The sequence below is a fragment of the Electrona antarctica genome, assembly GCF_951216825.1.
Source record: "Electrona antarctica genome assembly, chromosome: 10".
NCBI classification, from domain to species: domain Eukaryota; kingdom Metazoa; phylum Chordata; class Actinopteri; order Myctophiformes; family Myctophidae; genus Electrona; species Electrona antarctica.
Window position 1 is genome coordinate 4,509,791 of NC_136791.1, and position 58,564 is coordinate 4,568,354.

Sequence of the window (58,564 nt, forward strand, 5' to 3'; positions counted from 1 at the left end):
AGAATGGGCCTCAGGTCTTAAAGGACCACTTCACCACTTTTCAACCTATCTTCATATACTAGGTCCTCACTAATAATCATGAAAAAATGTCAGTCTGTGTCTCATAGGATGGCTGTGGGCAGGATGGTTGTGGGCAGTTTAGAAACCGTCTTCCAGTGACATCATCATGAGGCAGATTTTTTTTTACAATAGGCTGTAGTTCCTTTAGTTTTGATCCATACTTACAATAGGCTGTAGTTCCTTTAGTTTAATCCATACTTACAATAGGCTGTAGTTCCTTTAGTTTTGATCCATACTTACAATAGGCTGTAGTTCCTTTAGTTTGATCCATACTTACAATAGGCTGTAGTTCCTTTAGTTTAATCCATACTTACAATAGTCTGTAGTTCCTTTAGTTTTGATCCATACTTACAATAGGCTGTAGTTCCTTTAGTTTGATCCATACTTACAATAGGCTGTAGTTCCTTTAGTTTTGATCCATACTTACAATAGGCTGTAGTTCCTTTAGTTTGATCCATACTTACAATAGGCTGTAGTTCCTTTAGTTTTGATCCATACTTACAATAGGCTGTAGTTCCTTTAGTTTGAGCCATACTTACAATAGGCTGTAGTTCCTTTAGTTTTGATCCATACTTACAATAGGCTATAGTTCCTTTAGTTTGATCCATACTTACAATAGGCTGTAGTTCCTTTAGTTTTGATCCATACTTACAATAGGCTGTAGTTCCTTTAGTTTGAGCCATACTTACAATAGGCTATAGTTCCTTTAGTTTGAGCCATACTTACAATAGGCTGTAGTTCCTTTAGTTTAGTTTAATAATCATGAAAAAATGTCACGATTTTTTCCTACTCAGTCTGTGTCTCATAGGATGGCTGTGGGCAGTTTAGAAACCGTCTTCCAGTGACATCATCATGAGGCAGATTTTTTTATAAACAAGATTTTTTACAAAAATATTTAGATTTTCGAAAGCCTGCAGTTTCTATTGGCTTGTATTCCCCATCGATGATGTCACTGGAGGACGGTTTCTAAACTGCCCACAGCCCTCCTATGAGACACAGACCGAGTAGAAAAAAATGTCGCCATTTTTTCATGCTTATTAGTGAGGACCTATTATATGACGATAGGTTGAAAAGTGGTGAAGTGGTCCTTTAATGGTTAATACACTGCCCATCTACTGAACTGTCTTGCACATCCATCCATCTTCAACCGCTTATCCGTAGTCGGGTCGCGGGGGTAACAGCTCCACCAGAGAGCTCCAGACATTCCTCTCCAGAGCAACATTAGTAACTTCCTCCTGGGGGATCCCGAGGCGTTCCAATGCCAGTGAGTCGATGTAATCCCTCCATCTGCGCCCTGGTCTGCCACGAGGTCTCTTCCCAGTGGGTCTTGCATTCCTTCCTTGCGTTCACACTGGCAGATACAAAGCTACACAGCACATTTGTAGCTTTGTATCTTTGTAGCTGAAGTTGAAACCAGCGGAATGTTTTTGTAGCTTTGTAGCTGCACGTGTAGCTTTAATTTGCAGCACCTAAGTCTGATGTATCTTTTATCTTCAGCTGGCTTACATTGAAAATTAATGGTAGACTGTATTTTTGCACATCTGCCCGTGTTGAACGCAGCATCACAAGGGATCTTGTGCAATTCATGTGTGCGTTGCTATACTGTACGTGGTCAGGAGGTGCACGCACATCCCAGGCTAATTCAACGGGTGCTCGAACAAAAATAACCGACTGCAAAAGAAAGAATAAGTCTGCACACCGTTTTGAAAGCTCCCCAAAAACTTTATTTACCAACGCGGGTCGCGGGGGAAAAAACACAACGTTTCGGGCCTCTGTGGCCTTCGTCAGGTATATTTTTCGCCCCACCTTGGTAAATAAAGTTTTTGGGGAGCTCTCAAAACGGTGTGCAGACTTATTCTTTATTTTGCGTTGCTATACATTCGTTCATTGCAGTCGGTGAATAACGCGTTTCTCATTCATTCATACAACTTTATGCCAGTTGTGCGTTATAGGGTGGTATGATTCAGAGTGAGAGAGGAAGCAGAAAGCCACGTGGCCACCCAGGCCATGGGCCCGTTTTGAGCAGAACACCACGTGGCCACCCAGGCCATGGGCCCGTTTTGAACCCTAGGACTGCATGATTATGTGATACAGTACAAACGTACGTTCACTTAACTGCTCGTGGCACCTGGGCTCACTCACTAGCACATAATACAGCAATACTGACATTAAAGGGCACCATGGGTACAGTAGCTCAAGGAAACCTTGTATGTACAAAACCATTATTGTTATTACAACTATGGACATACAAGGTTTTTTTGCCCGCCAGCAACGACTATACTATGTAACGGCGACATTCTGGGTCTGAATCCAGCTCCGGATCTGCATGTCATGTCAGACCCTCGACTCTCGCCTCCCTGTCTCTCTTTCTGCTGCATGTCATGTCAGACCCTCGACTCTCGCCTCCCTGTCTCTCTTTCTGCTGCATGTCATGTCAGACCCTGGACTCTCGCCTCCCTGTCTCTCTTTCTGCTGTGCCATCTAATAAAGAAAGTAAAGAAAGAAGAAAAAAGCCTTAAAATAATGTAAAAATAATACGACTATTGATGTTGACACGCCTAATCAGCAGGCTGCATCGCAGCAAAGACTTCCACATGGGCTGGTGTCCTCCGAAAGCCTCCCAGTTTTTTGAGAGCGATGTAAATCACTCATTTCCCATGCCAACTCAATACGTTATTTCTCTCTCTGCCCGGTAGCTGTGGAAACCCATCAGAGACTGGCTCCGACACAGGAAAACACTGTAATGCTTCAAACTTGAAGGCAAACAGATAATGGAGCTGCATGTAGACATGCAGTTTTTTGGCATGTTTTTGCATCGCCGAACAAACATCACACTGAACATCACTTTGAACATGTGTGCACACGAAAAAAGGGGAAGTAACAGAGAGCCAAAGTCAATGATTCTCAAGAGGAATGCTTAATTCATTCTCTGTGGTACAGTGGTGTCGCCCAGATCTACAAGCTTGTTGCGGTGCGTTGTGAGTGACGCACTGCGGTGCGCTGTGAGTCTTTGCTTATAGATCTGCTATTTTCCAAAACGTTTCACCGGTTTAGGAAATAATTACTTTGGTACTTTTACTTTACCACTTGAACCCCAGCATCCCTAATTCTGGGGGAATATCCTCCTGGATCCTGGATCAACTTGTGAGCTTGTGTACAGTGGCCGTTTTTGGCAAGGAGATTTGATCCTGAGGGCATAAAAAAGAATGCATCATGTAGGCTATAGTGCCATTCAGGACCATTTTAGAAGCTTTAAGTAGTTAAAGGGGCATTCCACTCATTTTCAACATTTTGCTATGTCATTAATATACCTTAGAGCTGTTGTGTGGAAATAATTTTTAAAAAGTCCCCCCATTCTGTGTTTCCTAGAACTGGAGGTCTGAAGAAAATCATCATTATCATTATCAATCATTAACATGGTGAAACACATCTTGATGATGTCATCAAGATGTGTTTCACCATGTTAATGATTTTTTCCAAACTTACAGTTCTAGGAAACACAGAATGTGGGGACTTTTTATTATTTCCAACAGCTCTAAGGTATATTAATGACATAGCAAAATGTTGACAATGAGTGGAATGCCCCTTTAAGTAGAAAACTAAATGTGAGTAGTTTTTCCGCCCCTGCTGCGTAGACGGTAGGCTTCCAGAGACAGAAGCTGAGAGTGTGCTGTCTGTGAACGCTGCCGTTTGGTTGCTGATCACAGTACCTCTGCCAGTCCTCTTTATACAGTCAGTGAGAAAATATAAAAGGCTCATTTTTTCCCCTCTCACAGTTTCATCCGGGACGACTATAAACACAAAGCTAACGAATGGGGCTTTTTTAACAAGCTTGGAGTCTGTGTTAAACTTAAGTTTAATATTTCACGCCCTGTCATTTGTGAGCTCTTTGATATCATTTGTGATTTGTTATAATTAGCAAGCAGTGAGGGGGCCCCGCCTGCCTCTACCTGCAAGCGAGGATTCTGCCAAGAGCCAACTAACAACTGATATTGTTTGCGGAACTAAAGGGAAGATTTAATTCCCGCTATTCCCGCTAAGTATTTTGGTGGAACTGTTGTGACCTTTGCGGTTATCTTCGGCGAATGCACGAGATGGTACGATAGAAGGATGATGATAATTATGATTAAGACACTTTTGTTAATGAGCACCCATCGTTTCACAGTTTCTTGGGTGTAGTAGGGTTACTGCAAATAATTATAGTGCCGGTCTAAATGATCTGCACTGTCCTGTTGCAGTAATGAGCCATTTACGGTATGTACTGATTCTCATCAAAATGAGGGAGAGGCTCTCAGTAGAAAATGATTCCTTCATTCAATATCGGTCTTAAAAATCGTATCGGAACGATATTGTTTGTTTGTTTTGTTTTTTTGGCTTTCGCCTTTATTTTATATTTTTTATGGAGGGACAGACAGTAGGCTGACAGGAAATGGGGAGAGAGATGGGGGGGAAGACATGCAGTAAAGACCGTCGGGATCGGGAGTCGAACCCGCGGCACACTGCCAGACTGGATTACCAGCCAAGGTGCCTGGACCACTGAGCCACGGCCCAGGCACGATATCGGTTTTAACCGATATTTTATTTTATATTTTGTTTGAATGCAGAGCTGAAAAAGCCTTTTGTGATGACGAAGGCTGCCGATTCCATCAGTGTTTTCTGTGAAAGCTTTCTAAAGGGTCAACAAGTTGAAATGTTATTTAAAAATCACACCCGTGTGAAGTGAGGGGCGCTCTTATCATCGTACATCATCATGACGTAACATGTCGATTTGCTCAGACACATGACGTAAATTCTCCATTCATTGTCAATGGGAATTTAATAAAAAATACCGATTTGCTCAGACACATATGACGTAAATTCTCCATTCATTGTCAACAGCATTTAATGTTTGTGTTAGGACAAAGATCTACACTATAGCTGAATATAGGAGGGGCTAGCAGGCCAGAACCCCTCAAAAATACTACATTATGTTGTTTGAATGAATATGTGCATGAGGTAATGAATCGGGTAATAAGAATGCACTGTTGTTTAGAAGTCTGCATCCAGAATCACAGTTACTGTTTAACAGGTGTACAGTAAACCCCACTGGAAGCGTATTAACGGTACCGGTCCATTTGACCATGTACGGTAAACCCCACTGGAAGCGTATTAACGGTACCGGTCCATTTGACCATGTACGGTAAACCCCACTGGAAGCGTATTAACGGTACCGGTCCATTTGACCATGTACGGTAAACCCCACTGGAAGCGTATTAACGGTACCGGTCCATTTGACCATGCAAGACCCATTCGACAAAATGCCTTCCAAAGCAGTAGTTCTCACACTTTCAAGATTTTCCAAAAATAGCAGATGTGCAAGCCCTCTGAGCTTGTATATCTGCTATGTTTGAATAGGCAACGCAAAATTCTAAAATGACGCAGATGCTTTCCCGGTTTTAATTGGGTTAATTGGTAATCGGATATCGGCCCGAAATGTCAATATCGGGCCGATATATATAGGGGCGCTAGCACCTCCTATATATAGGTTTAATGTTTGTTTTTAGTTCAATGTTTGTTAAAAATGCCATTGACAATGAAGGGAACATTTACATCATCTTGTCCCTAACACAAACATTAAATGCCATTTAACAATAAAGAGAATTTAATGTTTGTTTTGACACCGTTTGTTTTACATCATCATTACATCACCTAATCATAGCAACATGAGTTAGACTTTAAGAGTTAGATTAATAGCTTGTCCTTCACTCAGCTTGTCCTTCGTGTGATTTTTTATCTCAATTGCACCCAAAAAACTGAACTTTTAACATTCAGTAGATTTTCTGTGGTCTGGGGTTTTCTGGCTCAAACAACAGTCCTGTGGACTGTGATGTAGGAGTCCACAAATTCCATAATGTGACATAACAATTTGCCAGCAGTTGAGGGATTTTGCCTGTTTTCATTGCAGCTCAAAAGGCTTCAGAACACACAGAGAAAACCCCAGGTTGGGTGGGTGTAATTGAGGTCATAAAACCTAAAAGAAAAAACGCAGAAATTTAAATAAATGAAAACGAATGTCATGAAACCTTTAATGTATTTTTGCCTGTTTCATGAGAACAGTAACGTGTCCTGCAGGCTCGTGGAGGTTAACGGGGTTCCTGTGGTCAGCTCGACGGAGGAGGAATTAAGCGGCCTCCTTCTCCAGGGACCCAGCAGTGTTCCCATTGTTGTCCTCCGCCGACCCCCGCATGGCCCCCTGTCCCGCCAGCATCCTGTACTCCAGCACAGCACGGCCGACCCAGAGAAGGAGGATGCTGCCGGCGGCGCCTGCACTGAGAGTCCTCCGCAGCGGGAGAGGATGGCCATCTGAGTACCAGTGGTGGACACTAGTAACTATGAGTACACTTACTGGAGTACTGCACTTGAGGACCTTATTTTGAGTATCTCTAACTGTACTTGCGTATTTATATTTTTGAGTGGTGCAACCACTCCAAGGAACAGCAATGTCCGTGTTCAACTATGTTTGTGTGTGACTGACTATGTTTGTGTGTGACGTTAACACTTTAATTGCCCGGGGTTATTTAATCCATTACATTAATGCGCCCATTCGATTTATAAACACGGACCCCTTTTCCGGACGGACCGGCGGAAGTTGTTGCTGTGTGTGTAGCAGCTAACAATAGAGCGTCGCAGTCCCGCCTCCTACCCTGGACCAGGAAATGAAACCCAATGCATTATCCTCATAGACATTTCTTAAAGTATTTATTTAAAGACGGTTACGCCGCGGACAAAGCCAACTCGAGTCGTGACAACTCATGACAACACAAACAATATTTTGGACCAAACAAATAATTTTTTTCTTCTTTCTAATTATTTGTTTGGTCCAAAATATTGTTTGTGTTGTCATGAGTTGTCACGACTCGAGTTGGCTTTGTCCGCGGCGTAACCGTCTTTAAATAAATACTTGTGTCTATGAGGATAATGCATTGGGTTTCATTTCCTGGTCCAGGGTAGGAGGCGGGACTGCGACGCTCTATAGCCACACCACTCTAGAGTCGATCGACAACAACGGGAGACAAGAATAAATCTATCGAGACTAGCGACTGGACCGCGGAGCGCCGTCTAACACAGGATCTTTTTTTCAGAAAAAGACGGGATAATTTAGATTGCGAGTTATGAACGTTTTAAGATTTTCGTTTTCATCAGCTAAACAGAGGAGGGAGTTTTTCGATGACGTCTCACTCTTGCGCGTCACCGAGGATTGCCCAGGAGGCGCGCCTGGGCTATAGAGCCATGCGATCCGTTCTCGTATCAATAATCTTCGTCTTTTGGACAATACTTCGTCCTGGGCGTCGGGCGTTACTAATAGAAAGGACAAAGTACTTCGTCCTGGGCGATGGGAGTGTTAATGAGCACCAGTACCAATGAGTACCAAAAGTGGCGCTGTTGTGCCAGAAAGGGAGAGTTTTTGTTTAATATTTCGTCCGTATAAAAAAATAAATCTAACCCGGAGTCCATTTTATCCGTTTTCCGCAGCTGTCTAGTGGGACGTTGGTGACAGGCTGACAGCTTTCAGATCTGCAAAACGCAGCGGAAAAAATAATAATAATATAAAATGCACCAGTTGTGCAACTACCTTTACTGTATGACTTTCACCCCACTGTATTTCTAAAACAAATAATATTGTACTTTTGACTAATATTGTACTTGACCCTATTAAGCCCTATTTCAAATATGGTGAAAATAGCAGGTATACAAGCTCACAACGCGTCACATCGCAATGCATTGCAAGCTTGTAGATCCGTTTTATCCCTCGATATTATTGATATTTTGTTTGTTCTTTGGTGTGTGTGTGTGTGTGTGTGTGTGTGTGTGTGTGTGTGTGTGTGTGTGTGTGTGTGTGTGTGTGTGTGTGTGTGTGTGTGTGTGTGTGTGTGTGTGTGTGTGTGTGTGTGTTGAGGGTGCTACATGTATAAAAGGTTCTTTCGCTCCTTTTATTTGACGTCCATCTATACAGTAGATAAGTAAGTGGTCAAGTGTTCTTGTAAATCCAGATCATTAAGGTCACTCTGTCTTTCATTTTCCTGTTTAGTTCAGTCATGAAGTGTCTATATAAAGAAGTGGTAATATGGGTAAAAATGGGTCTTTTGATGTATTTTTATTTGATCCTTTCCATTGCAGCGCTATACCGCATGCGGGCATAACGTTGTAATGGGTAGATACTAATGTATAATCCATATTGTTCCAATGGGTGGGTGGATCAGTCAAAAACCGACTATAAAACAAAAAAACACACATTTCATGGGAAAAACGGAGCAGAAATCTACATTTTCCTCAACCATGTCAGTTGATAGCATAAATAAATCACTGTCAAAGAAAAATAATAATAAAATATGTTCTTTTGTCCTTGGACAACACCATACTTGTGTCAGTCAAAGTTGACTAGCTGAAAAACACAGTTGATAGACTGCCATACATAGCTAATGAAGACCACCTAGTCCAAGACGAGTCAAAATCAAGTCTATCGACTCGAGTCCTCTTCTGACACAGTTGTGCTAGAGCAGGGGTGGGCAACGTTGACGATGGAGAGGGCCACTATATTTCCACACTCACTCCCTACTCCCTAGGGCCATATATTACTGTCGTAGCAAAAATAGCCGATCTACAAGCTCAAAACGAGCTTGTAGATCGGCAGTTTTTGCTATATTCAAATTGAAATCTTGAATTTTTGCTATTTTTGAATTGGAATCCTGAAAATTCACATTTTTATGTAATTTCAAATGCCTTTAATTATACTTGTGTTGAAGCAATGAGCTACTAATTTAAACTGAAGTAAATAAAGCAGGTAATGTTTGCATGTTGTGGAATTGTAAACGGCTGAAACCAATATTATATCAGTATTCTGACATTAACCTGAGGGCCACATTAAGTGAAGGTGGGGGCCGCATGTGGCCCCCGGGCCGCCAGTTGCTCACCCCTGTGCTAGAGTAAGAGCAGAAAGGAATATTGTGACTGTGTACGTTTTCATCTGTAATAGTGAGTTTTATTTTTAAAGGAGCATTCAGTGATTTGGGTGATTTGGAAAACCACCCAGTCCGCCCCGGTAACAAAATGTGCACATGCACGCTCTACAGTGGGGGGAAGTGCAACAGGCCAACAGCATGTGCACCAAGGCCCGCCCCCAGTCGATCATGATTGGAGGAAGGCCCCTCTCATCCTGATTGGATGAAGGCTTTGCCACCCGCCACCAAAACTGAAACTAGGGTTTTTTGACCCCAGGGGCTCACTGGGGACAGGGAGGAACTCCTTATATGGTCAGCACACTCTATAGTAGGGAGGATTATCCAGAAAAAAAGAAAAAATAAGTGATATTTGAATTAAGTCAAATCACTGAATATACCTTTAAGTATTTGTCAATCAGAAATGAAAATGTAAAAAATGTTTCAGAAATGGAAGTCTGAAGCCTATATATATATATATATATATATATATAGGTCAGGAGCTTGAAGAGTCTGTTCAGCTTTTGTCGACATGCTTTAGAAAGGAGGCAAAGCACAACAACGTGGATGGATATGACGTTTCAAAGGAAAGAAATATGTTGAAAAGAAATGTGCCTTTGGGGAGCACCCACTACATCATAGTAAATATTCCATAAACTTGGCTGCCACATGACATCACGGGGGCACACGCAAAGTCAGGTGTTGGAGGGGCTGACGTAACGATTATGTAATCGTTACAGATTCATTACCCCAGCTGGCTCCTTGTTCATTTACTATGAAATCGTGCATTTCCCGTCAGTCGGTTGGTTGGTTGGTCACCCATATATGGTCATGCCTCGTGACGTCCCATGACATCATCAGGGATGGAGTACCCTGATGTCATCAATATTAAGCCCATATATGGGAATTCCCATATATGGAGAACCCTGATGTCATCAATATTGGCCAGCAACTCTACATCTGACCTCAAACCCTTAGATCTCCATGTATGTATATCTATATGTATATCTCTATATATAATCCTGTTCTGACATTCCATATGTTGGTCCTTCCCCATCCATCCTTCCTCTTCGATGTCTCCCTTTTGACTGATACTTGTCCATTTAAACTCTAGACGGGCCTGCCCCAAAGTTATTAGTGCAGCCGCGCCCGGCAGCCGGCGAAAACTAGAGTTCTCAACAGGCCCGAAAATTAAGGCCTGGTCCTACCTGGGCCGTCATCAAACCCTGTACACTCAAGACACTGCCCCCGCTGCCACACTAGAGTTCTCATCAGGCCCGAAAATTAAGGCCCGGCCCCAACTGGGCCCTCATTAAACCCTGTACACTCAAGACACTGCCCCCGCTGCCACACTAGAGTTCTCATCAGGCCCGGAAATTAAGGCCCGGCCCCAACTGGGCCCTCATCAAACCCTGTACACTCAAGACACGCTCCATACTGTATATGGCCAGTACAGAATTCATTCCATATGTTGATCTGCCCCCCCATGCCAAAGCGCCAGCGCTCGCCCAGCAGTCTGCTGTCACCCAGGCATCCGGATGCGTGCACGGTTTCTCGCCCTCTTACTGGTCTATAGAGGGTATGTGCGTACCCAGAACAGTCCTATCTCCATCCATCCATCTTCAACCGCTTATCCGTAGTCGGGTCGCGGGGGCAACAGCTCCACCAGAGTGCTCCAGACTTCCCTCTCCAGAGCAACATTAGTGACTTCCTCCTGGGGGATTCCGAGACATTCCAAGGCCAGTGAGTCGATGTGTTTCCTCCAACTGCGCCTTGGTCTGCCCCGGGGTCTCCTCCCAGTGGGACGTGCGTCGAGGAACTCCCTAGGGAGGCGCCCGAGAGGCATCCTAACCAGATGCCCGAACCACCTCAGCTGGCTCCTTTCCAGGCGAAGGAGCAGCGGTTCTACTCCGAGTCTCTCTCGTGTGACTGAACTTCTCACCCTATCTCTAAGGGAGATGCCAGCCACCCGGCCGCTTGTATTCGCAGTCCTATCACAGTCCTATCTGATTGCATTAAATGATGTTAAACTCACTTTCTCACTTACACTCGATGTGCCACTCCCTTTGCATCCTTATACCCTCTATATTACCCCCAGTGGGTAGAACCTCAAACGTCTGAATATTAAATTGGGATTGGAATAGAATTAAGCTCTTCTATATTAACAGTTGGTAGTATTGAATGTTTGGTAACGTTAACTTTGGCTATCTTAACGAGAGAGCCTTTGTCCAGCTCCTTTCTTCAAGAGATCTACCTCAGCACCCCCTCAGATCCTCCCCGTCCATAAGAAGGAACGTTTCATAATTAAACACAGAAGAGAACAATTGCAGAATCTGTTCTCCCGTTTCTTCCCGTTCTGCTGCTACACAGATTTCTGCAGGAACTTTGGGTTGTTCAGTGAAACTGAGCTGATCTGTGAAGTACAGCAGCTCTTGGGTTGTTCAGTGAAACTGAGCTGATCTGTGATCTGTGAAGTACAACAGCTCTCTTCTCATCCTGCAGTTTCAGCACCTCTAGGAGGAGGGAGGTCTTTCTAGTTTCTATCTGAGAGGAATATGGACCAGACTCCATGAACAGACTGGAAAACTGATTCTAATTAGTAGTAACTCACATTTATACAAATGATCCTCCCCCATCAATAAAGATTGAGTGTTTCGTAATCGTAACTACACTATTCGTCTCTTTCATCTAGTTCCCGTTCTACTTTCTTGGCCGTTGATTAGTCGTGCGACCATACCATTAACAACCTAGACTGTATAAGGCATAACATTTTCTAAATTTCATAATTCTTTAAGTAGCATGTGACATGTCATGTGACATGTCATGTGACATGTCAAACTAGGGGCTTTTCATGATTCTGAATCCATTCCAAGCATTATAGTTTTGCACAAAAAAACACTCCTTGGGCTAAAAGGTCAGCCCATTTTGGGCACATTTGGGCAAGTGTTGTATGTTATGTGTTATGTTGTATTTATGTACTACGGTTATGTGGGAGCTCCCTTGAAATTTCGTTGTATGCTCAGTGTATGCTTTGTGTGCAATGACAAATAAAAGTCTATTCTATTCTAAGTGGCTATGGTTGTTTTTAGCCCAAGGAGTGTTTTTTGTGCAAAACTACCATTGGTGTGTGAATGTGGGAAGTGAGGACGCTGGCGTCGACTGTTCGCCGCTTCACCTCCCAATGTATGAATGAATGAACCATTGTAAAGCGCTTTGAGCACTTGGAAAAGCGCTATAAAAATGCAGTTCATTATTATTATTATTCCCAACTTGCATCGTTCTCGACTCGCTATACACTCACGAGTAGGCCCAGTGCCCGTTACAGTGAAGGACAGATGCGTGCGAAGGGTTTTAAGGACACACACCCTTTTTGTCTTCTGTGCAGACTTAATCTTGTATGGAATATGCAGCAGCAGAATGCTTGTGTGACGTATTCTAGGAGCAGAAAATGTCTTAATCTCTCCAGAGACTTTCTCGTGTCATGTCTCGCCTTAGGATGCTGTAACTAGATCCGCTATGCTGTAGGATAAACCCTCCAGCCAGGAAATACCTCATTTCTCAGCCTTGTTCTCCCTCATTAAGTGGATCGGATCTGTCTGACAAAGAGACGGACAGACCGGGGTATAGTCTCAGACCCAGCCAATAATATGCAGTAGAGCACAAATCATGAATGTGTGCCTGGTCATTCACTGATACAATTATGCCAATGGTTTAGTGAATTAAGACCTGCATGCTCTATGTAAGCCCGACAAAGAGACGTCATAATATTTCCCCATCGCCAAACAGATCCATGCAGGGCGGTAGGAGCACATTACTGGCAAGCTGATTTTAACGGTTTAGTCACAGATATGGGAAAGTGGCTCAACCGTGCCACGACAGGTATAGATGCCACAACACGAAGATGATCACATAATCACATACCACAGGAAATGTAACAATACGCTGTGAGCCTGTGACGTGACCCACAACCACAGAATACTACCATGTAGACGTGTTGAGCAAAGTGTGTTCACATGCAATTTGACTTGATTGTGGCGTTGCACTGAGAGAAAACAAATTCGGCACAGCAGCTTTATGAGAACTAGTTAAATCTGAGTTCACGCTTGGTCTCAGGAGGCAACTCGATTTAGACTCGGGTAACACAAGCCCTTGTCTACAGTACTGTATACGAGTATAAGATATAATAGTAAGATATACAAAAGTTAAATATAAGTAAAAAGTAAAAGATATTAATGAGGAGACAGACAGACAGACAGACAGACAGGATGACAGACAGACAGACAGACAGACAGACAGACAGACAGGATGACACACAGATAGACAGACAGACAGACAGACAGACAGGATGACACACAGATAGACAGACACACAATGACTGGCGTAATCCCTGGTTTATACTCTCTTTTCTTTTTTATACAGCTACTTTTTCTGATGCAGAGAGAAACAGAAAAAAGCGTGTTGTCAGAGAGAAATAAAGAGTGTCTGTCTGTCTGTCTGTCTGTCTGTCTGTCTGTCTGTCTGTCTGTCTGTCTGTCTGTCTGTCTGTCTGTCTGTCCGTCTGTGTGTGTCCGTGCGTGCGCTCGCGCTTGCGCTCACGTGCGTGTGTGAGTGAGAGAGGGGTCAGAAGCACAGCGAAGCCACACAGAGACACCCAGGAGAGAATGTGTCATGGCTGCCTTTATGGAAATAAATTAACACTGGAGAGAATGAGCCAAGGCTGTCCAATAAACACGCGGCTCCTCCTGGCATGAGTCGAAAGACACCCTGGGATACCCACACTGACCAACAACATCCCCACCCTGAGGTCTGATCTAATACGCTGTCCTACCGTCATGTGGAGCAAAAAACTTGGGCATCTGAGTCTTGAAAATGCCAACCATAAACCACTGTAATTGTCAATCTAAAAACAGTGGATGGGGGAGGGGGGGGAGAGGGGGGTCCACTGGGCTAAGAAATTGAACTGACACCGTGAAACCTCCAAACCCGCGGGATCCAGTCGAGTTAAGAAGATGTGCTGCAGGACCCCCGCGGTGCATTGTGTTTCCAATCTAAGAACATCTGCACTGAGTTTTGAAGAGTATAGAATATTCCTCAACTTGCAGGGGTCCCACGTAGGCTGACCCTGGCTGTAACTGACACAGACTGGCACAGTCTATCTATAGTAACATCTGTTCCGCCTTAGCAGCCTAGTAGGTAGGTACAGTCACCTTCACAATTCACTGATAAGCAGATCATAAGACCTCACTGGTCTGGAGCATTTCCAGGAGGATTTTCTCCCTCTCTCTCCCCATGCAAGATGGAGCAAGATGGAACCTATACCCACCTCCTCACTCACTCCTCCTCCCTGCCTGCACCCCACAACCTCCCACCTCCCCAACCAACCCATGACATTTAAGGGCTCCTGGCATCCGTTTGAAGTGGGAGACGAGCATTAGCTCTGGTTTCCTGCCCAAAATCCCACACGAGCCAATAAAATGTGTGCAGGTCTGAAAAGTAGCGAAAAGGATTCCTGTCCAACTAAAACGTTAAACAAACAAGCATTTGTCAGTACATTAGAATACCTACACAGTGGAAGGTTAATTCGAATGAAGAAGTTACCTTTACCTAAAAATAAGCCTGTCCTATTTCTCTTTGAGCGTAGTAGATGTGCACAGTTGTGTGTGTGTGTGTGTGTGTGTGTGTGTGTGTGTGTGTGTGTGTGTGTGTGTGTGTGTGTGTGTGTGTGTGTGTGTGTGTGTGTGTGTGTGTGTGTGTTTTTGATTGAAAGATTTATTAACAGTTTGCAGAATTACAGTACATTTCAAGCACAAACTCAATACAAAGGCTGTTAACTGTGAGTGGACGACCCAATTAAGCATTACACTTGTTTACAACAGGGTCCACCATGTTCAATTCATCAAAACATTTAGAGACGTACACGTGTGTGCGTGCGTGTGTGTGTGTGTGTGTGTGTGTGTGTGTGTGTGTGTGTGTGTGTGTGTGTGTGTGTGTGTGTGTGTGTGTGTGTGTGTGTGTGTGTGTGTGTGTGTGTGTGTGTGTGTGTGTGTTTATATATATATATATATATATATCTTTCTACCCCCCTTATATTTCAGTAATCCCTCTGGCAGGGCTGAGGGGGTAGAAAGGTCAGAGGGAAATCCCAGGAGCTTCTGAATTCATTTTTCGGAGGTGGAAGTGGGACTTAAGCCCTTTCCCCTCCAAAACCTGGCTCTAAGTAGCAACAGTAGGCACTTGGAACCAGTCCCTGGAGATATTTACGTGTTGACGCTGATCCTGATCAACTGTGCTCTCCTGATTGACCTTTGTTCATGTTGCTACAGTACGTTCACGCTGTGCATGGACTGCCTATAGCCACACACGCTAGGCTAGTTTAGGAAGCACTGCCATCTTCTGGCAGACTCGCACATTTCACCTCCTGGATTGGATTTGTTTTAGAGAGAATCATTATTGGTGATATAGGCTTGGACTTTTTGCAGGGGCCAGTTCCGAATTGCAAGTGCCCTTTAAGAGCGGTTTTGAAGGAGAGTAAGGATTCACATGCTTTTATGACTGTTGTACTTGGTAGGGCATTCCACATTTAGGTGGCATAGCAGTACAACGAATTAACCTTAACCCCTTGTTTGAGCCAAAGATGGGTTGGATTTGATTTGTAGAGCTCCCTCTTGTGTTGTGTTTGTGGCCGTCTTTAGTGTTGAAGTAGTTTGACAGACCACATTGGGTGTTGTGTTGTAACTTGTAGAGTATCTTGTAGACCAGGCCCATTGAGCAGGGGACAGGGTTAAATGAGAAGGTCTGAGGCCAAGCAGTAGCCTGACGGTCAGTTTGTTTCGGGATGTCTGAAGCCTTGTTTTTAAGGCCTTTGTCATACTATGGTAGCATGAGGTGCATGCATAGTCGAAGTTACATTGGGCGAGTGCTCCTGTTAGAATCCTCAGTGTATTTGGACTGTTAGTACGAGTGCTCCTGCTAGAATCCTCAGTGTATTTGGACTGTTAGTACGAGTGCTCCTGCTAGAATCCTCAGTGTATTTGGACTGTTAGTACGTCGGACCAAACACTTGCATCCTACTGACCAGTGAGGAGATCCTGTACAAAACTCTTACTCGTACAAAACACCCTTTTTACATAAACATACATAGTTACGTCATCAGCCAATCCCTAATTGGCCGAGAGGGCCACCAAAAATACACAATATGTAATATACATATGTGGATGACGTAACCAATTTAAGTTTCAAACCTATGGGACATTTAGAACCCGTTGTAGTGGATATCTGGAACGGGATTTATATAGACATATAACTCAGATGTTTCAATGACTTGGTTGAGGTAAGTTGCGCGCTCTGCTCGCGCACAAGTAGGCAATTCATGGCCAACTTGTGTGCGCAAGTTGGCAGCTCGTCAGAGTGCATTTCTATTTTTTTGTGTTTTTAAAGCTATTTGAACCTTGAGGTCCAACTTGTCCTTCCTTACATAATAGTGTGGCATAATATGTGACTCTTGTTGATACAGAGACAGTCATGGCGGCAAGACTAACAGTTCAGGAGAGGAGGAAAACTGATATTTTTTAATCCAAAATGAGTTAATAGCACAGGCAGACTCTTTACATACTAGAGCATAAATGTCAGAGCTGAAATTGACATGTAATGATGTAAATATGAAATAAATGCTTAAACATGTAGCTAGATGTAATGTTATAGACCACAGAAGTGAACCTTTCAAGCCTGTTTTCTCAACTCGCTGTTTTCTGTAAGACATTACTCTATAAGCCATATCTCCAAAATAGGTGGGTCAAACTCAACAACAACCATGTCAATTTGAAGCTATGATTCCCTGCTTTCATATGACGTGAAAAAACGAAAATACAAAAACATCCAATGACTTACTGTGTAACCCCTTAGGGATCTGGAGGCCCGTTTCAACATGGCGAAGGCCTCCTATGACTGTGTGTCAAGTTTGGTCACATATAAGTGTGTACTGTAGTGTAGTGTAATACAAAATATTCCTTCACCAGTAGGGGTAGTTTGAATCTAATATTTAAGTTTGAATCTAATATTTAATCCATTGTCTTGGCATGTCTTGCTTTTGTTTGGGCTTTGCGTTATCAGATAAATCAGAGAGAGCTTCAACATCTCTTCAGCATATATATAGTAACATTTTAGTTATTTAACTTTTAAATAAAAATGCAGTAAAAAAATCACACCCGTGTGAAGTGAGGGGCGCTTTTATCATCATACATCATCATGACGTAAAATAGACACTATGACATAAAATTGTCCATTCATTGTCAATGGGAATTTAATGTTTGTGTAGGACAAAGGTTGTACACATATACCGGTACACCAAAAGCTGGACACGGGAGGGGCTAGCGCCCCTCAAAAAGAGAAAAAAGGTCTACCCACAGGTGGGTACTGATACAGTATTATAGAGACACAGAACTAAAAGAAATGGACTTGTAGGTCTGCTATTTTGAGTGAGCGACACCAGAATTGTACGATGAAATTTAAATCGGGCTTCAGCCTACATTAATGAAAACAGTGCAGACAACAACAAAGCAGCAACTATGGAAGTATGGAGATCTGTAATGTCATCCATCATGCCATATATCACTAGTCGCAGTGCAGTGTGCATCAGCAACAGAGGTATTCATACAGAATGTCTTCCATAATAACGTTTTACTGTATGCCACTAACAGTACATAATGTTATTGATATATTAATATACATAATTATGTGTTGAGCTGCTAGTGATATTTTGGAAAGTGTCATATCCTATAGTGGCTAGAGGCAAGTGGCATGCTTTCATAGCCTTGAATAACATTTAAAACCTCCCAGGAATGTGGTTAAATCTTCATGCAGCTTTGTGTCTGTCCGTTTGAGCGTTTGATCGTCTGCACACGAAATGTGATGTATGATGATAAGAGCACCCTTCACTTCACACAAGTGTGATTTTTTTTGCTGCACAGATAAAAAAACAATCAGATCCCAATCTGGATATAGGGCATGAGTTTTGTGCTGCCAGTCTAGTCTTCGTCGTCCGAGTCGCTGTCTTTCCGCGTGGGGAGTGACGATCTGATTGAGGACATGAGTATGTCGTGGAGTGGCTTCCTGGGGTTCTCCTCCAGGTCCGTTTTCACAGCTCCGCTCCGCGATAACCGCCACTCCAAATCCTCAGCCTTTGGGTTCATGCCACCGAAGACAAGCGGTCCGACGTACTGCCCCTTCAGCGTTCCCTCAAAGTAGACGAAGATAGTGGGCAGGTTGTGGTCAGGATAGTTGGGGATACAGGTACTGGAGATGGACTTGAGGAACTTGGTCTGGGGGAACTTGGTGGCCAGCGTGCGGAGGTGCTGGTTGATCAGGGTGCACAGGGGAATGCCCTGTCTGTAGAGGTGGAGCACGACCCAAACGCCGGCACCAGCCTGGCTGACCTCCTTGACGTAGTCCTGTCCAGAGATCTCGCCCAGCTCCCCGAACACATTCTTCACCTCGGTCGCCTTCCATTCGGCGAGGCGCTTCTGCCTGTACATCTCGATGGCAGCCTCGTCCTCTTCATCGAACTCGTCCTCGTTCTCGTCCAGCTCATCAGGTGTCATGCTTTCATAGCTTTTCACAGACCGCTGCTGTTGGAGAGCCAACTCCTCCTCCTCTTCGTCATCTTTGGGGATTTCTTTGGGAGGAAGAATGCCCTTCTTCCGCAGAATATCATTCCACTCTGTGTCCTCATTGGGGTCCTGCATTGTGACAACTGAATATTTTTTAATCCTTCTCTTGTTACCCGTTTGCACCTTTTTAATAGTGCTGGACCCTCAGCGGCTTACAGTATCAGATATTTGAAGGCCAAACTATGATGTCAGGATGACAACAGTCATCTCTATATTCAGGCATAACCCACAGATGGGCCCCACAACTAGGAGACGCCTCTCCAACATTTGATGGTTTGTTCTTTTTTATTTTTTTAATGAGTTACAATTTATTATATTGGTTATTATATTATACTAACGGGCCAGTGCCCAATGGAACGATGCAAGTTGGAAATGCATTCCCCACCCAGTTATCATGTGTCCCTTTTATGCCCATATATTTGTTAGGCATGCCCAAATATGGAGTCTATGCAGATGTCAGAACAGGCCAGCTCCATATATGGAGATATAGCGGTGACCAGTTCCAGAGCCCGGATAGAGGCCTTTGTGCCGGTCCTGGACAACGCTATATCCGACCGACTCGATACCGGGCACAGGACTCCTTGTGGTGGCGTGGAACGCGTGTGTCGAATTTGAAGTTGGTGGGGCGAACGGTTCTCGAGTTACGTGGATTACAGACGTACTACTTATAGAAAGATAGATATTTGTATACCAAACAAAGGTCACAGCATATATTTTATTTCTTATCATGCTCCTCTCTCTCTTTCCTTTCACGAATAACCTCCTCCAGGTATGGTGTCAGATAATGGACATCCTCCTCATATGTTGTCCTCTGGTCTTTGGGCAAGATGTGGTGCCTCATGGAGAGGTCCAGGGCTCTCTTGAACCGGAAGGTCCTGTCATTGTACACGTTCTCCGGAAGCCTCCGCAGCGCCTCCTTCACATCATCATCTTCATTCATGGTGTCATCGCGCAACAAACCAAGCTTATTGAAGCCACATAGGTTGTAATACCATTTGCGGAATCCAAGAATGAGCCTCCCGGTCTCTGATGCTGGTGCCCTCAATGCCATTTCGTTTGCACTAGCAACCGCTGTTTCCCTTGCTCTTTAGCAGTTGGAACTAGCCCTTGGTTTCTGTGTCTTGCCTACTTTCTCACCGACAGAAAGAACCTAACCATATAAGGTTTTTATAAGTTCGCTTTCTACCTATTCGTCTTTGATCTCACGCTAATGGCCCTCACTAAGTGTTGAAAGCGTTTATGCAGAGCTGCCTCAAATATTGCATCATCAAAAATATGATGTCAGTCTGATCCAAATATGGAGATCCACACGGCTCCAGACTGCCCTACTCTGATCTGTGCTCGGGGTGACTGAGGGCAGTATTATGTGTGTCTTAAGTACCAGGTCTTATTACTTAACTTAAGAACTGGAGGCGTGATCAATGCCATTTGGCTATTCTGAGTGGCCAAACAGCATTGACCACGCCTCCAGGTCTTAACCCATTTTGACCTGAGATCAGATTCTAAAAATGTCTTCTACATCATGACAGTTTTCTGAAAAAGCTATGTTTCTATGTCAGTCGTTCTTCGATATTTCAAAAATAGCAGACCTACAAGCTCGTAGCGCGCCACTCAGTGGCGCGCTATGAGCTTGTAGATCTGCTATTGTTCAATAGCTAAAGCATAACGTAATGCTAACACCAAAAGGGGTTCCCGCCCAAAATGGCTTAAGTTAAGTCATGAGACCTGGTACTTAAGACACGCATAATACTGCCCTGAGGGTCTACGATCATGCGTGTGGTCCCGACCGGAGTTCGGACCCTTCTGTCGACCCGAGTTCGGACACCTCTGTCTGCCATTTCTTCTGGTGGGCCTGGACTCTGGAGACTATAGGCAGGTAGTATTTTAGAAAGTACTTCCAGAAAGTATTTTCTAGCAGCTGACTGTGTCAAACAGTCAGCTGTGTTAAACAGGTCCGACTCAGGATAGACGGCCCGTGTGAGTGATGCGTCTGCACGCCCCGTCAGAGCATACGAGCATACGTTGTGTGATCTGGATCACAAATGTCAGATCCCCTCAGTTCGGATAGGATCGTTCTTTTCACTGATTGGGCACCCACCCTGGCACTACCCGCAGACCTGCTTCAGAGAGCTGACCTCGCTGTTCCATCTTAAGTGTCGCCGATGATGTTGTTTAGGTATGCCTGTTTTGATTTGACGTCCGGATTGTGGTGGATGTTGTAGCACTATAGCTTTACTAAGATTCCATCTTCCTATCCATGTTGTAATATAGGCCATGGGTTCCCAAAGTGGGGTCCGGGGACCCCTGGGGGTACTTGAGGGAGTTCCAGAGGGTACCTAGCTCAATTAGAGATAGGAACCAAATGGACCCTTATGGGTCTATAACTCAGAGAGTGTACAAATGGAACCAAATGGACCCTAACGGGTCCATTTGGTTCCATTTGTACACTCTCAGAGTTAAAATAACATTGATTTTACAATATGAATTGGGGTCCCAGAGATAGAAATGCCATTAAATGGGGATCCGTAGACTAATGCATGTCAAACTGGGGGGTCCTTGAAATTAAACTGGTTGAGAATCACTGCTAGAGTCGTAAAAATCTTCTCTTACGGGGGTCCCTGGCAAATATTTTCAAATGGGGGTCCGTGGGGCTAATTCGAGTCAATTTGGGGGTCCTTGACATGAAAAAGTTTGGGAACCACTGTTGTAATGTAGGCTGTTTGATCAGCCAACCCCCCTGGATGAGCAGCTGTGTTCTCATTGGTAAGATGGCAAGAAAATACTGTAACAGTTAATTGCGGTTCTGGGAGGGGCAGTGAATACAAATGTCATCCTGCCACTGACACTTTCAGGGCTCTTTCATAATTATGAGATGGTTGTCATGTTTTAGATTGGTAATCAAATGGGGGAAAAAAAGAAAGAAAAAGAAACGGCAATCTGAATTCATTCACATAACAGTTAACATTTACTCTCATTTTACAATTGTCAAATATTTTCTTGCTGCGATTTAATCAAATTTCAGGTTCACAATGCAAGGTCACTGGGCTATCGTTCTCTGCTGTTGTGACAATAATCTGGCATCATGAATAGTTTCTGATCATTTTGTCATTTTCCAGAATGACAGAAACAGACCATGTTTAGTCCTTCAGCAATGGCCGGTAGGGGAAGAGGGCCTTTGTAACCCCCTAAGGCACAGCCTCCCGCCAGGACAATGGCCGGTAGGGGAAGAGGGCCTTTGTAACCCCCTAAGGCACAGCCTCCCGCCAGGACAATGGCCGGTAGGGGAAGAGGGCCTTTGTAACCCCCTAAGGCACAGCCTCCCGCCAGGACAATGGCCGGTAGGGGAAGAGGGCCTTTGTAACCCCCTAAGGCACAGCCTCCCGCCAGGACAATGTCCGGTAGGGGAAGAGGGCCTTTGTAACCCCCTAAGGCACAGCCTCCCGCCAGGACAATGTCCGGTAGGGGAAGAGGGCCTTTGTAACCCCCTAAGGCACAGCCTCCCCCCAGGACAATGTCCGGTAGGGGAAGAGGGCCTTTGTAACCCCCTAAGGCACAGCCTCCCGCCAGGAACATCCTCGAGGGTGTTCCACAGGAAGAGGGTTGTTTAGTTGCCATCTTCCTCTGGAGTGTCAAACAGCCTCTTTACAATAGAAGGCGTCTTCAGCCACCTGCCGCCACCTGGCTGGTTGGGGAACACATCCTCCAGGAAGTAGTACACGTGACCAACAGCGATACCTAACAGATCTATAATGGCGTTGTTGCCTAGCAGCACGGAGAACCCCAGCAGCACCCAAGGCAAGAAGGGTGCCTGGAAGTTGAAGAGGCCGAAGAAGTTCATGTGGACATGGGGGTTCCGTCGACTCCACACGTATACCAGCATCATCGTGAAGGCCTGTCCCAGAAAGAGTAGACTTACGAAGAGGCAAAATATAGTCATCAGGAGCCCAGCGAAGAGGAACATAAACACAAAATCAGCAGTGCGGCCCCTGAAAGACCCCTCCTCCAGCCAACGACAGTGCTGATACAGGAACAGCATATTGAGAAGGAAGCTGAAGCCAACAGGACCAAAAAACAAAAAGTTCGTTATTAGCCGCCAGATCTGGTACTTTCGGAGAATCAAGTTCGGGTTAAAGTAGAGTTGAAAAGGGGTGACCAGCTCTAGTTGCACAGCAGCTGTTGTGAGGACACATGCGGTTATGTACGCCCGAGTTACAACCGGCATCTGAGAGTATTCCTGCCTTAAAGCCCGGTATGCCATTGTGCAATGGGGTAGGAAAGGAAGGCACTTTGTCAAGACGTCGGGGGTTTTAATAATTTTGCTAATCGGGGTGTGAAAGACAAGCTCTTCAGATGGTCAACTGGCTTATGTGATGCTCAAGAGAGGCTTATGTGATGTCAATGGCAGTGATGTCAGTGACATCTCCGCTTACATCATTCCTCCTAAGGGGGGGTGAGCCATCTAGAAGAACGTTAGTGCACTTATATGTCTGCGTATTTCTGTCCCCAAAATGTTTGTGTCCTTGTTCGTCTGTCCACAGGCTGTTCTCAGATCCATCGTCCAACCGTTGCTCCATATTTGTGAAGGACTGGACTGATGTCATCAATATATGTGAGTAGAAAGTGATGAGATTGGTGCAATCTTCAACATAGGTGCATCTTCCTTCCTCTCTTGACCCACGGTCCTTCATTATTAAGCCTATTAAGCCTACCCAGAATCTTGAAGGCACATTTCAGTAACTCAGGAAAAAACAACAAATACAATATGTATTGTAGCAGGGCTGCACATTTAGTCTACAATACAGTATCATCATGAAACTTGGAAAATTAAAACATCACATTTTGTCATCTGTTGTAGATTGCCCCGGTCTCACTGTTACACGAGGATACAGTCGAGAGGAGGTCCTCCAGCTGTGCTTTGCCTAAATGAACATGGATCCACTGAGACAGACCATCCCCCCCCTCTTTTTATAGCAGGTGCAGTTACTGCAGCACCAGGTGCAGTTACTGCAGCACCAGGTGCAGTTACTACAGTACCAGGTGTGGGTCCATTATGTCCAGTACCTTGACCGGTATACAGGTGTTTCACTGTGTTTCCATAGACTGTCCATGCAAGGTGAATTGCAATAAGACTAAACACCAACCAACTTGACATGATCTTGAACATAGACACTCTCATATCATTGGCACGCCAGTCGTCCATAAATCCAGAGAGAAACGACGTAGAACCAGCAGCAATGCGGGACAGAATCTGAAAGTCCCGTGGATCCTTCATTGTTTACGGCAATTTGGTTAATATTTGTAGCTAAAGTGTACAGATTGCCGGCAATAGCATTTTTTTTAGATCACCAAGTATTTTAGATTAACAAAGCTGGCCCACTTTGGATGTTTTGAGACTGTCCGTTCTCCGTTGTACTCTGTTAGGCGGTGATGGCTCTTCGACAATTGAAAGTTTCGGTCTCTCTTGGCTTCCTCGAGGACTTTAGTTAAGTTTCCGATATACTCGTACCTGTTCTGTGCCTTAAATAGTCGAAGACTATTTCTTAGCCTGATTGGCCAGTCGCCTGGCTTATGTGATGTCAGAGACAGTGATGTCATTGACACTGTCAGTGAGATCGCTTTTTGATGTAACCTCTTACGTACTGTACATCGATCCAGAGCAGGGATCATCTTGCAAACTGATGGACCAATCAGTGTAAGGCCTGACTCACACCTTCACAACAGATTGATGTATAGCTGATGCATGAGACTTATTGACTGATGCAAGCTCACAATGCATTTCCAATGGGAGTCACATGGTTTGACACAACATTTGTGTTGTATGAGGGGGTGGGGGGCAGTCGAAACACAGCCGAAAGCCGTACAACACAAATGTGTCAAACCATGTGACTTCCATTGGAAATGCATTGGGGCAAGATGTAAACAAACCCTTTCTTTACATCTAGCATGCATCAATGTTGTATGCTAGATCGAAAGGTGTGAGTCAGGCCTAACATGTCTTGTGCATGGTGCCAGTAGGCCAATGAAGTACACATCAATGGCAGTCAGACTAGCATTAGGATGAAACCATGTGCATTCGGGCATGGTTTCATGGTTTGGAGTCATACATCATTGGTGACTGACGTCATACTGGCCACATGATGTCTGGTTCACATGAAACCATGTCGTTACCAGACTCTCTGAAAGTAATCATTGATAGAATAGAGTTCTTCTTCAGTAACAGGGGTCTCCCCGACCGCCTCTCCAGCTCTTTAGTAAACCGAGAATACATTTTCAGGTTGGGATACCAATTTTATCCAGTCAGGAGAGAGAACTCATAGAGGATACACAAGTGAAACTTGAAGTGGTGAAACAAAAATGAACTTGAACACTATACATAACATTTAAGCTGGTATTATCTATTAAAACTGAAGAAACACTAGCAATTACTTGGAATATACGGTAGTGATTTACCTTTTAAACGACAAAAAAACAACTGGGGTGCACAGTAAATGTTTTAGTTAAAAAGAAAATCACACTTGTGTGAAGTGAGCGGCGCTCTTATCGTCATACATCACATTCCGTGCTCAGCCAATCAGCTGGAGCACATTCTGTACTCACACTGTCTAGCGAACCCAGTGTACTCTCTGCTGCCCCATCTGGCGGAGTCAGGTTAGGTGTGAACCACCTACAGGTTAAATGCTGGGGTATTCTCCAGCATTTAACCTGTAGGTGGTGCTGGAAACCTCTCGGATGAGTGGAGACAAGGTTTTAACCTATATTTTAACTTTTAACCCATCAATCTTTTTTTTTTCCTATGGTACATATTTTTCAGTAGAGCCACAAAGGTTAACTACTTAGAGATAAGAGATATTACTTAAGAGATATTTCACGTTCAAAAAAAGAAAAGAAAAAAAAAATAGATAAAACGTAATGGCAATATCACATTAGAATGTTCTTCTAATACGTGAGTGGGCCGTGATACTATAATTATTATATATATAATTATATAATTCTTTATTTTTATTTGAAAGTGAAATATCCCTTTAAACCCCAAAGCCTATTCTTCGTTGTATGTCAAATAATGAACATGGAAAATCTACAAGCTCATAACACATTGAGTTATGTTGTGACTGAGATTGTAGATCTGATATTTTTGGCTAAATACTCACCCATTGTGACATGCTCAGAATAGGAACGCTATAGGGTTTATGGATCTTTTTACTGACCCTAGAAATGGTAATTTATATAACTTGAACTGAACTGGATCACTACTGAATATTATGCAAACAGCATAATACCATTTCTATAATGGTAAACAATATCTTTTTTTTAATCCCTCTACCACTCATCCGGCTCCCTCTGCTGGCCAAAGGCAAAGCTATTAGTTACAGGTATAGCTGCATCAACATTTTCTTTACCATATAATTATGCACTGGATTAAAAATAAATTAGGACATTTCTCAATTGAAAATAATGAACAGAGAAAACTAACTTAAGATGGTATGACAATTCAGGGACAGTCATTCAAGATTACAAGATCTATTTGCAAGATTACAAATAACAACAAAAAAAAAGGAATAAGACACCAGAGAAGACCTGCTTTTCAGTAGATTTTTACTGTTTTTGTAACATGAATCCGAGGTCTTTATCCGGAGAGCATCTTGGGATGCTCTTGTCAGTGGAACCTGAGATTAAAAAAACTCCTTTGTGGGAGTATTTAAGTAGTATATATTTTTATAGGTTTGTGACGTGTGAATTCCTATTCTCTATGCAAGAAAAATACAAAAACAAAGAAATCTGATAGTAAAACAAAGGACCATGAACAGAAAAAATGAACAGTATTGAGGTTCAGCCTTTGTCTCTCTACATTAAGAATGAGTCGAGGTGGATGATAGCAGAACACCACTCCCAGCTGGAATAAAGAGATAACAGTTGGTGCCATTTTGTACCAACGGATGGGGACAGGCCACGCGCTCCTACAGCGGCGCTTGAAGAGACATTGCTGGGCACAACGTGGAGGCGATGTGAGTGGGTGACATTATATTAACTGAGATATACATTCTAAAAAGAAACCTCAAAACAAAACAAAAAAAGTTCAATGTGCAACAGCGATCCAAGGCACAATAGCACAGTGTGTCATGCTTCACTAGCCTCCCTTAACTTTACTCTGAAGATCCAAGTGAATCAGGGGATTCCTCGCTTTGTTCTTTGTGCCCACTTTGCTGAAACAGATGGGTAAATGTCAAGTGTTGCCACTCACGGTACTGTACGCTCAAACCCAGCTGTAAGGGTTTAGAAAGGACAGAAACGGCTCTCTCACCTGAACAAAATAACGCTGGACTTCAGCAGCTAACGCATCGGTCAGTAACATTGTAACAAGTCTTAATTGAAGGTCGAATGTAGGAGGGCATGCATTGTGCTTTGCATGCCTCCAATTAAATCGTGTCCAAAAAAACGGCTACATTTATACTGCCACTTTGAGTCTGATTAATTTCCTCCGCACAGATATAGCTGACATTTGAGGTATTTTTACACAGCAGCATTACACAGACAACATAAAAATACTGACAAAAAGGTTCCAATTCAATGTTTGTAATAAGCAATTGCCATTTCATAGTCTAAATATTCCTACTATTAATAGTTTCTACATATTGCCTCAGTAATGCAGAGGAATCATAGCTGACTTTTATAGACAGTGAATTACAATGAAACACTTGAAAGGGGTTTAGGGGTGTAGAACATGGAAATCATTGCAAAATACGAATTACGTGAATGACTGTCTATTTTACTCAATGAAATAGTATTTTCCAAGTACCTTTGGCACCCTAAACTTGAGGTCGGTTTAACCAACACGGCTGCAAATTACAAACATGATCATCTTAATTTAAACCACATGTGGAATTCAATCTGTGGATTTAATCTAGTTCTATGATTGGAGAGATACTTCCGAACACAATGCTTTAGACGGGTCTGAAGGACCCTAGAACAGGTTTCCTGTGTGGAAAATCAAGCAGAATCAAAGTGGCAGTCTATGGGTAGAGGCTAAACGTGTCTACATCGGCTTAAACTTCCTGAATAATTTTCAGAAAGGATTACCTTTCCGTAGCACTCACTACTGCAGTACGACCATAATGAAACATCTATTCAGTTGCTACTAGAATCTCAGTTCAATGTGTGTGCAGTGTTGCTCCAACCCAACCACAGGGCAAACTCTATTAATAACTTGGGAGCATGAAGGACAACTGCACCACCACATTGCTCGTAAATATGTATCTCTAATAAAACGACAAAATAAGAGAGAAATAAAGGGAACAAAATAGGAATAAAAGATATTTAAACAGACTATTATGATAATAATTATAATAAAGTTTTTTTGGTATTTTACAGCAGGGGGGTTAGTGAACTTTGTTGGGTGCAGCCCTTTGTTAGAATCTATAATTGTAGGCATATGTTGAAAGGTGGTATAAGCTACCTTATACTATTCTCAATTGTAGTAGCATATAACTTGAAGCAGACAGTCAAAACACTCATTTCATTTTCATCTGGCAACATTTAGATATTCTGATTTAATTTCCATTTAAATCTGCAGTTGTATTATTTATCATTCCTTATGAAGATGAAAATTCCCCATGGGGAGATTCTTATATTCTCCTTATCTTATCTTATCTGAGGCAATTTACATGAGCACAGGTCGCAAAGGGTGCAAATGTAAAGATTACATTACAACTTTAAGGAAAACAAAAACGACTGAAGAAAGGACAACTACAGTCCTCGCAAAATCCCCCCCAAGTAAGACTTTTCCACTCCACATTTGCTCCCGAGTCAAAATAATAAGCACTCCTATCTCCTCTCCGACCATTGCTCCTGCTCAATCTCAATCTGCACTTCACGCAAAAAACCATTTCAACGGAAAGCTCTGTATCACACTTCAAAGGCAGGGGCGTTGAGGGAGAAAGGAGACTGCATTGGCTTTAAGTGTCTAGGTCCTTCCTGCAGATAGTGGGGTGTAGTTAGGGGGGCGGGGGGGGGGGTTCTGGGTCAAGGTATGGCGATAGATAGTAATAAGGGTGGGGGTGCTGGAGGTGCTGCAGTGGCTCCTGGGAAGGCTGACCTCAATGAACGATGAGCGCCCCGGCAGCATAACTCACAGAGCTGTCCTGCCAGTTCCTGCACTCACTCGACTGGGCATAGTTCAGGAACGAGAAGTTCATTTCTAACCCGTTCTTCCTCAGCTCGGCCACGGCCTGCAGAGATCATATAGACATTTGGTCATACATTCACAACACATATGCATGCTTGTGTATATACACACACATACACAGATTACTTACAGAGGCTTGACTCCCTTCCACTTTATAGGAAGTGATATTTGATATTCCTGTAATCTACAAGTGCTCATTTTCCCCACACTAACCACCATCAACCCTTCTTTACTGACCATATTCACACAGCATATGTAAAGCAGGAAAACGATATGCACATCCCAGTTTCAGAATACGGTGCTGGACCCAAGAAATGACTGAATGAAGAAAAAAGTGGAATGTCCGCACACGATATAACTGCTCCCCGTCTTTTTTATTACAACCTATAAATACAACAACGTTTCGCCCCCTCCGGGCTTTCTCAAGTTGACTTGCTTGTCTCAAGCACTTGAGAAAGCCCGGAGGGGCGAAACATTGTTGTATTTATAGGTTGTAATAAAAAAGACGGGGAGCAGATATATCGTGTGCGGACATTCCACTTTTTTTCCCCTATATTCACACGGCAGCCATTTTGCTATTATGTCAAATCAATACACATTGGGTGGGTGGTTCCCCAGTTAATTGGTTTTACTTCACAGAACTCACATGTAGCAGCACTCCAATGGGGTGACGCCCACAGATGGTATTGTGATATTTCTTCAAGTAGTTTGTAAAGGACATGGGATCCAGTTGTTCTATGATGCCCATCCCCTTCACAAGCAGAGAGGAAACAATGAGTGAGAGGATGAAGCATTTGAACATGAACGTAGTCATACATACGCATTGTTTGTTTACAAATGCTAGTTGTCATGCATTTTTGAATAAAATTGTTTGTCAATTGAACAGATGTGGTAACAGACGTACCATTTTGTCAAGGTGCTCAATAGAGCGGTAGATCTCCCCTTGGGATTCATCGTAGTATGTGTAGCGGAACCGCTGACCTTCAAAGAAAAAGAAAATAAGGGGTTGGCGGCGGATATCTGGACACAGAAATTGTATAATTTATTAAGGCCCAAAGGATGATAGTGATTTCAAACTACATTTTACATCACACCATATATCCAAGACAGGAAATGTTAGTCTCCCTTTTCAAGCAATTCTCCACTGTCAAATGTGTGGATTTTAACAATGGTAGCGTGCCACCAAGTGGCGGGCTACGAGCTTGTAGGTCTGCTATTTTTGAAAATTCGAAGAACGACTGACATAGAAACAGCTTTTTCAGAAAACTGTCAGGATGAAGACGACATTTTTAGAATCTGATCTCAGGTCAAAATGGGTTAACTGTTCTCAATATCTACCCCAATGGCAGAAGTCAGATGAGATGATGAAGAGGTTGGAAGGGTCTGCCAGGTACTTGCTGAGCAGCTTCCCATACTCCTGTTCCTTGGACTCGCTCAGGGCTCCCACCAGCACAGGGACAATGCTAAATTCATCTTTATGGCTGTAAATGGAAATCAATGTAACACTGTATGATACAACCTGGATTTTATAACAGCTCTTCACTGTCAAAATATAGTCAGACATCAGGTTACAAAGGAAAACAATAGAAATCAGCAGCCATCAGACCCTGTAAAGCCAGGGCTCCACCGGACGCGTTGCGTCTCCGTCGCGTGCGTCAAAAAACGCACCAGTTCAATTTGAATGCACGCGTTAATGTCACGCAACGCGGGCAGTGGAGCCACCCTTCATTGATTAAAAGGGAACATTCCCTGACGGTGCCGGAGACGCGACGCTGACGCGCCCGGTGGAGCCCCGGTGTAACACGGCACCTGATTTTTTTCTCACAGATCATCCATCTGTGAAACTTAATTTGAAAACCTCCACACACTGTCAACAGATTTGGATTATAAAGATGACACTGGTGTAAATATCCCACCTCTCATAGAACACCTATTACCACTACAGTACCTACATTACACTGATGTTTCTTGTTAATTCAATATCACAAATGTGCTGCCACCTGATGCCATCAGAGCTACAACAAGGAAATTGCATTTAGCTTTTTGCCAACCGGACAGAAGGCTGTATCAATTATGCATTCAACCCTTGCCGTGTGTCACTGACTGCACAAACGTGATTTTGGCATAACCGAAGAAGAGGGACGCAAATAGTGAAGCACATAACTGAATATCTTCCAATCGTTCACGTCTTACCTCTCCATGGCTTTAGCAGTGTAAGGCAAGTGCATTTCAATGCTGTGCTCATCTTCGTCCGTCTGCAGGCTCATCCGCTCAAACATCCCAGTTTTCCAGAGGTCAGCGTAAACTGCAAGAGAAGACCCTTTGTTTCAATGTGTCTACACTCTCAACATAATCATGAATTCATGATGTAACTTTAAAGCTGAGTATGTACAGAATTGCGTTGCAGCACTAAACTTCACACAGGTCTTTATTCTAACATCTCAGGCAGATGTCTGGCCCTAGAGGTTATTTCAATTAATTTCATCTCCCAATGCTGCTTGAGATCTGTATAACAAAGCAAGCATATCTAATGCATCTAAATCCTCTCTAGATGAGAGAAACCACACTCAATAAACTTCATTTCTACTTACCAAGTTACCAATGCTTGTGCTTTCCCCCTATAATCCAATTAATTGAAATGACCAGAAACAACATTTCTAATGAATCCAAAACAAATTATCATCATAAACTGAGAACAAGCTAGAGTATAAATCAAGTTTATGTTTCCGTTTGCCTTTTCCTCACATTCCCCTGTTAATTCTTAAATTAATCTTCAACAATGAAGCTTCTGATCAAAGCAGGAATACAAAGACATTATGAACTACAGTCCAAGTAAGTGTGACGCCTGATTTATATTTAGTTGCGCGCTGGTGCCACGCACCAAAAACAACAGATCTACAAACTCAACAACAACACATCACATGCAGCGTGGGCGTGTTGTGAGCTTGTAAGATCGGCTGTTTTCGGCGCACAACAATGCGCAACCACATACAACACAAGCTTGAGAGAGAAGAACACCGCAATTTATAGAAGAAAAGCCATGAATACCCTTCTGGTCAATCCTCAGGTCGTAGAGGGGTGTTCTATAGACCTCTGCAGGGGAGAGGGCACAGCGGGAGAGGGGCACGTGGTGTGAGGGTCCCAGAATGAAAACCCTACGACTGCAGGACAACAAGGCTTACGCTCATTCACACTTTCTCCCAAAAAGTACGTAATACCACCAACACTGCAATACTACCATCTAAGATCCAATTGTTCAATCCTACAAACAAGACTATAATACCCCACCTACATAGAGTGAGCACATTATAAGATCAAATATTCTTCTCATTACCCACAAGATGTTGAATGTAATAAAATAAATAAACTGTAAATAACTCACGTAATCGATGGGTCAACTTGCTTATAGGCATGTGCTGCACAAGCGCCACAGTATGTATATCCAGCATGCCTGAACACAAGAACATATCCAATTAGATCAGGGTATGGATGCAACTATCCATTATCATGTTTTGCAATTATTCTAATATGTGTGTGTTTATATATATCGATTAACAACTTTCCACCGTTATCTTATATACTATTGCACAATACAACATATATACACATACATACACTATGTATGTATATATAGTCGTTTATTTTTTACAATTTTTTAAACTTCTCAGCTATGACATGCCCAAAATAGGGATGCTAACCCCTTTTGGTGTTAGCATTATGTTATGCTTTAGCTATTGAAAAATAGCAGATCTACAAGCTCATAGCGCGCCACCGAGTGGCGCGCTACGAGCTTGTAGGTCTGCTATTTTTTTTAAATCGAAGAACGACCGACATAGAAACATAGCTTTTTCAGAAAACTGTCAGGATGTAGAAGACATTTTTAGAATCTGATCTCAGGCCAAAATGGGTTAAATCAATTAGTCCATCCTAGTATGTGATACGTGGGGATGTTGTTCTCCCTTTTCAGAATGTATGCTATATATGCTTACGGTGCTATGATGGCTCGAGCCGGTCTGATAGAGGACTGTGCTTGGGACAGCCAGCCTTCCAATTGTAGATTCAGCTGGGATCCTGGCAAGAGACATATTTTAGATTTATTCCCCATTCTGGACACAAACCAAACAATATATGCAGTAATAAACCAGACACTTTATACACATACTTTATACTCATTTACACTAAATGAACATTTGTAAGCACTTCTTAGAGCTACTGCCCTTTTTCTTTTTTTGGACTGTGCAAGTCTTGTAACCTTGTAACCTTATTTACATGGGCCATGACATTCATCTTCATCATTTATTAGGTACCCTAACCGCAGGTGAAGCCATGTAGTCGGAGTGTAATGGGATGTCGGAGTTTATACTTACTCACACAACAGTGTCAAAATGCCCAAAATTGTGACAAGTATAACTATTATTATCACTGCCCTCACCAAGCTCTTGGAGCCAGGAAAATATGCACAAGTTATTTGTGACACCCAAATACAAGAGTTTGAGAATGCCACAGACGAAAAACAGTCTAAGTCCACACCATTTATCCATAATGTATAAATGATAGATAAGGGGTCAGGACAACAAGGCCTTTTCGTGGAGGGGTCAGAATGAAATTTGGACTTAAGACTGTTTTTCGTCTGTGGTACTCCTGTCAGATGATAACACAATCAATCTGTTTATATGTAGGGTCTTTATTGGTATAAATGTGATTATGGCATCTTCTGTGACGACTCTTCCAATCTTGATGATTTTTTGGGGGGATTTTGTCATTTTGTTTTAATAATGGCAGGCAAAAAAGCACAAAGGCTTAGTAGCCACACATACAGATATTCTACATGTAATTAAGTGACCAATGTTTGACTCAACTATAACTTACATGTCCTAAGTACCATGATGGGTATCATGGGTTATCATTGACATTATAGTGGGACTGGCTTAGTGGGGATAAACAGGCAGGATTGCTGGGCTTAATACAAGGGAAGTAGCAGCTAGCTGGTAAAATGGGGGAGGGGGTCGTCAGTGCAATATGAACCTTCAATTTGCTGCCCTGCCCTACCCAGTCCTTTGTTCAGAAAGAAAACATTCTGCCTTTCTAGTCGGTGGAGACAGTGACCAACAAGACAGCAAAAAAGGCGTATTAATCATTTGACAGTTTCCGATGGCGAGAAGGCTGTCTTTGTTTAGAAATGTTTGTCCAAATCTAGACAGTTAGCAGGCCAGTAAGTTTCAGTAAGGTTAGCCAAGTTTGCGATTTGCAAGTTCACGCTGACACCTGACACCAAACAGCTTGCTATTACAACAAATAAAGGAAATTGCAGATATGCGTTTGTTTTGAAAACACCCCCATCGACCACCAGCCCAGGGAAGAATGTGCTGAATAAGCTCAAAACAATTCATGCATCGATATCAGCTATAGCTACTCGTTAGCATTAGCTGGATACTGTCATAGCTTGTCAGATCATGAATCAAGCTCTTATTGAACAAGAAAACAGTCTTATATATTCTGAGACCCACTAGGGAATCAACAGTGATAAACAATAAGACAGACAGATCGATGTTGCCGTGGGTCCGGCTGGGGATTCTCTGGTGACAGTTACCCGAAGCAGAGTACCAGCTGCCGGCGTGACTTGCTTCTCTGCACACCACTCGGTTCGACATCTTGGTTCCCAAGCCGCCTATCTTGGTTCACTTTAAAATCTTTTGTCAGGTGGGGGGAAAAAAACTAAAAAGAATAGAAAAACATAAAAATCAACAACAGACGGTAAACAAACAAACGCCTGCTGTGTGCTCTGCTGACACGCTGCTGGATCAGAGGAATACAGAAGAGAGACAAAGGCTTCTGCTGCTGCTGCTAGCTTGGCTGGCTGGCTGGCATCTGCTACTATAGGCTGTCTGTTCAACCGTCCCGTCGATGTGTTGTTGTTGTTGTCACCCGGCTGGGGAATAACAAAGTTATAGCTGCTGCTGCTGGTTCTCTCCTGCTGGACAGTACAGTGGACACCTCAGCTGGCAGCTCGAGAAAAGGATGCAATGTGTGATCAAAAACTAACTAAAGCTCTGGACTGGTAGTGTGTCAGATTGTCGACAACATCGAGCGGTGTCAGCACTAGCACATGTAGTTGGAATAGTAATAATAAACAGAAGAGAGGGATGTTAGTCTATCAGCCTCCAGTCCAACATAGAACCGAGAAGAACTGTCATAAATCCAATGGATTTTTCTTTTCTCGTTTAGGCTATGCTTGACTTTACGCTCCGTCGCACGACGGTGTCGCGCGCCGCCGATCTGCAAGCTCGCGACGAGTCGCCTACGCGAGGCGCCGTGAGCTTGCAGATCCGCGGTTTTCGACGCGAGGCACCGTCGTACGATTTTAGTGTAAATCGGGTTTGACTTCAAACTACGCGAGATTACGACTGGCTAAGGGCTGAGAATGACGTCAGAATGAGAAATTCTTTAGTTATGTTTTGTAAACATTGTTATTACAAATTGTAATAATAATGTATTATTTAAAAAATCTATAGAAGGTATGCGCGTGACATCATCATCATACTCGGAAGTTATGCGGGAATCAATCAAGAGTATTGATTGATTGATTGAAATATGTATTAACAGTTTGCAGAATTACAGTACATTTCAAGCACAAACTCAATACAAAGACTGTTAACTGTGAGTGGACGACCCAATTAAGCATTACACTTGTTTACAAGAGGGTCCACCTTGTTCAATTCATCAAAACATTTAGAGACGTACAAATAGACACTTCTATATACCGGTAGTCAAAGAACAGAACAGGAATTAATCATAAAAGTACACACAGACACTTCAGAAAACGCAAGGCTCAGGAGTCAGGAGTCAGGACTACTCTACACTCCACACAGTCTCCACTACACAGCACAGTCAGGCACATAATAACAAAAGCTCTTCATCCAAAAGGTTCCTTGATGATTTATGGAATCCACATATGTATTGAATTTGAAAAACGTTAGAATTATCTATTATAACCACTGAATGTGCATTTGTGGAGGGTATTTAGCAAATGAAAAGGGAATATCACAACACATTGTCATGTGATATGTGTACATGATTCACTGTTTGGTTCAAATGGTAGTCTGCATGTAGAGCTGCCAGCCAGCTGACCCTGGTATGGTTGTTAGGGGTCAAACTCGATTTGCTGTGATAGTCTATATTTGCAAGCCCATATAGAGCCCCATTGTCAACCCGGACATGTTGAGTAGGGGGTTTTTATGATTCTGAATCCATTCCAAGCATTCGTTTTGCACAAAAACAGCCATAGCCACTTGCCCAAATGTGCATCATCACAGACATTTGTGATGACGGCTATGGCCGTTTTTAAACATATGCAAGTTAGCATCCAGCAGGTTTTACTGGGGACCCATACTCAACATTTCTAACATTTCTAACATGCATGGGTTCACATTCTGGCAAGTGGACTATGAGGGGAAAACGGGCTGCTGGCATCATGTCTTGTGATAGGGAATGCAGACAGTACAGCACACACAGGAACTGGCAATGAATGGCTATTAATTTGGAATCAAAATGAAAAAGGACATCATCGGGTAAACAGATGAAAGTGAAGGCATGAAGAAAAACAGAGTTAAGATCTCATGTATAATGTGTGTGTGTGTGACTGTGTGTGTGTGTGTGTGTGTGTGTGTGTGTGTGTGTGTGTGTGTGTGTGTGTGTGTGTGTGTGTGTGTGTGTGTGAGTGTGAGTGAAAGAGGTGGCTGAGAGAAATATTTAAATAATATTAAAATACAGAATAACACTTGATAGACTGGAAAACTACCAGATGAAGGCAAGTATTTGTAATATGCTAGTTACGATATCAGATTGTGTACTAGTATATTACAAATTACATGTATAATCACACCAGTGTGAAGCTCTTATCATCATCATCTCCGGCCAATGTTTGTCAATGTTTGTGTTAACACAATGTTTGTGTTTACACAAACCCTCAAAGCTGGACATAGGAGGGGCTGGCGCCCCTCAATAATATTGGGCATTAATAAAGTTGGGCTCTTCTCTGTGAATTGTCACCTTGTGGTGAATCTTGTGTCACCCTCAGATCCTGAGCTGTCTAACCAAGATCTCAGTGGTGGAACAGGCGGATGATGATGGCTGACTTTAGGGGAGCATAAGGCAGATGAAGGGCAGGCTGCAGCAGAAAAGGGCCCCCAGTCATGTGGATCCTGACCCAGATCTGTCAAGGGCCGTGTGGTGGTTGTCCATGCACCAGTCTCCCCCAAACATAGTCACACACAGGCGTCCTCCGTAAAGGGAGAGGACAGTCATACTCCCCTCAAGGGACTGCCAATGGAGGTGGGTTTAAATTCTACAGACAATTATTATATAATATGACTATAATACCATAACAGACAACCAAGACAGGCTATTCAAAATGCTTAAGTATTGAACCTACATTCATATAGCTTTGCTAATGATATCTTGTTTTGCATAAAAATCTGTTATGGCAAAAGCTATAGGCTGTATGCATACTTGGTCTGAGATAAAATGGTTGAGCAAAGTTTTTCTTAGCTTGCTGGAATTTGCTGCAAATATATTTCAGTGTACCGCTAACCAGTTGATGCCCAGTGAGCATCAACTTTGCGTCCCCTTTGCGTGGGACAGTCCCTCATTGCCAGGACTTTTCAGGCGACCAAATTGAGACCATGTCCCACATTGTGACTAGCAGGCATCAGTGTTCAAATTCCCTATAGAGGGTATGCGGATGCGCGTGACATCATCATCAAACCAGGAAGTTATGCAGGAATGCCTACTGAGTGGCTAAAAACTACTTTCTAACGCCGTCCCGTCCCCCCGGTTCCACACAATTACTTCTGTCCCTCAAATTAACCGTTTGGATTTGATTCTGGTTCATCCTAAATCCAGCAAGGGCATCAAGGGCTTACCTGTTGTTGTTCTGTAGCTGCTGTCTATGAAGTCTATATAATAGTGGCTCTGCAGTGCAGGGTGACAGGTTTGAACTGCATGGCCAAATTGTGTCTCTTTTATAGACGGAGCTTGAAACAGAACCTGTATTCTCAGTTGAGATTCTGGTTGGTTTACATTACTGCGGTCCGTAGTCAGGCTGCATTCAGGTCTTAATGGCAATACCAAAATAAGTTGGAAGTCCATGAGCCAGAGCTCCAAATTTGGGCTCCTAATCTGAGCATTATATGAAAATATGCCAGAATTTGCATAACTTTCCAGAATCAAAATCGGAAAATTGGATATAAGAGGCAACCTTCTTATTTAATTTTGTTTACATGTTAGAATCAAAGGTTTTAAGTAATAAGTTACTTCTGTCCCTAAAATTAACACTTTGGATCTAGTCACCCTAATGCCCACAGTAGATGCAGTACTGTGTTGCACTGATTACCTACTGTTGACAGTAGGGGGCAGTCAAACACTGGTTTGACCACAGGGGAACTAACCTCGCCTCCAGCCTCCAGGCACATCTCGCGAGGCGTAAACACACCATTGGCCCGCCCACCCCGGAACTGTTTTTGATCAGATGAAATGAAGCAACAGAACAAGCACAGTAATATTTGGACTTCCCTGTAAATATTTCAGCATTTTTATTATTTTTGTATCGGTTCACTGTCTCTTGGATTTCAAGCTGGCCTTTGGTGGAATCAACGTCCCAGCTGTGCGGACAACAACAATTCCCCGTGTCCAACTCTCGCTGACTCAGCAGTCAGGTGTGTGTTCTTCAGAGAACCATGTCGGCCAAAACAAGTGTTGGTAGGAGCAAAGACAACGGTGAAGTTATTAAAAGTCATCACAAGCAGGCGTTCGAATGCATATCTCAGGCACTAAGGATCGATGAAGACGATACAGGTGTGCTCAATATATGTTGTGTGTCATTGTCTGTATGTCACTGTCCTTTTTTATGTCGAGTATTTATTTTATTTTGAAAACAAAACGCCTGTGCCTGGTGGTCTCCGAGGCTAATATGTCTGTGGAATGCTAGCTTTCTTTATGGAGATGCACGGGGAAGCAGTTATACACTTACTAGTCCATGAGCCAGACAAGTTTTCATTACGAAATGAGTGGGCAAAACCATACCTATATTAAATTGTTTAGAAGGTCAATATAAGTAAATTAATATATGATAACACTTCCACAGGAGCAGCTTTTTCATATTTATCACACATTTTGTTATTTTCACCTATATACATGATGGGTGAATAGGATGAAAAAAATCACTAGTGATCACCATGAAACTAGTTGATTAATTACATGAAAACAATGATTTATTGTATTACAAGTTTTCTGAAATTGTATATTTAAATATGCAAATTAGGCATTATATAGGAATATATGCCTGATTTTGCCTTTAAATGAGGGAATATTCAATGTCCATATAGTAGCCAATGTATCATCTAACTATAAATGCAAAGTCTCTGTGTCTGTACAGCTGTACGTCTGTAATACATGTCACACGAAAACCGTTCGCCCCACCTACTTCAAATTCGACACACGCGTTCTACACCCCCACAGGGAGTGCAGTGCCCGGTGTCGAGTTGGTCGGACCCATGGTTGTCCAGAACCGCCACAAAAGGCCTCTGCCCGGGCCACAGCTGACATCACAAGGCCTCTGCAACTCCATATTTGGGCATGCCTAAATACGGGTTCGTCCCACCGACTTCTGACATCTGCATAGACCCCATATTTGGCCATGCCTGACAAAGATGGGCATAAAAGGTGATACTGCTGACATCACTTCTGACATCACCATGACTTGACCAGCTCAACAGAACGATGAATTGGCTAATAGATGGCAGTTACAGATCACCTTTTTTACATGCCGGATGTGCGTGACGCACAACAACGTGCACAGAGAGATAACGGTCGAATCCGCTGGTCAGACAAAGCACGAGATGCACGCCTAAAGCTGCAAGATCTGTGGTTGGTGTCAATGCAGGATGCACTCTCAGTCCACGGCCACGCATCACCCTGTGTCCAACCAACATCATCTATCCATTCACTCTGCCCCACCAACAGTTTCCAGTGAGACCCTGCTTCGGCATGACTGTCAATAAGTCTCAGGGCCAGACACTACACCGTGTTGGGGTCTTCTGCATGAGGAACTTCTTCAGCCAGCCTGGTGTCGAGTCGGTCAGACCCACGGTTGTCCAGAACCGCCACAAAAGTCCTCTGCCCGGGCTCTAGGCAGGGCCCCTGCCCAGTGATCCCACGGGCACTGGCCCGTGGGAGCACTGGTAAATTCAGTCCTTTATTTCCGAGTCAGTCAAGGCTGCCTCTGTGATAATCAGGTCCTCTTCTTGGGGTTGGTTATTGCATGGATCATTTGTGTGCAGAATTTTGCATTAAAAAGCCATTTAAGCATATATGAAAGTATTGAATAAGTAAAATGACTATTCCAATCAATTACCCATACTTGAATTATGCAGAAAGGTGTGATTATAGGTCTCTACACAATAATGGCTCAAACGTTTATCATATATTTTTGTAAGAATGTGTGTGCAGGTAATATAGGGGGCCACATATTCAATGCATGATAACGACCACTAAGCTATGTGTATGCAATGGTTATCATGCCAAACTGTGAAGTAGAGATGCACAACAAGTCAAACAAATCACACCAGCTTTGCCCACCGATTTGATTCTATAGCTATGGCCCTGGCTCGTGTTATCACACTATAATAGTGTTTCTGATTGTATCTCTAAACAAAACAAAACGTACAAACACATGTTACCACTCATATTAAAGCTTAGAATGGTGAGCAGTTTTCTATAGCCATTAGGAAAACTGGAATGTTGGTTCTTAGCACACACTTCCAAAATGGGGATATTTGCAAGCCTTATTTTAAATTTCTGTGTAATGTGTGTGCAAAATACTGCATTAAAAGCCCATTTAAGCATATATGGAAGTTTTGTGGAAGTAAAATAACCATTCCAATCAATTCCCCATATTTGAATTATGCAGAAAAGTGGTTTGATTGGTCTCTGCACAAAGTAAGGTTCAAAAGTTGATCATATATGTGTTGTCACAATTTGCATGTGGCAATATAGGGGTGCATGTACTCAATGCATGATAACTACCACTAAGCTGCTAGTCTGCGATTGTTATCATACAAAAATGTGAAGTAGAGATGTACAGCTAGTCAAAAATTCAAACAAGAATTTGCCCACCCATTTCGTAATTAACGCGCAAATTAGGGGGGTCTGGCTCATGGACTATACAGTGGCACATACAATAGCACAACGGTGTTATTATGAGTGCAGTTTGTCCATCAGCAAACAAAGAGAATCTCTTACACAGTCATATTTATGCTTTATTCAGTCAGTCACTCATGTCATAACTTCATGCTCTGTGGAATGGCAGGTGTGAAGGATGAAGCTGTTCAGTGGTACAAGAAAGGCATCGCTGAGCTTGAAAGGGGTATTGCAGTTGAGGTCACCGGACAAGGTGATGTATGAATAATGAATTAATGTATGCAGCTAGAAACAACAGTACTGTCTGTGTAGGGCTGCTACAGCACCTCAAAGGCCCTTAAAACAAGGCTCCAGATCTCCCAAAACAAACTGGTCAGGCTCCTACTTGGCCTCACCCCCCGAACCCACCTCACCCCTACCCACTTTGACAGGCTGGAATGGCTCAGGGTCGACGACAGAGTACAGTACAGCATAATGCAATGGGTCTGGTCCACAAGATTCGATACACCACCAAGATACCCATGTACCTGTCTAAATACTTCCTTAATGTTAATGAAGTCCACACCCACAACACCAGAGGGAGTGCAACAAACCATGTACAACCCAGATTCGGCACAAACAAGGGACTAAATTATTTTCGCTCCTATGCCACCAAAATGTGGAATGCCCTACCAACAGTCATTAAGACATGCAAATCCCTTGACTCCTTCAAAACCGCTCTCAAAGGGCTCCTACGGATGGCTGCAATTCGAAACTGGCCCCCGTAAAATCTGATCATTCCCCCCCCCCTTTTCCCCTCACTGTATGTTTCTTTTCCCTTTTTACCTCCTTTATGATGAATTCCTGTTCTGTTCTTTGACTATATAGAAGTGTCTATTTGTACGTCTAAAGGTTTTGATGAATTGAACATGGTGGACCCTCTTGTAAACAAGTGTAATGCTTAATTGGGTCGTCCACGTCCACTCACAGTTAACATGCTTTGTATTGAGTTTGTGCTTGAAATGTACTGTAATTCTGCAAACTGTTAATACATATTTCATTTATCAATCAATACTGTCTGTAGGGCTGCTGTAATGTGAAATTTGCTCTGTTTCTTTTTAGGAGAGCAGTATGATCGGTCGAAGAGACTTCAAGATAAAATGGTGACTAATCTTACCATGGCAAAAGAAAGACTTGCACTCTTGGGTAAGTGAGCATGGTGGACACTGACAGGCTAGCCCCGTCTGGAACCTCACCCTCCACTGTCAGCTCTGAGAAGAGGTTCCTTCCGTGTCACTGTCAGGATATCCTTCCAAAAGCAGTGGGCGGAAAGCCATTTCTCGATGCTAACGGAGGATGGAAGGTGAGGTTCCAAACGGGGCTAGACGGTAGACACAGGCCGGCTTAAAAGAGTAAGTAGCCTTGCCGAGCCATGAGGCCCATAGGGCAGGAGCCTATCTCCTGTTTCTGTAGCGTGAGGCAGCTTGATGTACAAGTACACCCCCTGGACATGACGCTAGTATGTCGCAGGGACTTACCCCCAGTCCAACCCTTGATGCTGAGTGTCAAGCAGGGAGGCACTGGGTCCCATTTTTAGAGTCTTTGGTATGACCCGGCCGGGGATCGAACCCCGACCTCCCAGTCTCAGGGCTGACACTCTAACCACAAGGCCACTGAGCTGGTCGGCTTAAAAGAAGTGTTGAAAAAACAGTTGACGGTGATGAATACCTGTGATGACTACCGGTACCTACCTTATGCTAAATGATATCCCTGGGGTATTCTGTCAGACAGAAATCACTCACTTTTGGACCTTAGGGTGAGGTACAATAGTGATTTATGCACACCACATAATGCAATAACGGATCTCCACAAACACGGTTGCCTCCATCCAAGTCGTGAAGGATCTTGTCTTTTATGTATGAATGAACGTCTAACTCACACTACATTCCTGCAAAGCCGTTCACCTCGTCGTGACACACAGTCCCACACTGACATCGCCAAATACATTCAGTACTTGTGAATGGAGTTTGACCCCATTTCTTTATCTACTAAGCCTAGGTGAACAACCCTTTGATGATACCTACCTGATAGATGCCGTATTCACTATTTTAAGTGTCACTCAAACATAAACTTAAATGGCCTTCAACGTGCAGAGGGGGGACGAGTGCTTATTTATGTAAATCCCATTTCTGTGAAAGTTCAGGATGCTAGTGTCACCAGACCAAAACGTTTTAAATGTCTTGTTGACATTGTCTTTTTTATACAGAAATTAATTTAGCTGACCTTTTATTGTGTAGGTAGAGGATTGTCGAATACACTTACACTAGACGTAATTCCCTTAGGAAGGCCTTCCTCCATCCTTTGTTACTGATATTAAACTTATAATTTCTTATTTAAGCCCTATTTTATACTTTGGTACAATGGTGTAGCACGGTGAAAAATGCTGATCTACAGGCTCAACACGTTGCGACTCGCGAGGAACTATAACCTTGTTGATTTGCCATTTGTGAACCATTTGTTTTTTTTGTATAATGACATGACATTTTGTATAATGACATACCCAAAATAGGGATGCCAATTTGTAAGTGGTTAAATAAATGGTTGTTGGTTTTTGTGAATTGTAAATCTTGCATCATTGCAAATGAGGCCTTCTCAAACAGTTATTCAAGATTAAATAAAGAATTAATTAAACATTTATGGATTCCTGAAAGAATGCTGCATTGCTGCCCCCAATAACATTTAAACGTATCTCCTTTCACAGAAGCTGCACTGGCATCTAAAAAGAAAGGTTATCCTCAGAATGTCTCACCCCAGTCAAAGCCGGGACTGAAAGGCCAGACTGGAGCAGGCGGTGCATGCATCAAACCCTCCACTAGTTTCAGACCAGCTCCCAGAACCTGTGATGTTAAGGTGATGTTAGTTTTTTTAAACCATCAGCTGTGTAGCATACAGTTGGGTCAATTGCTTTTGGTAGGTCATGGATTTACATGTGTGTTAATATTCCTCAAGGTTACACCAAGAGTGGGAAAAGTAAATGGAAAACCTTCAGCTGTGAAGCAGCCCAAAAAGACGGACATGAAAAACTTTAAGAATGTGGACAGCAAATTGGCCAACTTGATTCTTAATGAAATTCTTGACAGGTATTTATGAGGGAGGCTCTTCTTACCACATTTAATGGGGTTTTAATGTCCTGACAGTGAAACTCTCAGCATTATTAAAGAAGAAACAAACTGCAGCTACTGTACAGTATATAATAATTATTATTATTATTTTCCCCCCCAACACAGTGGTGTAACAGTTTGCTTTGACGATGTTGCTGGGCAGGATTTGGCCAAGCAAGCCCTTCAGGAGATTGTCATCCTTCCTTCAATAAGACCAGAGGTAATCACTTAAAGATGGAGTGCCGTGATTTTTTTCCACCCTAAAACATGATCATCAGGTCTTATTGTTATATAAGGAGGTATCATTTTTTCAAAAAAGTGTACAGTATTTGTTAAAATGTCGTTTTTATATGGGCACGGCCACCAGTTCATTAAGTTTGCCTGATGGGTGGTGATCCACCTGAACTGAAGCCACACCCACAGCTGTAGTTGTATGATAAAGGGGGAGGGGTTAGGGGAGGGGCTGATAGTGTGATGTCACTATATTACTGTTTATTTCATTGGCCCGTTTGACTGTCAAGGGTTCAGCCTCCAGGAAGAAACCCTAAATACAAAGTTAATACACCATTGCACATAAAAACGACTCCAGGGTGTCTAATGAAGTACTGTCACCTCATAGACACATGGAAAACTGGAAAAATACAAACATTGTGGCACTCCCTCTTTAAAGAATAAAGACATATTGTAAAATTCTGTTTGGTAGGCTGGTGTAATTTGTACCACACAGCTCAAAATCTTAGGCTAATTCAGTGTTGTTGCTTTATGTTGTCACTTTAGCTGTTTACTGGCCTGAGAAGTCCAGCACGTGGGTTGCTTTTATTTGGTCCTCCAGGAAATGGAAAGACCATGTTGGTAAGTTACATGACATTTCCAGCTCAAAATGGCAACATCAAAATGATTGTACACATCCATTGTGTATTTAGACACTTGGCAGATATTCTATGGATGTTATCCTGCCAGTAACGGGGTGTCATGCCCTTGATTTCATTGTCGTTTCCTTTTAACCAGGCTAAAGCAGTTGCAGTGGAGTCAAAGGCTACATTCTTCAACATCAGTGCTGCCAGTTTGACCTCTAAATATGTAAGTTAACACTTGAAAGTGTAGGTTTTGTATGTAGGACTCCACAGTAGGCTTCAAGTACTGTGAATGTAGGGGACAAACGTCATAATTGTCTGGTCTTGCTATCGCCATCACAGGTGGGAGAGGGTGAGAAGCTTGTACGAGCTCTGTTTGCTGTTGCCAGGGAATTACAGCCTTCGATCATCTTTATTGGTTAGTGTTCATCTGTTCAAATGCTAACAAAATATACGTTTTCTTTACTTCTAGTGGTGGTAAGTGTAAGTATCTTACCACCACCAATGGCGGTTGTGGGTTCGAAAGCACTGGTCCACTCCATTCCATCCAGCTTCTGTCGAGCATCTATACGAACACAATTGGCCCATGTTCTGGGGAGGGGAGCCGGGCGGGGAAGGTGTGTCTGCATGTATTCCTACAGGCTGGGGCAGCACCTGTCATCAGGGAGTGTTGGGCGGGATGAGTAATAATAATAATATTAATAGCTCAAACTTATATAGCGCTTTTCTAAATTCCCAAAGCGATTTACAAAAATACCAGGATCAGACTTTATTCAAGAGAACAAAAACAAAGCAAAACAAGTACAATACCAGTGCATGGGCTACAAACATAAAAGGATAAACAAGGGATGGGAGGACATCTAGAACGAAGTGGTAGAGCGAAGGCTCTACGTCCTCCCGGTGGGGGCTCCTCACTGCCACGTGAGTCAGAGGGTTTACAACAGCAGTGACGACACAGACATGCGTGTGGGGAGGAATTAATTGGCATAACGACAAAAAAGAAGAAATATAAGTGAAGATAATGAAATAACTAATTTATATTTCTTATTGTTTTTGTTTTCATACAGATGAAATTGATAGCCTGCTTTGTGAAAGAAGGGAAGGAGAACATGATGCTAGTCGTCGATTAAAAACCGAGTTCCTCATTGAGTTTGACGGGGTAAGAAGACTTAACACATTAAACCGAGTTCCTCATTGAGTTTGACGGGGTAAGAAGACTTAACACATTAAACAGAGTTCCTCATTGAGTTTGACGGGGTAAGAAGACTTAACACATTTGCCATCCGTTGACCATTATTCGCATGGCAGCCATTTTGCTCTTAGGCCTGACTCACACCTTTACAACAGATTGATGTATAGCTGATGCATGAGACTTATTGACTGATGCAAGCTCACAATTAATTTCCAATGGGAGTCACATGGTTTGACACAACATTTTTGTTGTATGAGGGGGAGGGGGGCAGTCGAAAAACACAGCCGAAAGCCGTACAACAAAAATGTTGTGTCAAACCATGTGACTTCCATTGGAAATGCATTGGGGCAAGATGTAAACAACCCCTTTGTTTACATCTAGCATCCAACAATGTTGTATGCTAGATGGAAAGGTGTGAGTGAAGCCCTAGGAAGCTGCCTGAGTATACTGTGTATATCTCGTTTGTGTCCGAGCATAGGCATGGTTACGCCCCGCCTGCCTCTGATTGGCCTACCGACACTGCCCGTCTTGTCTTGACTGTCCTCCGAGGTGGATATAGCTATGCTGGATAGTCTGATGTCTTGACTGTCCTCCGAGGTGGATATAGCTACGCTGGATAGTCTGATGCGAGGTTACTCTGTGGAAATAATACAAGTACGGTATGATACAAGAGAACTGTAACTTGTAACGTTTATTTTTGTAGAAGAGGCAAACTAATATTGTTTATGCCGTTTGTTTTGAATAAGTGATTGAACATGTGTGTTCTAAAAAAAGTATTTGTGTTGATTATTGTCATTTATTTGTATACAGTGTAAACTTGAAACATTATTGTACTGTAAAAAGGTCTCTTTTGCCTTCATCTTTATCCTTTTTAGTATAATAGTATTAGTTTACTATAATTAGGCCTAGTTTAGTACACGATAATCAACACTAACACTTTATTTAGAACACACCCAAATCAAATCATATAGTACACCGTACGTGTTCAATCAATTATTCAATCAAAGCTAACACTATTATTTTGCCTCTTCTACAGAAAAACGTGCAAGTTAGTTACAAGGCTACATTCTGTCATTCTCTTGTATTTCTCACCACGGAGTAACCTCGCATCTCGGAGGTCAGTCAAGACGGGCAGTGTCGGTAGGCCAATCAGAGGCAGGCGGGGCGTTACCATGTCTATGCTCGGACACAAACGAGATATACGCGAGTATACTATAGACTAGAGTGTCGCAGTCCCGCCCCCTTTCATGACGACAACAGGCCCAGGAAATAATTCCCCAAGTATATATTTATTGAAGATCTGTAAGCCTCGAACAAAGCCAACTCAGATCGTGACAAATCATGACAAACAAACAAATAATTAGAAGGAAAAAAAGGGCAGGGTACAACACTTTCTTTGTTGTATTTATTCTTTGTAATTATTTGTTCGGCCCAAAATATTGTTTTTGTTGTCATGATTTGTCACGATCCAAGTTGGCTTTGTCCGAGGCTTTAAAGGTCTTTAAATAAATACTTCTTGAAATGTCTATGGGAAAAATGCATGCAGAATTATTTCCTGGGCCTGGCGTTGTCATGAAAGGGGGGTGGGGCTGCGACGCTCTATAGTCAGGGCAGCTGATGCTTTACATTGAAATCTGTATGCATTAATCACATTCTTTTCAGGAGCTTTGTTATTTTACTAGTGACCTATGACATGCTTTCATGAGAGATCTTGGTTTTCAGGTGCAGTCAGGAGGAGATGAGAGAGTGTTGGTAATGGGAGCTACTAACAGACCTCAGGAGCTTGATGAAGCAGTACTCAGGTACTGTACATACATACATACATACATACATACATACAGTCATACAGTCATACAGTCATACATACATACACAGTCATTCATGTTATTCAAAGATGAATTCACAAAACTATTGCACAGCTATTGCGGCGGCTAAGCATCTACAAATAACCAAAAACCTTGTTATTGTTCCATCACTCACAAAGGGTGAAATGCACCTTTTTAGCTGCCAACTCATCAGCAGAACTGGTGCTGGTACCATCAGTACTGGCCCAATTCAAGCACCTTTTGTAATGCAGTGTTGTTCATGAATAGTCACATTTCCACCAGACGTGCAAATTGAAAAGATTTGTTTTAGAACAGTCCATCTGCTCAACCAGCAGACATTAGTGTGGAGTCAGTCAGTCATGTAAAATATTTTTTTCTGGACCACAGAGCACCAACTTGCCAACGGCTGAGTCCATTGGCTCTAATAAAAGTATGAGATTTTATTACTACACTGTAAAGGTCTCCACACACCGGGCGCGAATCGGATGCGAATTCGGATTTTTAGCGGCGTTTCTCCATCGGTTTTCCGAAAAACGTGGCCGGTGTGCAACCACCTTAATTGTCCATTTTCAGTATTATTATAGGCATACATAACAGCTCGGCACCAGCTCCACAAACTCCTCTGTGACAGTCAAAGATGCATCAGCACATAAATAAGTAGTCTGTTACAAAGCCACCATTTATAATTTGCCACATGGATAACTGCAATCTGCAAAAAGTAAAAAAGCAAGGACAAATTGCACTTGTGTTTGTGCTGTAATATTAATTGCAGATTTAACTCAATATCGTTTTTGAATCAGACCTTAACCCATTCTGGGCGGGAACCACTTTTGGTGTTTTTAGCTATTGAAAAATAGCAGATCTACAAGCTCATAGCGTGCCACCGAGTGGCGCGCTACGAGCTTGTAGGTCTGCTATTTTTGAAAAGTCGCGAAAATGTGGTGCAAATCTTTGGATATATATTCTTTTAGAGCGAACGTTTTTAACTCAAATCGTTGCTTCCGGGTGGGGGGGTCCCTGGAACAACATATTTTCAGATGGGGGGTTGGCGGCCAATTACATATATATTTTTGGGGGTCCTTGACATGAAAAGGTTTGAGAACGAATGACACAAACATGGATTTAGAAGACATTTTTAGAATCTGGTCTCAGGTCTAAACGGGTTAAAGCCTATATAGTTTATTTCCGTGTAAGACAGAATATGGCTCATGTCTCACAGCCCTGGGCATTTATATGGTCTGCTCGATGCATTGGCTCCCTGTCAAAGCTGTGACACATTAAGGTGGCGATGCACAATGTATTGTTTAATGTAATTGTGAAAATGTATGTGCAAGCGACTTCAGTCTGGTTCATTATTTTCTGTTTATCTTACAGGCGCTTTGCAAAAAGAGTGTATGTGGCCTTACCAAATGAGGAGGTAACTATGGAGTAGACTTGTGTTTTGATATTACTGATGAAACGTGCAGTTATTGCAGTGTCTTTGATACCTTTTGAAATCTGAAAGGCGAAGATGTTTGACTATATACGTATATAATTCATATGGTGTGGTTTCCCCATTCTCAGACAAGATTCAAACTGCTCAAAAACCTTTTGGGAAAGCATGGGAATCCACTTAAGGAAAAAGAGATGGGCCATTTAGCAAAGTGAGTTCCAGTCCTACATTGCATGCAACTACTATTCTACGTCATTGTGCTTTCATTTTTACATTTGTGTTAATTCTTGGACATTTTGCTTTTTAGAGTGACTGTGGGTTACTCAGGAAGTGATCTGACTTCATTAGCCAAAGATGCTGCACTTGGGCCAATTAGGGGTAAGATTAGTTGCCGTTATTAGCCTAATCGTACTTATATTCTGGCTTCTTATTGAGTAATACAATTATCTTTCACACAGAATTGGGACCAACACAAGTCCGGAACATGGCTGCTAGTGAGGTGAGTTGATAAAATCTCAAAATGTAAAAAAAAAAAAAAAAAAAAAGGCCAACCAAATTATACTATTTATGTGTAAGAACAACAGGGTCTTTGAATTCATATTGATATTGTGGTATGACAAACGGCTAGTACATACAGCTACCAGAGGGGGGCGCCACTCAACCTCAATATGTTCCAACAGCAGGGACATCAGCTGTTTACAGACACAATACAAATCTTGATTGGTTTTAAGATTGTTTTGTTATAAAGTTGGACAATTAATCCACATAAGCCCTATATACTTCATCATATGATGAATAGTGAAAATAGGTAATCTACAAGCTTACGTTAAACTTTTGAATTTGTCAACCCTCAAAAAAGTAATATAGGGGTTTAAGTAGTTAATAAGCTGCTGCTCATATGAGCATGCTGTTTAAATCTGTAGTTGACTACCATAAATGAAAAATCCTAAATGGATTATTATAAATTAGTTATATTTAATTAAGTGTGCCCAGTTTGTGCAAAAGGGTTTACAACACAAATGTTCAGCAATTATGCAGCCATGTTCATTTCTATGTGCAGGTGCGGAACATCCAACTTAAAGACTTTGAAGATTCCTTGAAACGTATAAAACCCAGCGTCCACCCACAGACTCTTGATTTGTATGCACGGTGGAACAAAGACTTTGGTGACACAACAGCTTGCTGAGCTAAATAAAGCTGCAATCGGTAAGTTCAAGTTGCATAATCCTACCCGGGATTCGAACCCCGGTTTTCCTGCGTGGGAGACCAAACTTGTACTACTCTTTCAAGAGAAAATCCCTGCTGGGCCAGGGGGGGATATTGTGCTTATGAGCTTCAAGCAGTACTACTTGCCTACCTGAGATCATAAAGTTGAAACGCAAATACTGTCTTGGTCTTCTGTGTAGACTGGTACTGCCTTCCCAACTATTTTTTGAAAGGTTTTAAAGTTGTAGCTACAAATTGAATATTAGTAATATTATGAGAGGGAGCCAATGGTGAAATGATGTCCTGAAAACCTACCAGTGTTTAAATTTAACATGCAAAATTATCCCTGTAACCAAATGTGTCCACATTTATTCCATAACACAATGGAAAGCAGTTGCAGTTAAATGGGGAGATTTCGTTGTTGTCACATTCCAATATTCCAATAGTTGATGGCCAAGCTTAACAAGAGCAAAACTATATTTAAATGATTAGGAGTTATTGTTATTCCTAGCAATGATGAATTCAAGTGCAACATTTAAGGTGTTGCAGTGAGCGGTAAGGTGGTACGTTTTTGTTTTGAGCTTTTGTCGTTTGCTGTATAGTTTGTATAGTTCTGGAGTTTGGCTCAGTGCTGTATATCAATATCTAAGATGTTTAGTTGATAGATCCAATCGTTCCTTTTCACACAGTCTTTTCTATTTTAGTTTTGTTTTCGTGTGGAGCTTTTCTAGCCTTTATTGATAGAGACACACAGAGTGACATTAACCCATTTTGACCTGAGATCAGATTCTAAAAATGTCTTCTACATCCTGACAGTTTTCTGAAAAAGCTATGTTTCTATGTCAGTCGTTCTTCGATTTTTCAAAAATAGCAGACCTACAAACTCGTAGCGCGCCACTCGGTGGCGTGCTATGAGCTTGTAGATCTGCTATTTTTCAATAGCTAAAGCATAACATAATGCTAACACCAAAATGGGTTAAATCAGTACAGTAGAGTGGTCCGCAGCAGACGTCTGCTCGGCCCGGAGGTGGAACCAGGGACTTTCTGTCAGGCATTAGAGCCTCTGTGTTACACGCCCTAGCCAGCGGGTTACCCCCACTGTCTTTTTGTTTGTAGTGAATTATATAAGTTCCCTTCTTAGATAGACTTTGAGTTCATCCCAGACACCACATTCATCCCAGACACCTATTAGTTTCAAGAGAGAAGGTAATTTACTCCTCCTATATTTCACCAAGGTGTCATCATAAAGTAGGGCTGAACTAAAACGCCAGTGCCTTATACTGTAGACCAGGGGTCCTCAATAGGCAGACCGTGGTCCACGACCGGACCGCGAACCACCTCTCTGTGGACCCTTTTTTTCATTTTTTTTAACTTGACAAAATAAAAGTGTTCTTTGTGCCTCAACACAATACCTCTCATTTGCTGTGAATTTTTGGAGGGGGATATTTGTGAAACATTTTATTCCATACTCTGCACCCCAGTATTGGTTGGTTGGGAGGGGATCCGATTTGTATAAGCTTGCCTGCGTGGCATGGGACCGGACCTTAGTCTTTTTCAAAAATTATTAGTGGACCTTCAGCATTTCTAGTTGAGGACCCCTGCTGTAGACTGTGGAACACCAGGGGGTAAGTAACAGTGATATGGTCCGAGATAGGTCCATTTGTGATTGAATAGAGCATCACAGTCCCGCCCCCTTTCATGACGACGACAGGCCCAGGAAATAATTCCCCATGCATTTTTCCCATAGACATTTAAAAAAGTATTTATTTAAACATCTGTAAGCCTCGAAGAAAGCCAACTGGGACTCGTGACAAATCATGACGACAAATACAATATTTGGGGCCGAACAAATAATTACAAAATAAAAACATGCATGTATCGCGTGTCATCGTACCAAAACCTAAAATAAAAACATGCATGTATCGCGTGTCATCGTACCAAAACCTAAAATAAAAACATGCATGTATCGCGTGTCATCGTACCAAAACCTAAAATAAAAACATGCATGTATCGCGTGTCATCGTACCAAAACCTAAAATAAAAACATGCATGTATCGCGTGTCATCGTACCAAAACCTAAAATAAAAACATGCATGTATCGCGTGTCATCGTACCAAAACCTAAAAGAAAAACATGCATGTATGGCGCGTCATCGTACCAAAACGATTCTCACGGAAGACAGTTGACTTGCCATTAAATAGGTTACCCGTTGCAATATTATTACGTCACAACATCATTGACCTAAATGGCGTTATATCAACAATGATAGTATAAAAAAAAGGTCAGGCTTTTTCATAAATTACTTGTGGAAAACGTTAGTTAACCCATCTAGGCCTGACATCTAAATAAATAAAAAAACGTTCGCTCTGAAAGAATATATATTCAAAGATTTGTGCCACAATTTTACGATTTTTCAAAAATAGCAGACCTACACTCGGTGGCGCGCTATGAGCTTGTAGATAAAACTCGTGATAAAATAGGCTGCAGCTGTTGTTTTCCGCAGCTGAGCAGTCAACTTTTCACTGCTGTTTGGAATCCTTGAAGGTCGGGAAACAGTTTCCAGGAATTACATTTTGGGCGGCAAGATGTGTCGTCGTTGTCGTCGACCCCCCCCCCCCCCCCCCCCCCGCACAATCGGAAGCACAGTAAGCACAAAAGGTTTTCAAAGAGATATACCTGCCAGACGAGTAGGATGGGTGATTGAGGGTCGCACTCTACGCGCAACGGCCAATCCTGCCCACTAATGTGTTTGGTAATTTACTCCTCCTATATTTCACCAAGGTGTCATCATAAAGTAGGGCTGAACTAAAACGCCAGTGCCTTATACTGTAGACCAGGGGTCCTCAATAGGCAGACCGTGGTCCACGACCGGACCGCGAACCACCTCTCTGTGGACCCTTTTTTTCATTTTTTTTAACTTGACAAAATAAAAGTGTTCTTTGTGCCTCAACACAATACCTCTCATTTGCTGTGAATTTTTGGAGGGGGATATTTGTGAAACATTTTATTCCATACTCTGCACCCCAGTATTGGTTGGTTGGGAGGGGATCCGATTTGTATAAGCTTGCCTGCGTGGCATGGGACCGGACCTTAGTCTTTTTCAAAAATTATTAGTGGACCTTCAGCATTTCTAGTTGAGGACCCCTGCTGTAGACTGTGGAACACCAGGGGGTAAGTAACAGTGATATGGTCCGAGATAGGTCCATTTGTGATTGAATAGAGCATCACAGTCCCGCCCCCTTTCATGACGACGACAGGCCCAGGAAATAATTCCCCATGCATTTTTCCCATAGACATTTAAAAAAGTATTTATTTAAACATCTGTAAGCCTCGAAGAAAGCCAACTGGGACTCGTGACAAATCATGACGACAAATACAATATTTGGGGCCGAACAAATAATTACAAAATAAAAACATGCATGTATCGCGTGTCATCGTACCAAAACCTAAAATAAAAACATGCATGTATCGCGTGTCATCGTACCAAAACCTAAAATAAAAACATGCATGTATCGCGTGTCATCGTACCAAAACCTAAAATAAAAACATGCATGTATCGCGTGTCATCGTACCAAAACCTAAAATAAAAACATGCATGTATCGCGTGTCATCGTACCAAAACCTAAAATAAAAACATGCATGTATCGCGTGTCATCGTACCAAAACCTAAAAGAAAAACATGCATGTATGGCGCGTCATCGTACCAAAACGATTCTCACGGAAGACAGTTGACTTGCCATTAAATAGGTTACCCGTTGCAATATTATTACGTCACAACATCATTGACCTAAATGGCGTTATATCAACAATGATAGTATAAAAAAAAGGTCAGGCTTTTTCATAAATTACTTGTGGAAAACGTTAGTTAACCCATCTAGGCCTGACATCTAAATAAATAAAAAAACGTTCGCTCTGAAAGAATATATATTCAAAGATTTGTGCCGCAATTTTACGATTTTTCAAAAATAGCAGACCTACACTCGGTGGCGCGCTATGAGCTTGTAGATAAAACTCGTGATAAAATAGGCTGCAGCTGTTGTTTTCCGCAGCTGAGCAGTCAACTTTTCACTGCTGTTTGGAATCCTTGAAGGTCGGGAAACAGTTTCCAGGAATTACATTTTGGGCGGCAAGATGTGTCGTCGTTGTCGTCGACCCCCCCCCCCCCCCCCCCCGCACAATCGGAAGCACAGTAAGCACAAAAGGTTTTCAAAGAGATATACCTGCCAGACGAGTAGGATGGGTGATTGAGGGTCGCACTCTACGCGCAACGGCCAATCCTGCCCACTAATGTGTTTGGTAATTTACTCCTCCTATATTTCACCAAGGTGTCATCATAAAGTAGGGCTGAACTAAAACGCCAGTGCCTTATACTGTAGACCAGGGGTCCTCAATAGGCAGACCGTGGTCCACGACCGGACCGCGAACCACCTCTCTGTGGACCCTTTTTTTCATTTTTTTTAACTTGACAAAATAAAAGTGTTCTTTGTGCCTCAACACAATACCTCTCATTTGCTGTGAATTTTTGGAGGGGGATATTTGTGAAACATTTTATTCCATACTCTGCACCCCAGTATTGGTTGGTTGGGAGGGGATCCGATTTGTATAAGCTTGCCTGCGTGGCATGGGACCGGACCTTAGTCTTTTTCAAAAATTATTAGTGGACCTTCAGCATTTCTAGTTGAGGACCCCTGCTGTAGACTGTGGAACACCAGGGGGTAAGTAACAGTGATATGGTCCGAGATAGGTCCATTTGTGATTGAATAGAGCATCACAGTCCCGCCCCCTTTCATGACGACGACAGGCCCAGGAAATAATTCCCCATGCATTTTTCCCATAGACATTTAAAAAAGTATTTATTTAAACATCTGTAAGCCTCGAAGAAAGCCAACTGGGACTCGTGACAAATCATGACGACAAATACAATATTTGGGGCCGAACAAATAATTACAAAATAAAAACATGCATGTATCGCGTGTCATCGTACCAAAACCTAAAATAAAAACATGCATGTATCGCGTGTCATCGTACCAAAACCTAAAATAAAAACATGCATGTATCGCGTGTCATCGTACCAAAACCTAAAATAAAAACATGCATGTATCGCGTGTCATCGTACCAAAACCTAAAATAAAAACATGCATGTATCGCGTGTCATCGTACCAAAACCTAAAATAAAAACATGCATGTATCGCGTGTCATCGTACCAAAACCTAAAAGAAAAACATGCATGTATGGCGCGTCATCGTACCAAAACGATTCTCACGGAAGACAGTTGACTTGCCATTAAATAGGTTACCCGTTGCAATATTATTACGTCACAACATCATTGACCTAAATGGCGTTATATCAACAATGATAGTATAAAAAAAAGGTCAGGCTTTTTCATAAATTACTTGTGGAAAACGTTAGTTAACCCATCTAGGCCTGACGTCTAAATAAATAAAAAAACGTTCGCTCTGAAAGAATATATATTCAAAGATTTGTGCCGCAATTTTACGATTTTTCAAAAATAGCAGACCTACACTCGGTGGCGCGCTATGAGCTTGTAGATAAAACTCGTGATTAAAATAGGCTGCAGCTGTTGTTTTCCGCAGCTGAGCAGTCAACTTTTCACTGCTGTTTGGAATCCTTGAAGGTCGGGAAACGGTTTCCAGGAATTACATTTTGGCCGGCAAGATGTGTCGTCGTCGTCGACCCCCCCCCCCCCGCACAGTAAGCACAAAAGGTTTTCAAAGAGATATACCTGCCAGACGAGTAGGATGGGTGATTGAGGGTCGCACTCTACGCGCAACGGCCAATCCTGCCCACTAATGTGTTTGTCCCCCTCTTTTTCAAATGGATTTGAAAATACGACGGGAAAACATGGGATTCCCGTCTCGCGTACCAGTGGCACATGTCCCGCGGACCGGTGGTCGGGAACCTCTGCTCTATACCGTAGGGCGTAGGTGAATTGGCACCAATGCCTCCCTTCAATTGGCTGGCCAAGGGCTAGGCGCTGTCCATGGTGCTGATGTTTCAATCACCACAGACCTATGCTCCCCTCAGATCCTAAACATCTCCACACTCACCCCTGTGGAGATCCAGAAGAACTATAGTATGAACCTGTTAAAAGTCAACGACTAGGCAGTGGGCGGTTCATTTTATCTGCAGTCAAAGGTGGCGCGGGCCTGGAGTGTCTAGACAAGGAGCTCAGCATTCGGTTATAGGACAGTCAGCAGAAACATTTGTGACTAAATTTGACTGAGGGACTGCCGTTGGATTTTTTTGAATTTTCGTTTTTTCATGTCATATGAAAGCAGGGAATCATAGCTTCAAATTGACATATTGGTTGTTCAGTTTGACCCTCCAGTTTTGGAGACATGGCTTATAGAGTAATGTCTTGCAGAGAAACAGCGAGTTGAGAAAACAAGCTTGAAAGGTTCACTTCTGTGGTCTCTAACATTACACCTAGCTACACGTTTAAGCATTTATTTCATATTTACATGTCGATTTCAGCTCTGACACTTATTTCAGACATGCTCTAGTATGTGAAGAGTCTGCCTGTGCTATTAACTCATTTTGAAAAAATTAAAACAAAAAAAAGTTTTTCTCTGGTGAAAAGCTGTAATTTGTGCGATGGCAGTCTCTCAGTCAAATCTGGTCACATTTACAGAAACCGAAGTATTCACCCAACCCTTCCCTTCCCTTCCCCATCTTCTGTAAATAATGACCTCAATAAAAAAAAATCTTAAACTATATATATATATATATATATATATATATATATATATATATTCTCCCAGGTTTACGTCACCCATCATGTGATGAATGAATTTCAGTAACATCGAACTCTGAACTAATGTGTTTAATGATTTCTGTTTTGGGCAACAAACAAAAAAAAGTGTTTTGCTTATTTTCCTGAAGCTCATAAGCCTGATATCTCCCCTGGCCGTCACTGAGCTGCAGTGACCTCTCCATCGAGAGAGGACCTAAAACTTAAGGATTGCAGCTTTAAGGCATACAGTTGGGCCTAATACCGGTAATGTGTACAGCATACAAAATCATTGCTGGTAATATAAATATTGACATAATTAAAAAGCTTTTAAAGCAGGGATTCGCTAATTCTGATGATTTGTTTACAGTTTGTATCTTGTGATAAAGGACTTCTGCAGTCATGTCCTACAATGATGTCAACTTTATTTTTTAAACATGCCATGCAAAAGTGTAATTACCGTCTCTTGCCTCAAGAGGACAGCACATTTCTGCAACCATGGCATAACCCACTTGGATTTAAATTATTTAATGCGTTGGTGAGGTTTTTCTCATCAGATTATTTCATCCTGTTTACTAGTTCCATTGACTAGTATGAACATAATAGCAAAAAGTATTTTCCAAATTACGCCTAATTTTAATAATTTGTATACCCTGGCCTATAACACTGAACAGCACATGTGTATTGTGTTTGAAGCTTGCAGATACAGAATCAATGATCTGAGTGTGGGCTCCTCTAATTTCATTAATTTGCCCACCCAACATTTTATTTTTTATTGTACATTATTCAGTGGAACAGAATATCTTTTAATAAATTATGTTAATGCCTGGTGTAAATTGTAAAAAATAAACACAATATTCAAACAGTATACATTCAGTACAGTCCATTATTTGTATGAATGCAGTCTTTCAATGTGTAAACGTTAACGATAGTGTATAGGGGTTATCTACTGTGCATTCTTGGATCATGGACAAAAGAACTGTTCTTTCTAGCTGTAAGTGTATTGACTTTGCTTCCCTATTGTGGCCTCAGGCCAAATCCTGAATCAATGTGAGGTTTGGTTATGGTTTTAAACGGAATGTACTTAG

General features: G+C 42.5%; 4 protein-coding genes across 5 annotated transcripts; 1 reads left to right on the forward strand and 3 right to left on the reverse strand.

Moving 5' to 3' along the window:
• Positions 1–18,058: 18,058 nt before the first annotated feature.
• LOC306931259 (phosducin-like protein 3) lies at positions 18,059–18,775 on the reverse strand (the record flags this gene model as incomplete). Its single annotated transcript, XM_079512554.1, has 1 exon — positions 18,059–18,775. The coding sequence occupies one exon, from the start codon at positions 18,773–18,775 to the stop codon at positions 18,059–18,061; it is 717 nt and encodes a 238-aa protein (XP_079368680.1).
• Positions 18,776–22,304: 3,529 nt separating this feature from the next.
• On the reverse strand, positions 22,305–22,958 carry LOC306931223 (derlin-2-like; the record flags this gene model as incomplete). Its single annotated transcript, XM_079512506.1, has 1 exon — positions 22,305–22,958. One exon carries the CDS (start codon positions 22,956–22,958, stop codon positions 22,305–22,307), a length of 654 nt encoding a protein of 217 aa, XP_079368632.1.
• A 3,318-nt stretch (positions 22,959–26,276) lies between these two features.
• memo1 (mediator of cell motility 1) lies at positions 26,277–35,066 on the reverse strand. Its single transcript, XM_079512819.1, has 9 exons — positions 34,471–35,066; positions 32,870–32,951; positions 32,263–32,331; positions 31,929–32,041; positions 31,074–31,185; positions 30,219–30,361; positions 29,785–29,861; positions 29,527–29,631; positions 26,277–28,923 (listed from the first exon to the last, which is right to left on the reverse strand). Exons 1-9 carry the CDS (start codon positions 34,529–34,531, stop codon positions 28,792–28,794), a joined length of 894 nt encoding a protein of 297 aa, XP_079368945.1. The 5' UTR covers positions 34,532–35,066; the 3' UTR covers positions 26,277–28,791.
• A 3,347-nt stretch (positions 35,067–38,413) lies between these two features.
• LOC306930949 (spastin-like) lies at positions 38,414–58,344 on the forward strand. 2 transcript variants are annotated; one of them, XR_013790941.1, is made up of 17 exons: positions 38,414–38,732; positions 41,245–41,328; positions 42,177–42,260; positions 43,816–43,964; positions 44,064–44,194; positions 44,342–44,435; positions 44,993–45,067; positions 45,224–45,295; positions 45,412–45,487; positions 46,137–46,228; positions 47,984–48,063; positions 49,462–49,504; positions 49,651–49,730; positions 49,827–49,897; positions 49,978–50,018; positions 50,580–51,358; positions 51,711–58,344. XR_013790941.1 is itself a non-coding variant. In XM_079512074.1 (16 exons), the coding sequence occupies exons 1-16, from the start codon at positions 38,615–38,617 to the stop codon at positions 50,703–50,705; spliced, it is 1,416 nt and encodes a 471-aa protein (XP_079368200.1). In that variant the 5' UTR covers positions 38,414–38,614; the 3' UTR covers positions 50,706–58,344. The 2 variants fall into 2 exon arrangements, 1 of the variants encoding a protein (XP_079368200.1); XM_079512074.1 differs by having other exon boundaries at positions 50,580–58,344.
• The last annotated feature ends 220 nt before the right edge of the window (positions 58,345–58,564 follow it).

Coding starts and splice junctions, on each gene's coding strand:
- LOC306930949 (XM_079512074.1), top strand. CDS start 38,615: ATGTCGGCCAAAACAAGTGTTGGTAGGAGCAAAGACAACGGTGAAGTT. Junction 44,436..44,992: donor TTCCTTCAATAAGACCAGAG/GTAATCACTTAA, acceptor TTGTCACTTTAG/CTGTTTACTGGCCTGAGAAG. Junction 45,296..45,411: donor CCAGTTTGACCTCTAAATAT/GTAAGTTAACAC, acceptor TCGCCATCACAG/GTGGGAGAGGGTGAGAAGCT.
- memo1 (XM_079512819.1), bottom strand. CDS start 34,531: ATGTCGAACCGAGTGGTGTGCAGAGAAGCAAGTCACGCCGGCAGCTGG. Junction 32,332..32,869: donor GCTCGAGCCATCATAGCACC/GTAAGCATATAT, acceptor TCTTGTGTTCAG/GCATGCTGGATATACATACT. Junction 32,042..32,262: donor CAAGTTGACCCATCGATTAC/GTGAGTTATTTA, acceptor GTTGTCCTGCAG/TCGTAGGGTTTTCATTCTGG.